Raw genomic sequence first — 72,089 nt, 5'->3', positions numbered from 1 at the left:
AAGCGGCTTGCATCCCTTGTGGTGGATCTAAAGGGCCCACACACATCGGTGTGTATGAGATCCAATAAACCCTCACCCCTTTCACAAGTACCAGTGAAGGGTGACTTGGTCATCTTTCCAAGTAAACAAGACTCGCACACGTCATCGTCCCTAAGGTCGAATGACTCCAACACTCCATCCTTTTGGAGTTGGGCTATGTGTTTCTTGTTGACATGTCCAAGACGACAATGCCACAAACATGCTTTATCCAAATCATTAGAAGAATCGATATACAACACATCATTTCCTAAGTTGTCTACAACAAACACAGTTTCATATATTCCATTACAAGGCAACGCTTTAAAATAGAAAACACCATTAAAGAAAGCATTAATAGACCCTTTTTCATTATCAAACGAAAATCTAAAACCTTGTTTATATAAACCATGAAAAGAAATGATGTTTCTTGCCATTTCAGGCGAATAGCAACAATTATTCAACTCTAGTCCTAACCCACTACTAAGCACTAAAGAGTAAACTCCAATCTTGGTGACAGGCGACGCTCTTCTGTTCCCCATGATCAAGTTTATCTTCCCATGCTCCACATACATATTTCTTCTTAGGCCCTGAAAATCAGAACAAATGTGAAAACCACATCCTGTATCAAGAACCCAAGAAATAGCATGCGATGAGTTATTAGATTGAATAGTAAAAATACCTGCGTAGGATGGTTTTATCTTTCCATCCTTGATGTCCTGCAGATACTTCGGGCAACTTCGTTTCCAATGCCCTTTGTCATGGCAGTAGTAGCACTCTGCATCCTTCGGGTTGGAGTAGGGTGTAGTGGAACAAGCCTTGGTTCCACTAGAAGAGGTGTCATCTTGGGACTTTCCCTTGTGGTGGCTCTTGGAAGGAGCCTTCCTCTTCTTACCCTTCCCCTTCCCAATAACCAAGACGAGGGCAGCGACAATAGGAGTTGATGCAACAGATTTGTCCTTGAGGTTGCTCTCAGCAGTCCTCAGCAGGCCTTGAAGCTTGCTCAAAGTGACATCCTCTTTGTTCATGTGGTAGGCCATGCGGAACTGGTTGTAACACGGAGGCAAGGAGTGAAGAATAATATCAATCGTCGGCTCCTCATCGAAGTTAACATTTAACTTTAGCAGGAGGTCGACATATCTCTGCATTTTCTGCAGGTGGGATGTGACAGACTATCCGTCCCTCATCTTGGTAGTGATCATCGAAGTGATGATCTCGTACCTCTCTTGCCTGGCACTTTGGTGGTACCTGTCCAGTAAATCCTGATGCATCTCATAGGGGTAGAAGTACTCGTAGGACTTTTGGAGTTCGGCAGTCATAGTCGCGAGCATGATGCAATGGACTTTAGTAGCATCGCGCTCATGAGCCTCAAAGGCAGCGATCTCCTCGGGAGTAGCAGTGTTGACATTCACTTCTTTCATCTCCTTGTTGAGGACATACTCCTTGTCCTCGTAGCGGTTAACCATTCGAATGTTGTGGATCCAATCATTGAAATTGGTCCCATCGAAAATCACCCTCCCACACAAATTCATGAGTGAGAATGAGCCTGAAGAGTTCGAGCTAGAAGCGTTGTTGTTGTTTGAGGTAGACATCTGAAAAAGAAGAGAGACAAAGTTTGATTAGATAAGAATCCCCAATTAAACACCCAAATGAGAAATTAGGGCTAGGACCCAACAACATTATTCATAATTTAGAAGAGGGATGCCGTAATCTAAATCGCAAATAATTTGAAGGTAAGTGAATGACGATTCACTAATTTCCACCATGAAAAACAAAAACAAAAATTAAGTTTTAAATGTATTGAAATTCCTAGATCTTTTGAGATTCATTGAACTTTTCAATGGCATGTTTAAATCTCGAAATTCACTTCAAGTTTGTGACTGGGATACCGAGGATCACAAACAAGGTGTGAATAACCATGCAAATATACTTGGTGCCCTCAATGTTACAATCACCTAATCAATGAGTCGGTTAGCCACACACACTCCATTGATCTATGACAAACATCGAGTTACCCTTTGCCACCTTTGCTAGACCCAAATTAGTGTGTCGGTTAACCACACACGCTCCACTAACGTCTTCGCAAGGATGCAAAGTGTAATTTCATTGAATAACATCATTTTCACATTTTTCCTAAAGTAACTAAGATTGGGAATTTTATAAAAAAAAACATTTAGTTACTTTATTAAACATTATACTTTTAATGAGGAATTAGTTGCCCTATCCTACCCGTTCGGCTAACAACCCTCCACCAATCAAGGAAGCGGTGGTGAGAGTGGACACCCATTAAACTGCCATTTTATAGGCAGCAACCTTATACCCCCTTATAGATCGGCTTCGTGAATGAGGTCTACTAACGGTAAGACTAGCTTAATCTGTAACGCCCGTGTTTCTAGGCTAGGCATTAATATTGATGTGATAGTCTAGGTTAACCTTTGTAACTCATTTTGAAGAAATGAAAAGGAATTAGATGAATATTATGTGAATTATGTGTTTTATGCTTAATTACTAGGATTTAATTAATTAAGAATAAAAAATAAGCGTCGAAAATAAATATTAGATAAAGCCGATATCTATTAAGAAAGTTGTAGTGGTCGTGACAAGGATTACGGATATATAAAGAATACCGAAATCCGAGTTATAACGAAAAAGTTATGACTTGTCGAAATTTCGCGACAAAACCGGCACGGTGCCGAATGTCGTAAAAAGTGAGTTTTTGATAAACTACTTTTTAGCCTTAGTGATCTAAACGAAAGTCGTAGTGTTCGTCAAACCGAGAGTATGTATAAAAAGAACGCCCAAATCTGACTTCGTATGAGGAAGTTATGATTTTTCTAAGTTTCAGCTTAGCAGTAGACAGCTAAAAACTCGAATTTTAGATCGAATGATTTTTAGCCAACACAACCTAAACAAGAATCGAAGGTCTCGTCAATAGTAGTACAACGGTAAAAAGACATACGAAAACGGACGTCGGATGAAGAAGTTATGAATTTTTAATGGATTTCCTCTCCCGGTCTGTTAAAAATTATAATATAAAAATTAAATTCAAAATTAGCCGACGAAGTGTAAACGAAAGTTTTAGAGCATAATTTTACCTACGCGTTCATATAAAGAACGTCAAAAACGGAACTCGTATGCGAAAGTTATGGATTTTAGAAGTTTTTGCAAAAAAATCGAGAAAAAAATATCAAATCCGAGAAATTTCGCATGGTGGACTTCGGCCACGTCACCTTCGCTGCATGAGTGCCACGTGCCCGAAATTTGCTGAGTCATCCGAAGCTGTGGCGCATCCGATGAGTGACGCGTGTGCAGCCTACTCCGAGCCTCGCACCACCTGCCGCGTGTCCGACCTTCGCACCAGCTGTCTCCCTTCCCTCTTGCTTCGGATCCGAACCTCGGACCTAGACTTCGGTCCAATCAGAAGTCATCAACTCACCCCTCGCACGTACGACCCATGTGACCTCTCTTCGCATCTGCTGCCACCTGGAAGCCTCTCAGCCGTTGGATCAGGAGCCTCGCCCCTATAAATAGAAGGGTGCGAGACCTCCCGGTGATACTTTGAAAAATTGTCATTTTTAACCCCTCTTTCAATATTTCTTTCATTCCAACTTCCCCCAAAGCCCCGGTATCATACCAAACACCCGAAACACGTCCCGAAGTGCCCGAGAAGCCCGAGAAATTTATCTTTTCGGTTTTGAAGCCCGACCCTCGCAGAGCCCGGTTTCTCAATAAAACTCTCGGTTTTATTAGAAACGATCGTTTTAGAAAACGAAGTGGTGCCCGATTATCATCAAATCATGTGAGTGTGTAGTCACTTTCATCTTACACCTAGATATGAAGTATTTTCTATAAAATACGTGCTATGTGTAATTATATTAATTGTTTAATTGAGGTGACTGTTGAATAGATGTTTTATACAAGTTTTAAACTGTATATGTATTTTATCTACAAATATGTTGGGTAGAACATGGGTAGACGAAATAGTCGATGTGTGTTAAAATGGTGAGAGGCCTCGATGTTGTTGTTGTTGTTGTAGTCGTCTAGCGGAGTATAGATGACGACCACGGACCTTTATAGACAGTCCAGTGGAACACTAGCAGGTTTGCAACTTGTAGGTGTTGGTGAACTAAATGTTCATTGGCGTAATCCATCCCCCTCATGGTTGCCTTTAGGACATGTATGGCTGAGGAGTCCCCTTAGCAGTAGTGTCCGTCCCGATGATATTCCTTAGGCTAGGTCCCTTGTGATAGGTGTTTAGGGACGTAAAGTGAGGACTTTATGACTTGCAAAGATAGAGTGAGAAATGGGTGCAAGTATAAGGACTTTATGACTTGCAAACCATCAACCTTCACTGGAAAAGAAGATCCTGTCGGAGTAATGGATTGGATCTCGGAAATGGAATTGGCTTTCATGACTTGTGGTTGCCAAGGCAAGTTACAAACCACATTTACAGTACGTCAGTTCAGGGGTAGTGCTGCTCGTTGGTGGAACACTCTGGGGAAAACCCTAAGCCCTAATGATCCACTGCAACTGACTTGGGCAGAGTTCTTCGTGCACTTCAAGCGCAAGTACTGCTCGGCCCAAAACGTGTTTGAGCTAGAAAACCAATTTCTAACGTTGAAGAAAGGAAGTATGACCGTTGATGAATACACGAATAACTTCACAGACAAAATGGAGTTTTCTTTGCGTATTGTCTCAGATGAGTTGGCAAAAATTGACAGGTACGCAAAGGGACGTCCATGGGAGTATGTGGTGCCAGTACGTCAGACACTTACATTGGAGGTAGCTATATGGGCTACCAAGTCTGTTGAAGATATGATTAAGGGGAGAGCCACCAGCAAGGTTGAAGTTGACGAAAAGAGAAAGTTTGAAGGAACTTCAGGTTCCAATAAAAAGAACAAGTTCTCGAAGACCGGTTCGAGAAAATTCGGAGGAGGAGCCGAAGCCAAGTGGTGTGACAGGTGTAAGAAGAAACATGCTGGGAAATGCAGCGTGGAACTCACTTGTTACAAATGTGGAAACCAGGGCATTATGCCAATGAATGCACCTTCAATAAGAACGTCTGTTTTGGGTGCCATGAAGAAGGGAATATTTTGAGGGATTGCCCGAAGAAGAAGGATACAGCAAAGCCCAATCTTCCACCAAAACCGAAGGCGAGAGCCTTTCAGGTGACACTTGAAGCTGCGAAAGAAGAAGTCGATGTCGCTTCAGGTACCTTTCTCGTAAACGAATTGCCTGCCCAAATTTTGTTTGATTCTGGAGCCAATTACTCCTTTATTTCGCATGAATTTGGTAGAAAACTAGCTTTGCCTGTAGATAGACTAGTTAATGCTATAATAGTCGAGATTGCTAGTGGCAAGTTTATACATGTTAGCCATCGTATGAAAAACATCTTCATTGACTTGAATGGGAATAAGTTCCACGAGGAATTATTGCCTATCGAGTTAAATGGATTCGATATAGTTTTAGGAATGGATTGGCTTAGCGCCAATGATGCCGAAATATTGTGTAGGAAGAAGATAGTAAAAGTAAACCCACCAGGGAAAGAGTCGTTTATGGTGTATGGAGACAAACGCAGAGTAAACTCTGGAATCATTTCCCTAATGAAAGCCAGAAAGTGTTTGGCCAAGGGATGTACATCATATCCAACGTTCGTGATCGATGCTAAGAAGGAAAAAAAGGAGGTGCAGAATATTCCGGTGGTGTGTGACTATCCGGAAGTCTTTCCCGAAGATCTTCCCGGATTGCCCTCTGATCGACAAGTAGAATTCTGTATCGACTTGTTACCAGGAACGACGCCGATAGCAAAAGCACTGTATCTATTAGCACCAACAGAGATGAAAGAACTTATGACACAACTTCAGGAGTTATTGGACAAAGGTTTTATTCGACCTAGTTCATCACCCTAGGGATCCCCGGTGTTATTTGTAAAGAAGAAAGACGGGAGCATGAGAATGTAAATCGATTACAGAGAGCTAAATAAAGCAATAATAAAGAACAAGTACTCGTTGCCGAGGATCGATGACCTGTTCGATCAGTTGCAAGGTTCGAGCTATTTTTCGAAGATCGATCTTAGGTCAGGATATCATCAACTAAAGGTGAGAGAGCAGTATATCGAAAAGACTGCGTTCAGAACAAGATATGGACACTATGAATTTTTGGTTATGTAGTTCGGACTAACCAATGCCCCAGCAGCTTTCATGGATTTGATGAACAGGGTTTGTAAACCATACCTTGATAAATCCGTGATAGTATTCATAGATGATATCTTGATATATTCAAAAAGCAAGCAGGAGCACGACAAGCATCTGCGTGAAGTGCTAGAAGTTCTGAAAAAAAGGAGAAGCTGTATGCAAAGTTCTCCAAATGTGAATTTTCGATTCAAGAAGTCCAATTTTTAGGTCATGTGGTTAACCAAGAAGGAATAATGGTTGACCCAGCAAAGATTGTAGCTGTGATGAAGCGGGAACAACCAAAAAGTCCTACGGAGATTCGAAGCTTTTTAGGATTAGCCGGATATTATCGCCGATTGATCCAAGGCTTTTCTTCGATTGCTACTCCATTAACAGCTTTGACCCACAAAGGAGCTACTTATACTTGGGATGAGAAGCATAAGGAAGCCTTTGAAAAGTTAAAGAAGAGATTGTGTGAAGCACCGATTCTTTCGTTACCTGAAGGATTTGATGACTTCGCAGTTTATAGTGATGCCTCTGGAGTTGGGTTAGGTTGTGTTCTGACCCAAAGAGATAAAGTGATAGCGTATGCATCGAGGCAATTGAAAGAGCATGAAAAGAACTACCACACTCATGATCTGGAGTTGGCAGTGGTAGTATTCGCCTTAAAGATATGGAGGCACTATCTTTATGGTACTAAATGCAAACTTTTCACTGATCATAAGAGTCTTCAATATCTCTTTAATCAAAAGGAATTGAACATGAGGCAACGACGCTGGCTAGAGTTACTCAAGGACTACGACTGTGAGATACTTTACCACCCTGGTAAAGCAAATGTTGTTGCTGATGCTCTCAGTCGGAAGGTAAATCTTGAAAAGAAAAGGCCAAGAGAGTTGAGAATTGAAGTTGTCTCGACAATTGTGGAAAGTATAAAGAAAGCTCAAGAGGAAGCTTTAGAGAAAAATGACCGAAAGGAGGAACGTTTGGGTAAAACGTTGGTGTTTGATACAAACGGTCAAGGACTGAAGGTATTCAAAGATAGGATTTGGGTACCTAAGATGGGAGGAGTAAGAGATCTTCTGATGGAAGAAGCTCACAATACCATGTACTCGATTCATCCCGGCAGTACAAAAATGTATAGGGATCTAAAACCCTATTACTGGTGGCCGACGATGAAGCTCGATGTTGCTAAGTATGTGGCCGAGTGTGTAACTTGTGCTAGGGTTAAGGCACAACATCAGAAACCATATGGGAGTTTAGAACCTTTACCTGTATCCATGGGTAAATGGGAAGACATCACCATGGATTTTGTGACTAAACTGCCCAGAACAAGGAATGGTCACGACATGATTTGGGTGGTCGTTGATCGCTTCACTAAGAGTGCGAATTTCATAGCAGCCAACGAGAAATGGTCTATGGATAAACTTGCGAATTCTTACGTGAAGGAAATTGTGAGGCTTCACGGTGTTCCGTTAATGATTGTATCCGATCGTGACAGCCGTTTTACCTCAAGGTTTTGGAGGAGTCTACAAAAGGAATTGGGAACCAAGTTGTGTTTGAGTACAGCTTACCATCCGCAAACCGATGGTCAGAGCGAACGAACAATTCAAACGTTGGAGGATATGCTGAGAGCATGTACCCTGGAATTCCAAGGTAACTGGGATGAACACTCACCTCTAGTAGAATTTTCCTATAATAATAGTTTTCACTCAAGCATCAAGATGGCACCTTATCACGCTTTGTATGGGGAAAAGTGTCGAACGCCGTCATGTTGGCTGGAAGCTGGGGAAAAGCAGTTTATGGGACCTTGAATAGTCCATCAGACTGCTGAAAAGTTGAAAGTGATTAGGGAAAGGATGTTAGCAGCTCAAGATCGACAAAAGAGTTATGCTGACAAGAAAAGACAACCGATATCCTTCGAAGTTGGAGATTCGGTTTTACTTAAATTCTCGTCGTGGAAGGGACTTATAAGATTTGGTAAAAGGGGAAAATTGAGTCCAAGGTTTATTGGACCATTTAAAGTTCTTCAGAGCATCGGGAATCAAGCTTACAAGCTAGAATTACCGGAAGAACTGGAGGGTATTCATAATACCTTTCATGTGTGTTATTTGAGAAAGTTCATGGCAGATGTGCCCGGCATAATTCCCATTTCTGAATTAAGGTTAGATGAAAACAAGAGGCTGATTGAAGAACCTGAAGCAATCGTTGACCGTAAGACTAAGAAGTTGCGACACAAGATGGTCGATTTAGTGCTTGTGCGTTGGAAACATACGAATGGGCCAAATCTCACCTGGGAAACGGAGAGTGACATGATGAGTCGCTGCCCGCAATTGTTTGTTGATGTGTGATTCCGGGGACGGAATCATCCTAAGGGGGAGAGAATTGTAACGCCCGTGTTTCTAGGCTAGGCATTAATATTGATGTGATAGTCTAGGTTAACCTTTGTAACTCATTTTGAAGAAATGAAAAGGAATTATGTGAATATTATGTGAATTATGTGTTTTATGCTTAATTACTAGGATTTAATTAATTAAGAATAAAAAATAAGCGTCGAAAATAAATATTAGATAAAGCTGATATCTATTAAGAAAGTTGTAGTGGTCGTGACAAGGATTACGGATATATAAAGAATACCGAAATCCGAGTTATAACGAAAAAGTTATGACCTGTCGAAGTTTCGCGACAAAACCGGCACGGTGCCGAATGTCGTAAAAAGTGAGTTTTTGATAAACTACTTTTTAGCCTTAGTGATCTAAACGAAAGTCGTAGTGTTCGTCAAACCGAGAGTATGTATAAAAAGAACGCCCAAATCTGACTTCGTATGAGGAAGTTATGATTTTTCTAAGTTTCAGCTTAGCAGTAGACAGCTAAAAACTCGAATTTTAGATCGAGTGATTTTTAGCCGACACAACCCAAACGAGAATCGAAGGTCTCATCAATAGTAGTACAACGGTAAAAAGACAGACGAAAACGGACGTCGGATGAAGAAGTTATGAATTTTTAACGGATTTCCTCTCCCGGTCTGTTAAAAATTATAATATAAAAATTAAATTGAAAATTAGCCGACGAAGTCTAAACGAAAGTTTTAGAGCATAATTTTACCTACGCGTGCATATAAAGAACGTCAAAAACGGAGCTTGTATGCGAAAGTTATGGATTTTAGAAGTTTTTGCACAAAAATCGAGAAAAAAATGTCAAATGCGAGAAATTTCGCATGGTGGACTTCGGCCACGTCACCTTCGCTGCATGCGTGCCACGTGTCCGAAATTTGCTGAGTCATCCGAAGCTGTGGCGCACCCGAGGAGTGACGCGTGTGCAGCCTAGTCCGAGCCTCGCACCACCTGCCGCGTGTCCGACCTTCGCACCAGCTGTCTCCCTTCCCTCTTGCTTCAGATCCGAACCTCGGGCCTAGACTTCGGTCCAATCAGAAGTCAGCAACTCACCCCTCGCACGTGCGACCCATGTGACCTCTCTTCGCATCTGCTGCCACCTGGAAGCCTCTCAGCCGTTGGATCAGGAGCCTCGCCCCTATAAATAGAAGGGTGCGAGACCTCCCGGTGATACTTTGAAAAATTGTCATTTTTAACCCCTCTTTCAATATTTCTTTCATTCCAACTTCCCCCAAAGCCCCGGTATCATACCAAACACCCGAAACACGTCCCGAAGTTCCCGAAAAGCCCGAGAAATTTATCTTTTCGGTTTTGAAGCCCGACCCTCGCAGAGCCCGGTTTCTCAATAAAACTCCCGGTTTTATTAGAAACGATCGTTTTAGAAAACGAAGTGGTGCCCGATTATCATCAAATCATGTGAGTGTGTAGTCACTTTCATCTTACACCTAGATATGAAGTATTTTCTATAAAATACGTTCTATGTGTAATTATATTAATTGTTTAATTGAGGTGACTGTTGAATAGATGTTTTATACAAGTTTTAAACTGTATATGTATTTTATCTACAAATATGTTGGGTAGAACATGGGTAGACGAAATAGTCGATGTGTGTTAAAATGGTGAGAGGCCTCGATGTTGTTGTTGTTGTTGTAGTCGTCTAGCGGAGTATAGATGACGACCACGGACCTTTATAGACAGTCCAGTGGAACACTAGCAGGTTCGCAACTTGTAGGTGTTGGTGAACTAAATGTTCATTGGCGTAATCCATCCCCCTCATGGTTGCCTTTAGGACATGTTGTTGGATTAATGTCTAAGTCCATAACTATATTTGGTATGTACTTGACCCGACCCGGCATGATCCATTTGGGTTGCACTTCACCAGCACAATTTATATGGATAGTCTTTTGAGAATAGTATATTTATGATTTATATTAATATATTATAAGTTATAATATATTAATATGGAATCATATTATTTAATTAGTATTGATCAAGAATTAATTTAGAATTAATTAAGTGATCAAAAAGAACTAATTAAATATGGACCCTTATATATATGGAATGGGTCAAGTTCATTTAGGTTGGGCTAAGCTTTCATGGATGGTCCATGGAGCTTTTAACCCATGAATCCTATGTAAATGAAAGGTCATGGGTATTAGGGTTTACATGGATGTAACCCTAATCCTCCATAATATATAAAGGGGTCCTTGGCTCACAAAATTGGCACAAGTGTGTGAAAATAAGAGTGGGCCGATTTTAGTGCGCATACATATTCTCTCAAGTTCTTCCAAGGTGTTTTGGTGATTTGTGATTCCATTTGAGGCTTCCACACTATTGGGGCTAAGCTCTTAAAGCTTGAAGACATCAAGCTACATCAAAAGGTATGTCATCTAACTAGAACTTTGTAGTATAGGTGCTTCATAATATGCTAGTTAGGATGAAACCTTGGAATAGTTAATATTTGCATGTATAATAGAGAAAACATAGATCCAAGGTTTATAGGGTTGCATGTACACCATAGGAGTGTTAGAATGCTCAAAACCCAACAGTGGTATCAGAGACAGGTGGGTTGTTTTCTGTTATATTGATGCAAATGTTTTATTTTCAAGTTGAAAAAAAAAGGAAAAAAAAACATGACGTTTGTCAAATTTTAAGATAATTACTTGTTTTGTGAAAAACGAATTATTTGTAAAATTTGAATCATTTGTTATGAGTTGAATTGGGTCAAATTTAGTAAAAGATAAAATGATATGATTATTTTATTAGTTTTAAAAGTTTGATCTAAATGTTTTAAGGAGGTACATATTTAGTCATAAAATTTTGGAGCTCAAAAGTTTTTTTAAAGTTGTGATCTTAAGGGTTTTTGAAACTTCCATAAGTTATGGATATGAAAGTTTTTTTTTTAAAAAAAAAATTTGATTCAAAGTTTTTATGGAGTTATAAAATTTGGTATTAATGTTTTAAAGAATTCCATAACTTGTTCTTAAGTTATGGAACATGGAAAGTTTCATCATAAAACACCATTAATTCCATAAGTTATGGAATCCAAAGGTTTTCAAGAATTACAAAACTTGCCCTCAAGTTTTGGAATTTGATAAAAGTTTTTTATGAAAAAAAAGAATTGAATTCTAAAACTCTTGGGTTCATAACTTAAACAATTAATTAAATGGTTTTAATTTTGAGTTTAATAATTGGAATTATGATGTTTTGTTGAATAGTTCAAATTAACTCTTGTGGACTTTATTAATAGTTAATTAAAGCGTTTAATTAAAAGAGTATTATTAATCCATAAATATATGGTTTGAGTTTAATTAAATTAAAAGTCTAGTTTAATTAATAGATTAAACCACCAAGTATTTTAAATGTCTAAAATACACCCTTATACTATTATAATATTAAAAGTTTAATATATTATATGTATAAGAGCAAGTCGTCTTACCATTAGTAGGCCTCATTCACGAAGCCGGTCTATAAGAGGGTATAAGGTTACTGTCTATAGAATGGCAGTTTAATGGGTGTCCACTCTCACTCACCGTTTCCTTGACCGGTGGAGGGTCGTTAGCCGAACAGGTAGGACAAGGACTATAATTCTCCCTTCATTATAAGTATAATGATAAATACTAAGTAACTAAACACTTATAAATTCCCAATCTTAGTTACTTAGGAAAATGTGAATAAGGTGCTAATCCATGAAATTACACTTTGCACTTTGTTTAAGTTGTTAGTGGAGCGTGTGTGGTTAACCGACACACTAACCTGGACTTAACAAGGTAGGCAAAGGGTAACTTAATGTTTATCATAGTATCGTTGGAGCGTGTGTGGTTAACCGGCACATCGATTAAGGGGTAAATATTAAGGGTACCAAGTATATTTGCATGGTTACTTCACACCTTGTTTTGTGATCCTCGGCATCCCAGTCACAAAACCTAAAGGGCACACTCGAGATTGAAACATGCCATTGAAAAGTTCAATGAATCTCAAATAAATCTAGGAGTTTCAAAACCAATTAAAACCTAATAATACATTTCGTTTATCTTGGTGGAAATTGGTGAATCGTTATTCACCTACCTTCAAATATTTTATAGCTTGGATTACAGCATCCCTCTTCCAAGTTATAAAATAGTTTGTTGGGTCCTAGCCTTAATATATCATATTGGGTGTTATATTAAGGACTTAAATCAACTTTACGTGAATTTCTCCCATTGTTGATGTCTCGTTTAGACAACAATGATCTTCCCAAACCAAGCTTTCCTAATGAATATGACTTCCCGAGTTTGGCTCATGGAAGTCATACTTCTCTTCCTCCACCTCCTCCAATTATTCTCCCTAACCCACAAGTTCAAGGTCACTCAAGCCCTAATGGCAAGCAAGGTCTATGTGTGATCACATCTTAGAGATGAAGTCACATATTGACAAGCCGGGAGAGTTGGGTGTCAAAGTCTTGAGAAAGTTGGATGTTCAATCACTTTCTAAGTCACATAGTGAGTTCCTTTGGGACTACTATGAAACAGACTATGACATGAACCTTAATGATTATATCTATTTGCTTGGTGCTGCTGAATCAGCAATGATTTGGAACGATAGTAAAGCAAATTTGATTAGAAGATCAACTTCCCAAAAACTTTATGGACAGTGACAATGGTGATACTGGAAATCCAGAAAAAGCATTCTCTTCCCAATGGAAAGGGATTGGCCATAGTCAACCCGGTTGACCAAATGGTAAAGAGAAAGGCTAAGTCTGAGATAGTCCCATTACCAAAGGGTCCATATGTTTATTTTGCCAAAGGAAGGGGCGTTGATTGCAAAGCTGCCAAATTTACCTAAGGATGTTAAAGTCAATAAGTTTGACTCTACATCAGGTAGAGCCCATTATCTAACTCTGTTAAGTTCTATTCTGAGATCCTCATTACATGATGTGACTGGGTCACATGTTGATGTTTTAAGAATCAAAGAACAGAGAGAAATCTTAAAGGAAGTATATGCTGATTCTGATCGCGAAGGTGGATTTCGATCGCATCTGAATTTTGAGCAGTTGCTTAAGAAGTTATGATATATTGCTAAGGAATAGATAACAACAATTTTCCATGTGGATTGTAAGGATAAGTTTTTCCGCAAAGTTTTAAAATAAAAGAAAAATTGTTTAATTTTATTTATTTGAAGTATCCTTACAATGGCATTTGTGGAAAATTGTCGCTTATATGATTCCACTGACAGCAATATTGGAAAATAGATTTGATTCTTTCATTTGTGGTAGTGTCTAAATTTACCAAATCAGGAAAGTTCCTCATCACCCAAGTTTCAATTGGACCGAAACTTGGAATCATGCAAGTTGAATAGTATAATGAATGAGAACTTTCAAGCATTGGAAAATCAAGACTAATTACTTGTTCACATGGATGTGTGAGTCAAGTGAAGGACTAAAGGGATCGAGTACACATTCTTGTGCACTGGTCATGTCCACCACAAAGCTCGTTAAGACTATTTGATTTACTAAAGTTTAGTAAATATGGTTATACTTACAAGTTTAAGTATAATTCTGAAACATTGGAAAAGTCTCAATGTATGGCAGAACGAATAGGAAGAATCAAATTAGGCAAAAAGATAAAAGTTTCTCAAATCTGAAAAGATGGGAGAGTACTTTAGTATCATGTTTGTGATCATCTTAATGATTTAGAAATCATATCACAATTAGTCCTCTAAAGGTCATCTTAGTGCATTCTTATGACTAAGAAGAGGAGTCATGAATTGTTGAAATGGTTAGATTAGGAAGATGAGCCATACTTCGTTCCAAAACAATTCTTAGAGTCATACTCCAAGATTGTAACTTGAGTGACATATCTTAAAGAAAGGTTTAAAACACTTGTCAAATGTAAGAGTAAAAGTGTCCTACTCTTGTACATTTGAAATTGGTAAGTTGTGATGTTTTGGATAAAACAAAGACCAACTAAGGCCAATTGTGTGAAGTGTTTGTCTTGATAAAGAATCCGCACTATCTCTTGAATATTTGGCAGGATAGTCTTATATGTCAAGAGGATAGTGGGAGTCTTAAAGATCCTAAAAAGAATTTCAAGAACTAATCAAGAATAAAACCTGAGGTTCTTCACTAGCACACGACTTGAGGTTTATAACCTATCGTGTTGACATATTCTGTGCCCATTCCAGTTAAAGTTGGCTTTGCATAGGAGTTCTGAAAGTTCTCAATTGGTTGCATAACAACTTGGAAGCAATGGCAGGGCATGTACTGCCAGGTAGCAAGAAGTTAAGATTGCATAAGTTCAGTCCATATGAGTTTGGATTTGTCATTATCCTTGTCTTGTGACTATGGTTTTGACGATTCACATGGATAAGAACACATACACCATAAAATCTAAGGGTCATAAGGTTTCTCTCCGATTCATGAAAATGATGGTGAGGAAACACTTCCACCAAGTAGATTTGAAGCAGATGGCAAAAGGTCTAAACAATTGAGACTATGATTACGGCATCCCTTTTCATAGTTCTGAAATTGTTTAGACACACATGCATGCTATCTAAGGAAAGGTGTATGATTTTGATAAAGTTTTATCAAAGCATCTCGTATCAGAAATCTGAACTTTGGTAAGAAAGTCAATAAAGTATTGATTTCTAGAAGTCCAGCTGATTTCTGAGTACATGTCAAAGCTAGTGGGAGCATAAGTGTTATGCTAATAATCATCATGTTAGTGGGAGCATGATAATTATTGTTAGTGTTGCAAGTTAGCAATGTTAATTATAGAAAACAAAAGTTTCAATTCGTGAGGCTGCAGGGATTGAAAAAGTTGTTTTGCTATAATTAAGGGAGAGGATATACTTCATTTCAGTTCTAAAGGCTTAGATTGAGACCTTAATCATCTTTAGTCAAGAATATATATATGAATTTCATGTTGGATTGGTTCAACTTAAGGAAATTCTATATATTGCGTTCTCAAAATTCGATTATGATTACGGCATCCCTCTTCATAGTCAAATTTTCAAAACATGGCAAATAAAAATATTGTAGCAAAAGACTGGTCTAGAATCATGTCTTTATGTGAGACATCATGAATCGTGTACCATTTGCTTTGGGTACAGGATCGATTGCATGTGCTATAATATTTGTCATTTCTAAATTTTTCCAAATGCCCAGAGGCATTAAGAAGGGAAAAGGTCTAGAATTGGATATGACTAAAATGATTAAGCAATTGTCGAGGACAATCTGAGGTTTACCAAAGATTGGTTGCTCAGGGACAGTTGGAAGTATAATGCTAATTTTGGAAGGACCATATTGACATATTCTGAAAAGAGGCATCTCTTATTCAGAAGTGATAGTCAAAATGAGAATATGGAGTTGTCTCCATAGGTGGAAGTTATCTGTGTAAGATTAGAAAACTTAATGCAAGAAGCATGTCCAAAGCAATGTACTTTGAATATGAGACTTAGTTTCCATGGAGTTGATCTCCATTGGAATACCTTATAATGACTGTTGACAAGTCTTTGTGACTTTGTACATATTCATTACAGGAGGGTCAGTGCATATAAGTTTAAAATCTAAACAGATTTCGATAAATGATAGGAATTTGAAATTCTCACATTTTTCGATAAGGATTTGGGAGTGTGAAATTAGAATCATTGAAATTATGTTCAATTGGTTTATTTCACAAAGTAAGGATCATAGACAAACATATAGTGCATACTTGGTGTATGGCAAAGCTATTGTTTAAGAAAAACATAGTGTACATGCTTGGAGCATGGGACAACTAGTGTTTTTAATTCAAGTATAAAGTTGATAAAACCGAAACAATGAATAATGAGTAATCAGTATGGTGATAAATAAAAGTGTTTATTTATATTCATAGGGTTTGATACCATATTTGATTCATTTATTCTTGTGTTTCACTTTGCATGTTTTGACTTCCAGAATAACTAAGTCGCTCTTCCTGAATGATTAAGTTATTCAAACCATCCACAGTCGGTCATATGTTGGAAGTAGATATGAATCAAGACTGTCATGGGTTGGTTTGTAGAGGTCCAAGTTGGTGGACAAAGTGGTGCTACAACACTCATGAGTGCTCATAAGTTCTGAGTATTGGATTCAACCCGCGCTCATTTGAATCACTTCATGGATTTTATCACGAGTGATCATGAGACGATAATATCTTATATTCTTCAAACCTAGAGATATGAGTTGTTACTATGAGTTGGTTATACATTGATTGCACGAAAACGCATTTGGTAACTCGATGTTATAAAACGTGCCTTTGTGTATGATACAACAAGTAGTAGAACAAGCCATATGAGTCGAAGTTTATCCATTCCTTTTACCTTCGGGATAAAAGCGATATCTGTGGGCCCCTCGATGATTTAGCGATGACACATGTGAGTGCTTGGCCAAACCAGGACTGATTTGATTTGTTCAATCAGTCAATCATCATAAATCGAAAATCGGGAAACAACAAATGGACAGAGAGAATGATCATAATCCATGTCTCAGTCCATATGATATCTAGAATGGAGGAATATATGATCCCTTATCTAATGGACAAGTCATTGACAAGGTCAGAGTTCGACAGCGGCTTTAAGAGCTACGATTGCCAGTTAGGTTTTAAAGTCATACTCAATAATAGTTTTAGACTTATCCAAGTAGGACACTGTTGGATTAATGTCTAAGTCCATAACTATATTTGATATGTACTTGACCCGACCCGGCATGGTCCATTTGGGTTGCACTTCACCGGCACAATTTATATGGATAGTCTTTTGAGAATAGTATATTTATGATTTATATTAATATATTATAAGTTCTAATATATTAATATGGAATCATATTATTTAATTAGTATTGATCAAGAATTAATTTAGAATTAATTAAGTGATAAAAAAGAACTAATTAAATATGGACTCTTATATATATATGGAATGGGCCAAGTTCATTTAGGTTGGGCTAAGCTTTCATGGATGGTCCATGGAGCTTTTAACCCATGGATCCTATGTAAATGAAAGTTCATGGGTATTAGGGTTTACATGGATGTAACCCTAATCCTCCATAATATATAAAGGGGTCCTTGGCTCACAAAATTGGCACAAGTGTGTGAAAATAAGAGTGGGCCGATTTTAGTGTGCATACATATTCTCTCAAGTTCTTCCAAGGTGTTTTGGTGATTTGTGATTCCATTTGAGGCTTCCATACTATTGGGGCTAAGCTCTTAAAGCTTGAAGACATCAAGCTACATCAAAAGGTATGTCATCTAACTAGAACTTTGTAGTATAGGTGCTTCATAATATGCTAGTTAGGATGAAACCTTGGAATAGTTAATATTTGCATGTATAATAGAGAAAACATAGATCCAAGGTTTATAGGGTTGCATGTACACCATAGGAGTGTTAGAATGCTCAAAACCCAACACATGTATGGCTGAGGAGTCCCCTTAGCAGTAGTGTCCGTCCCGATGATATTCCTTAGGCTAGGTCCCTTGTGATAGGTGTTTAGGGACGTAAAGTGAGGATAACGGGAATGGGTAATCAGGGTTATTGTTGATTGGTGAACTTAATAAGTTTATTATTATTGTGGGTTGAAAACCCTATATGCTCACCAAGCTCCCAAGCCTGACCCACTCAGCTTTTTATTATTACAGGTAGTGGACCCCGAGCATAGTCGGAGGATGATGAGAGATTTTTGGATTATAGGCCAGTAGTTGTAAATAACTGTTGTAAGGCTTATAATGTCTTGTTTACGCTTTTGATCTGTATCGGAACATGACATCCCGAGGTTTTGATATGAAATGAAATTGTATATTTCTTAAAGAAAGGTTTTGATAAACTTTTATCATGTTTTGTTTTGGGGACCAATTCTGCAACATCTTTTAAAATGATTTCTCTGGTTTTATTTTAAAAAGCATAAATTAAATCGGTCTTTTCTGGCCGAGAAATTAGGGGATGTCACATAATCTTATACATATATATTATTAATCTTGTAATACTATAATAGTATAATTGTTGAATTTTAAACTTGTCAAATTCTAGGGTTTAGTATTTAAATATTTTAAAATTAAACTTTTAATCAAAAATTTAAATTACAAAACTTGAGGGCAAGTTTTGAAACTTTTCAAAACTTTCTAGATCAAATTACAAATAATTTAATTAAACAATTAATTAGTGATTATCTAAATTTGACCTAATCCAATTACATGGCAAGATAATTCAAAATCAAATAATTCAAATAAATCAAGTTTATCATATAAGGCAATGATTATCTAATTAATTGACAATTATCTTTTATTTTGGTAAGGATAATCACCATATATCATAAAAATCAGATTTTTATTAGTCAAAAACAATTTTGGTAATTATCCAAACATAAAATAAGTCAAAATCCTGAAATTCCCTCTGTCTGACCCTCTGACTCGCCTAGTCATCATCTGGACTCGTTGAGTTCATCAAGTGACTCGACGAGTTGGTCAGGCAGAAGGCATAATTTTTTCAATTTCAAGCAATGAATAATTAAGAAGCACCAAATACAACAGAAACCAATCAAGTCTCTGATGCCACTGATGGGTTTTATACAAAAGAACAATCGTATGTGCTCATGCAAGAACCCTAAAGCTTTGGATCTAGGTTTCTCTATTGTACATGTAAATCATCCAAAGCCTATAAACCTAGATCTAGCATATGGAACTCGAAATTAACAACTAAAACAAGTTTAGATGATTACCTTTCTTAAGTAGCAAGAATCTTCAACTTTAAGAGCTTAGTATCACAATTGTAATACCTCTATAGGCTTACAAACACCAAGGCAAGAAGATGATCTTGAAGAGAGGGAATGGAGGCTCCAAATTCGGCTCTAGAACTCTTAGGAAATGGTGGTAGCCGATTTTGGGTGCCCTAGGGTCCTTTATATATGTGTGTTGCTAAGGTTTCAGTTAAAACCCTAATTGGATAGCTTAGGCCTTAAGCAGTCCAAAGAACCTTATGGAATAAGGCCATGGACGAAATCATAGTGGGCTTCCACTCTAATTTTCATCCCCTGTATATCCATAAGGATCTACAGCTCAAAATCCAATTATCTTATAATTGCAATACCAATCCCCTTATTTAATTAATCTCTTTTAGTCACAGAATTAATTCTTAATTAATTCTTGACCAATATTAATTAAACAATATGATTTCTCTTTTAATATATTATTCTTATAATATATTAATAAACCATAATATCCTCTCTCTCCATTAATCATCCATTCAAGTTGCTTTGGTGAAGGCAACCCAAAAGGATCATTCTACTATCAGGTCAAGTACATACCAAATATAGTTATGGGCTTAGACACCTAATCCAGCAAATAATGCTAGGTTTCGTCGAAGGAAAAGACGATTGTTAGAAGCGAAGTGTTGCCCGAATTTCGAGTCATCACTTGAACAAGTAAGTGCATAGTCCCTTTCATGAACATGATTTTAATACAAGTATTAATTAAAGTATTAAATATATGTTTATCTGTGAAATATTTGATATTTCCAGAAAAATGTGTTAAAAGCATATCTGATAATATATGATGACTTAGGATACAGAATAAACCTAAATTAATTAAGAATCATATCGGGTGGTATATACTTATGAGTACGAGTGAGAGATACACGGAGGGAAAAACTTTAAAATTTGTCATTAATCCGAGAGTATGGATTAGACATAGTCATCTGTCCATAGTCCGAGAGTATGGAGTGGACATAGTCATTTGTCATTGATCCGAGAGCATGGATTAGACATACCTAATCCGGGAGTATGGATTAGGTAAAGCTATAAATTTTAGATCCGAGAGTATGGATCGTGTCGTTGCGAGGTTCGACGAGGTGGGGTAAAAAATTGTTTATATGACGCGTGTGAGTTCTAATATATATATATATATATATATATATATATATATATATATATATATATATATATATAACATTGTGGGGTTGAAATCTTTATGTACTCGCCATGTTTCCCAACTTGACCCACTCAGTTTATTTGAATCACAGGTATCAATGCGAAGATACATTACACTGAGAGATTAAAGGAGATGTAAATCATTAGTGTAAATGAATGTAAGGTATGTTTATGCTTATGTTTATGTATTGACGATGACATCCCAATGTTTTGATATAAATAAAATACATTTCTTTGGAAATGCTTTGATAATATATTTATCATGTTTTTCTGCCGACTCCGAGCAGTCTGGAGCCTGATGGATCCTCTCAGTAGTCTTGAGTGCTACCTCAATACTCCCCATGACTCTCTGACCGACCTCGCCCCAACATATTGGGGTCCTACACTTCCTCCCGTAGAGCATCTCGAAGGGAGGTCGATCTATGCTAGTGTGGTAGCTGTTGTTATACGAAAACTCCGCTAACGGAAGATACGTATCCCAACTGCCTCCAAAATCCAATACGCACACACACAGCATGTTCTCGAGATTTTGAATCGTCCTCTCACTCTGCCCATCAATCTGAGGGTGGAAAGCGGTGCTGAAGTGAAGTCGAGTACCCATCTCGTCGTGAAACGGCTTCCAAAATCTGGAAGTGAAACGAATATCCCAGTCTGACACAACCGAAACAGGCACTCCATGACGTGCCACCACCTCGCGAACGTAGATCTCGGCTAGCTTCTCAGCCGATATACTCTCCTGGATCGGGATGAAATGAGCACTCTTGGTCAATCGATCCACGATGACCCATATCGAATCTACTCCACGTGCAGTCCTGGGAAGCTTCGTGATGAAATCCATAGTGATATCTTCTCATTTCCACACGGGAATGTCTAACGGCTGCATCTTGCTGTGAGGTCTCTGGTGTTTGGCCTTGACCTTCCTACAGGTCAAGCACCTCTCAACGTACCAGACTACATCCCGCTTCATTCAGGGCCACCAGTAATCAGGACGAAGATCTTTATACATCTTCGTCACCTCGGATGGATCGAAAACCTGGATTTGTTCGCCTCCTCCATCAAACTCGGCGCACATCTCCATGATATGGAACCCACACTCTACGATGGAGTGTCAATAGCCTGCGACTATCATAGTCGAAAGAGGAAATCTGACCCACGATACGTTCACTTTTCAGGTGTTCCTCCTTCATAGCCTCCTCCTGGGCCTCCCGGATCTACTCCAAAAGCAGAGTCACTACTGTCATCCTCAGGCAGATGTTTCTGATCGGGGCTGTGAATGCCTTGTGGCTAAGTGCATCGGCCACAACATTGGCCTTCCCCGAGTGGTAGATGATCTCACAGTCGTAATCCTTCAAGACGTCTAACCATTGCCGTTGTCTCATGTTTAGATTTGGCTGATCCATCAGATACCTCAGGCTCTTGTGATCCGTGTAAATGGTACAATGGACCCCATAGAGGTAGTGTCGCCAAATTTTGAGGGAAAAAACAACTGCCCCCAACTCCAGGTCATGCATCGGGTAATTCGCCTCGTGAGGCTTCAGCTGCCTCGAAGCGTAGGCGATGACGTGCCCCCTCTGCATCAATATTGCGCTCAATCCCGAGATGGACGCATCGCAGTATACTACAAAATCGTCAATGCCCTCTGGCAGGGCTAAGATCGACGCCTCGCACAACCTCTGCCTCAACATCTCGAACGCTGCCTGCTGCTCAGGCCCCCAGCAAAAAACAACAGCCTTCTTCGTCTGCTTGGTCAGGGGTAGTGCTATCTTGGAGAAATCCTAAATTAATCTCCGATAATAGCCTGCTAATCCGAGGAAACTCCGAATCTCAGATGGAGACTTCAAAACCTCCCATCTCATCACGTCCTCCACCATGGCCGGGTCGACCAGAATACCGTTCTGGTTGACAAGGTGCCCCAGAAACTGCACCTCGCGCAACCAGAAATCGCACTTAGAGAACTTGGTGTACAAGCTCTCCCTCCTCAAGGTATCCAACACCTCTCGCAAGTGCTCCTCATGTTGCTCCTGCGTCTTGGAGTAAACCAATATGTCATCAATAAAGACTATCACAGACCGATCCATCATCGGTCTGCATACGCGGTTCATGAGGTCCATGAACGCGGCAGGAGCATTGGTGAGCCCAAAGGGCATCACCACGAACTCGTAATGACCATAGCGAGTCCGAAAAGCAGTCTTCTATACATCCTCATCTCTGACTCTCATCTGGTGATATCCTGAATGCAAATCGATCTTGGAAAACCATGATGACCCCTGAAGCTGATCGAAGAGGTCGTCAATCCTCGGGAGTGGGTAACGGTTCTTTACCGTTACCTTGTTCAGCTCCCGGTAGTCTATACACATCCGGTAGGACCCGTCCTTCTTCTTCACAAACAGAATCAGGTCTCCCCAAGGCGAACTACTCGGTCTGATAAATCCCTTGTCTAACTGCTCCTGCAGCTGTGTAGACTACTCCTGCATCTCGGGAGGATCCAACGGATATGATGCTTTGGCTATTGGTGTCGTACCAGGAACGAGGTCAATCCGGAACTCCACCTGTTTCTCCGAAGGTATCCCAGGCAACTCCTCTGGAAACACATCCGGGTACTCCTGCACAACTGGCACATCTCTCACGATCGCCTTACCCTTCTCTCGGGTATCCATGACATAGGCGACATATCCTGCGCAACCCCGCTGAAGGTAGCGCCTCGCCCTCGCTGCTGAACACAAAGTTGGCCTACGATGCGACCTCTCGCCCTGAATCACTAGCTCTCCCCCACTTGGAGTCCTAACACGAACCAACTGCTGCTCACAATCGATCACCTCTCCATTAGGGCTCAGCCAATCCATGCCTATGATAACCTTGTTCCCCTCAAAGGAATGGGAACCAAATCCACGAGATACCGCTCATCATACATTCTCAGGACACAATCTCTGTAAACCTCTGATGCCCGAACAGATCGGTCGTCTGCAATCTCGACCTCTAAAGGACAATCCAACTTGCTCGTAGACTCGGCGAACCTCTTGCTGAGTGAAAGAAATACGAATGATCGGGTAGCCCCCGAGTCAAATAACACCAATACTGGAATACCGTGCACATGGAACGATCCTAACAGAATACATGAAACATGAAACATAAATATCAAAACTGACATATAAATAAAGATAGGGAGAAGAAACATACCCGTCACCACATCCGGTGCGGCACGCGCCTCCTCGGCGGTCAACTACAAGGCTCGGCTCCTCACCACTGGAGCATCTGTCTTGCCCTGTCGGCCATCCATGATCCGCAGAGTCACTGGAGCTGGCACCGCCACTGGCGCTCCTGATGTGAACCTCGGGCAGTTGGCCTTTTTATGGCCCTTCTGATTATAATGAAAGCAAATCAGGTCTGATGTCGGAATGGTGGGGGTAGGGGCAGTATAATCCCTTCCAAAGTGCCCAAGCTTGCCGTACTAATAGCAGCCCGATGCCCCCAATCTGCAAACTCCCTCATGCGTCTTGCCGCATTTCCCACAGCGGCTCCGGCCCTGTTGGCCCTTCGACCTCGAGTCGAATCCCTTGGGTTTCTTCCAAGAAACCCCAGTCATCTGCGCAATCTTCGCCTTCCTCTTCCTAATGTGCTCTATATCAATCTCCCTCTCCTGTGCTCTGGCTATCATGTCCTCCAAGGTCGGGCATGCCGAGTTGCTGACATGTTTCCGAATGTCAGCTCTCAACATGTCGTGGTATCGGGTTTTCTTCATCTCCTCATCACCCGCATACTGAGGCACTAGTAAGGCCCTCTCCCCGAACTTGGCGGTAATCTCCACCACTGACTCAATAGTCTATCTCATATCCTGAAACTCCCTGGCTAGCTGCTAGATCTCCAGAGCTTGCGCAAACTCAGCCCTAAATCTGGTCACAAAATCCGACCAGGTCATAGCCTCAATGGTTGGGGCTCCCAAAGTGTCATTGACTGCCTCCCACCAGTCTCTAGCTCTGTATCTCAAACATCCCTCAGCATACCTGACCTTTGACCCCTAAGGGCAGAAGCTCATTAACTGTGCAGACTTGATATCTGCAATCCATCTTCTGGCCACAATGGGGTCCTTCACCCCATGAAAGTGTGGCGCACCACATCCCTTGAAATCCTTGAAGGAGAGCGTGCGAGTCCCTGACTGGCCCAGTGTCATGTCGCTCCTAAATGCCCTGAGGCGGTCCTCCATCAGCTCAATGACACCTTCCTTGATCAACCGGAAAATCATCGGGGTCGCCTCAAGGATGCCTCTCGTAATCTCGGATGCAATGAACGATCGCAATCCATCATCGACTGGCTCGGAACCCGAACCTGAACCTGAACCTGTCCAAGACCCTGAACCTCCTGCTCCGTGACGTGTCACCACCATTCTGAAACAAAACACATAATCTTCAGGTTCATACATAACCTCGAGAGGTCTCACACACACTACAAGTTCCCTGGTTCTATCTCAGCCCACCTTGACTCGACTACGGATCCACAGCTTTCAGTAGTGCGGGCCCAAACTACCTTCCACATCTATCCGTACTTTCCTCAAGGATTTCCTTGACTTCACCAAGTCCCTTCTACTACTATTACTCTCCATGCTAATCTCATCCTAGGCTTACCATAGGGTAATCTCCGACCCACTCTCCGCCATCAGCTGCATAAGAAGTCCCTGCTATCCCTCCTTAACTAGCTCGCGAATACCATTACATATCACTAAGACCAGATAATTATTCGAATGAGAGGTCCTACCCTACAACGGTTGTGTTGGATTAGGTGTCTAAGCCCATAACTATAATTGGTATGTACTTGACCCGATAGTAGCATGGTCCTTTTGGGTTTCCTTCACCATAGCAATTTGATAGGATGGATTTTGAGAAAGAGGTTATTTATAATTTATTAATATATTATATAAATAATATATTAATTGAGAAATCATATTATTTAATTTGTATTGATCAATAATTAATTTGGAATTAATTTAGTGATCAAAAGAGGCTGATTAAATTAACGAGGACTGATTAGGTAAATCAGTAATACTTATAGTTTGGGCTAATGATCTATGTTGATTAGGGATGGACTAAGTCTATGTGAGAGTCCATGAAGATTTAGTCCAAAGGGCCTATCATATGGGTTATTGGATTGATTAAAGCCTAATCATATGAATTAGGGTTTCCAAGATGAAACCCTAGGGATTCCACACTATAAATACTAACCCTTGCACTCCCAAAATCGGCACTTGTGTTCCAAGATGAAACCCTAGCCGTTTGGTGGCTCCTAACCTCTATCTCATATTCTTACATTTGCTTTTGGTGTTTGTGACTTATTAGAGGTATCACATTTGAGGTACTAAGCTCTTGACATGCCAAGAACTACAAGCTACAACTAAGAGGTATTAATCAAACTAGATTTTATGTTGTAAATCTCCAATTGTATGCTAGTTAGGTTTTATGCTTTGGATGAAATGAAATTGCATGTGTAACTTGAGAAAACTTAGATCCAAAGCATTAGGGTTGTATGTGCACCATAGGATTGTCATAGTGCTTAAAACCCATCAGTGGTATCAGAGCCTAGGGTGTTTTCTGTTATATTGATGCAATTGTATTGTTTTCAAAGCTGAAAAAGTTTCATTTTATTTTTGCCTCTGACTACTGGACTCGACGAGTCCCATGAGGGAAATCGACGAGTTGGATCATCTGGTGATGAACTTGACGAGTCCATGCCCTGACTCGACGAGTTGGATCATCTGTTGGCAGATTTTTCGAGTTTTTGGCCAGGTTTGGATTAGGATCATTACCACAAACTGTATTGACTGATAAAATTCGTTTTTCTAGATAAGGTAATGATTATCCTCATCCAATTTATTGATGATTGTCAAATTTTAAGATAATTACTTGATTTTGTGAAAAACTAATTATTTGTAGAATTTGATTTGAATCATCTTGCTATATGAAATTAAATTAGGTCAATTTTGTGATATAGATAAATCATATGATTAATTTAATTGTTTTCAAATTGATCTAACAAGTTTTGAAAAGTTTCAAAACTTGCCCTCAAGTTTTGGAATTTAAAATTTGATTAAAAGTTTTAGTTGTGAAATATTAAATTCTAAAAGCCTAGTATTTTAGATGTTTAAAATACATCCTTTTGGTTTCATAATTTAAATTTAGAATTAAAGGTTTTAATTTAGGAAATTTAAATGGACACAACTTGAAGGAATTATTATGGCTTTGTTGATAATTAATTAAAAGAGTATTAATAAACCCATAATAGAATGATTTAAAGTTTTAATTGAATTAAAAGTCTAATTTATTTAAAAGATTAAACCTCCTAGTAGTTTAAAGGTTTAAGATACACCCTTATACTATATAAAATTAAAAGTCTAATATATTATATATGTATAAGTTAAAAGTCAGTCTTACCGTTAGTAGGCCTCATTCACGAAGCTGGTCTATAAGGGGTGTTTAAGGAAGCGGCCTGTAAAATGACCGCCATTTGGTATACACTCTTACCCACCGCACTATTGACTAATGGAGGGTCGTTAGCCGAACGTGTAGGATAGGACATTCTCATTAATAAGTATAATGAAAATACAAGTAGCTAAACATTTTATAAATTCTCAATCTTAGTTACTTAAGAAAAAATGTGAATTTGATGCTAACCCATGAAATTGCACATTGCACCTTATTGGTCATTAGTAGAGCGTGTGTGGTTAACCGGCACACTAATATGGGACTAATGAAGGATGACAATGGGTAGCTCGTAGGTTATCATAGATCAATAGAGCGTGTGTGGCAAACTGATACATTGACTAGGTGATAAATGACTTCGAGAGTACCAAGCTAATTTGCATGGTTATTCACACGTTGTTTGTGATCCTCGGTATCCCAATCACAAACTTGAAGGGCATAATCGAGATTAAACATGCCATTGAAAAGTTCAATGAATCTCAAAAGATCTAGGAGTTTCATTTAAAAACCAATTCGTTTTCATGGTGGAATTGGTAAATCGTCATTTACCTACCGACAAATAATTTACAACTGGATTACGGCATCCCTCTTCCGAATTGTGAATTATTGTGTTGGGTCCTAGCCTTAATATTTCATTTGGGTGTCATATTAAGGATTGAATCAACTAACTTGAATTTCTCCCTATTAGATGTCTAGTTCTGACAACTATGGTCTTCCTGAATCTTTTGGAAAAAGCTTTCTTCATGAAGATGATATTCCACGTGACGATCAAGGTGAAAGATCAATTCCTTCCTCATGCATTGGTGGAATTTCTCTTCCTCCACCTCCTCCAATAATTCTCCCTGACCCACATGTTTGTCGACTTGAAAAGTTCAAGATCACTCAAGCCCTATTGGCAAGTAAACACGAAGATGGAAAGTTTGTATGTGCTCACGTCTTGGAGATGAAGTTACATATTGATAGACTGGGAATGTTGGGTGTCGTTTTCCCAAGGAAGCTAGTTGTTGACTTGGTTCTTCATTCACTTCCAGAGTCGTATGGTCAGTTTGTTAAAGACTACTATATGACAGATCACGACGTGACCCTTATTGATCTTACTTATTAGCTAATTGCTACTGAATCAGCAATGATTTGGCGCACTGGTAAAGAAAATTTGAATAGAAGATCTACCTCCCAAACTTCCATGGACATTGACAATGACGACATTGGAAGTCCATAAAAGTTTTCTCTTCCCAATGGAAAGGGATCGGCCAAGGTCAAACCGTTTGAACGAATGGTAAAGAGAAAGGCTGAGTCTGAGATAGTCTCATGTACCATTCCGAAAGAGTCTGTTTGTTTCTATTGCCAAGAGAATGGGCATTGGATGTGAAGCTGTCGTATCTACCTGAAAGATCGCATGGATGGTAAAGTCAAAATGTATGACTCTGCTTCAGGTAAGTCCACTATCTAACTCTATTAAGTTCCTATTTATAGATTCTTAATACATGATGTGATAATATTGCATTTTTATGTTTTCTAGGATCGAAGAAAAGGAATGAAGCTTAAAGAAGAAGCGAGCTGAATTTGATCGTGAAGAAATGGATTTCGATCGCATGGTTCGATGATCAGATTTTTATAAATAAAGAAAAAAAATTGATTTTATCTTATTTTATATTTCCTTGCAATGGCATTTGTGAAAAATGATGTTTATATATTATTAGCAATATTGTAAATGGATTTGATTATTTCATTTGTGGTATTATCAGAAATTTACCAAATAAAGAAAGATTCTCATCACCCAAGGTTCAATTGGACAGAAACTTGGAATCATGCAAATAAAGAAATATCCTAATAAAATTCATAACTTTCGCATACGAGCTCTGTTTTTGACATTCTTTATATGCACGCGTAGGTAACATTACGCTCTACAACTTTCGTTTAGATCTCGTTGGCTAATTTTGAATTTAATTTTTATATTATTATTTTTAACAGACCGGGACACGAAATCCGTTAAAAATTCATAACTTCTTCATCCGACGTCCGTTTTCGTCTGTCTTTTTACCGTTGTACTACTATTTACGAGACCTTTGATTCTCGTTTAGGTTGTGTCGGCGAAAAGTCACTCGATCTAAAATTCGAGTTTTTAGCTGTCTACTGCTAAGCTGAAACTTAGAAAAATCATAACTTCCTCATACGAAGTCAGATTTGGACGTTCTTTTTATACATACTCTCGGTTAACGAACACTACGACTTTCGTTTAGATCGCTAAGGCTAAAAAGTAGTTTATCAAAAAGTCACTTTTTACGTCATTCGGCACCGTGCCGGTTTTGTCGCGAAACTTTGACAGGTCATAACTTCTTCGTTATAACTCGGATTTCGGCATTCTTTATATATCCGTAATCCTTGTCACGACCACTACAACTTTCTTAATAAATATCGGCTTTATCTAATATTTATTTTCGACGCTCATTTTTATTCTTAATTAATTAAATCCTAGTAAATAAGCATAAAACACATAATTTTCACATAATTCCTTTTCATTTCTTCAAAATGAGTTACAAAGGTTAACCTAGACTATAACGTCAATACTAATGCCTAGCCTAGAAACACGGGCGTTACAATTCTCTCCCCTTTAGGATGATTCCGTCCCCGGAATCACACATCAGCAAATAAATGCGGGTAGCGACTCATCATGTCACTCTCCGTTTCCCAGGTGAGATTTGGCACATTCGTATGTTTCCAACGCACAAGCACTAAATCGACCATCTTGCGTCGCAACTTCTTAGTCTTACGGTCAACGATTGCCTCAGGTTCCTCAATCAACCTCTTGTTTTCATCCAACCTTAATTCAGAAATGGGAATTATGTCGGGCACATCTCCCGTGAACTTTCTCAAATAACACACATGAAAGGTATTATGAATACCCTTTAGTTCTTCTGGTAATTCTAGCTTGTAAGCTTGATTCCCAATCCTCTAAAGAACTTTAAACGGTCCAATAAACCTTGGACTCAATTTTCCCCTCTTACCAAATCTTATAAGTCCCTTCCACGGCGAGACTTTAAGTAAAACTGAATCTCCAACTTCGAATGATATCGGTTGTCTTTTCTTGTCAGCATAGCTCTTTTGACGATCTTGAGCTGCTAACATCCTTTCTCTAATCACTTTCAACTTTTCAGCAATATGATGGACTATTTCAGGTCCCATAACTGCTTTTCCCCAGCTTCCAGCCAACATGACGGCGTTCGACACTTTTCTCCATACAAAGCGTGATAAGGTGTCATCTTGATGTTCGAGTGGAAACTATCATTATAGGAAAATTCTACTAGAGGTAAGTGTTCATCCCAGTTACCTTGGAATTCTAGGGTACATGCTCTCAACATATCCTCCAATGTTTGAATTGTTCGTTCGCTTTGACCATCAGTTTGCGAATGGTAAGCTGTACTCAAACACAACTTGGTACCCAATTCCTCTTGTAAACTCCTCCAAAACCTTGAGGTAAAACGGTTGTCACGATCGGATACAATCGTTAACGAAACACCGTGAAGCCTCACAATTTCCTTCACGTAAGAATTCGCAAGTTTATCCATAGACCATTACTCGTTGGCTGCTATGAAATGCGCACTCTTAGTGAAGCGATCAACGACCACCCAAATCATGTCGTGACCGTTCCTTGTTCTGGGCAGTTTAGTCACAAAATCCATGGTAATACCTTCCTATTTACCCATGGGTACAGGTAAAGGTTCTAAACTCCCATACGGTTTCTGATGTTGTGCCTTAACCCTAGCACATGTTACACACTCGGCCACATACTTAGCAACATCGAGCTTCATCGTCGGCCACCAGTAATAGGGTTTTAGATCCCTATACATTTTTGTACTGCCGGGATGAATCGAGTACATGGTCTTGTGAGCTTCTTCCATCAGAAGATCTCTTACTCCTCCCTTCTTAGGTACCCAAATCCTATCTTGGAATACCTTCAATCCTTGACCGTTTGTATCAAATACCAACGTTTTGCCCAAACGTTCTTCCTTTCGGTCATTTTTCCCTAAAGCTTCCTCTTGAGCTTTCTTTATACTTTCCACAACTGTCGAGAAAACTTCAATCCTCAACGCTCTTGGCCTTTTATTTTCAAGATTTATCTTCCGAATGAGAGCATTAGCAACAACATTTGCTTTACCAGGGTGGTAAAGTATCTCACAGTCGTAGTCCTTGAGTAACTCTAGCCAGCGCCGTTGCCTCATGTTCAATTCCTTCTGATTAAAGAGATATTGAAGACTCTTATGATCAGTGAAAGTTTGCATTTAGTACCATAAAGATAGTGCCTCCATATCTTTAAGGCGAATACTACCGCTGCCAACTCCAAATCATGAGTGGGGTAGTTCTTTTCATTCTCTTTCAATTGCCTCGATGCATACGCTATCACTTTATCCCTTTGGGTCAGAACATAACCTAACCCAACTCCAGAGGCATCACTATAAACTGTGAAGTCATCAACTCCTTCAGGTAACGAAAGAATCGGTGCTTCACACAACTTCTTCTTTAACTTCTCAAAAGCTTCCTTATGCTTCTCATTCCAAGTATAAACAGCTCCTTTGTGGGTCAAAGCTGTCAATGGAGTCGCGATCGAAGAAAAGCCTTGGATAAACCTTCGGTAATATCCAACTAATCCTAAAAAGCTTCAGATCTTCGTAGGACTGTCAATCGTAACCTTCAAGTTACAAAATAAATCCTTATTGAGGACTCCTTCTTCTTCTTAGAATAAGTACTTTCCTTCATTCATTGTAACAGACCGATGGGTCATGTTCTAATGATCTTTCATCGTATAATGCACTGCTTAGACTCAGGTCTCTTAGAGACAAATTTCGGAACAAACTATACCTTCCTTCATGTTCTAATGTGATACAATCACAGTTCAACATGTATCATTTCTAACTACCAACTTCTTTAACAATGAGTGTGATACTTTTACTGATCGCTTTGATCATCCTTTACTTCAATTTGGCTCAAGTCAAATGCTACATCGAAATTGGTTATCTAAATCACGTAATAAACTCATCGTAGTCGGACTCGATTCGATATGACCTCTAGGGTCGGAATAACAATCATCTTCTTAGTCATTACCGAAACGATGGTAACGACAGACTAGAATAAGACGGAATCAATTACTAGTTCCTTGGTAACCTTGTGACTTTCCCTGATCCAAGTGTGAGTCCTGTGCTTCCAGTAGTATAGATCTCTACTACTATTCACACCTACTCATACTCGTCCCAAGTACTGGCTCGCAGTCCCCAAGTCCTAAAATCACAAAACAATTTAACACATACGAATGTGTCCAATTAAACATAAAATTTTCCTAGACTCTACTAGGACTTCTTCCATGCGTATCTTCAATCATCAATTCTACTTCAACTTGGTTGGTGATGGAAATTCTAGACGATGGGACAACTTCAAGAATTACACCAATCATTCCATCATCCTGCCAATCGAAGGTGTACTTCAGACGTACCGTACCCCTCTAAACGTTCCGTTATTTTATCAAACATATTCTAAAGGCAAGATACCACTCTTACGATATCTTCTGATAGGTATCATTCACTATCATAAGCTTTTCATTTCCTCCATCTACTCAATTCTTTACGAATCTTCACCATAATGTTTTGTACACCCAAGCAGACGTTCGGTGTACTGGGCGAGAATTTAAGATAAGAAAGCTTTATTTACGATAGACGTATAAATCTCCTTGTCACTCCGAAACGTTTACATGCTAGTTCTAATATCGTAGTCATACGCTTAGAATCCTAAACACATAAAGTTTCCAGATCCGGTCGGCAACAGACCATAAATCCGAACAAATAATAGCATATAAGGCATCTTTATAGCTATAACCTAAAACATTTAACACATAAAACATTTTAGACATCTTTCCTAAAATAAACTTGTGCTCGTGTCTAAAATATGGTAGACACTCATCTCACAATCATCACTTAGCATTCTAAGTTTAAGTCTAGAAATCCTACAAATTCCTAGTTCGCTTAAACTAATGCTCTGATACCAACTGTGACATCCCCAAATCCACGGCCATAAAATACCGATTTAATTTATGCTTTTTTAAATAAAATCAGAGTAATCCTTTTTAAAGTTGTTGCGTAATTTGTTCCCAAAACAAAACATGATAAAAATTTATTAAAACCTTTCTTTAAGAAATATATATTTTCATTTTATATCAAAACCTCGGGATGTCATGTTCCGATACAGATCAAAAGCATAAACAAGACATTATAATCCTTACAACAGTTATTTACGACTACTGACCTATAATCCAAAAATCTCTCATCATCATCTGACTATGCTCAGGGTCTACTACCTGTAACATAAAAAGCTGAGTGGGTCAGGCTTGGGAGCCTGGTGAGCATATAGGGTTTTCAACCCACAATAAATAATAAACTTATTAAGTTCATCAATCAACAATAATTTTATTAATTTCATCAACCAAAAATAACCCTAATTACCCATTCCCATTATCCTCACTTTACGTCCCTAAAACAACTATCACAAGGGACCTAGCCTAAGGATTTTCATTAGGGGTGACAACATTGCTTTCCTCAGCAATTTATGTCAAACAAGATAACCTAACATAAAACAACCAATAAGGTGACAACATTGCTTTCCTCAACAATTTATGTCAAACAAGACAACCAATAGGGTGACAACATTGCTTTCCTCTGCAATTTATGTCAAATAAGGCAAACATCGGGGTGACAACATTGCTTTCCCTCAGCAATTTATGTCAAATAGGCACGAAGTCACATCGTCGCCAGGGTTTATACAACAAGTGCTAAGTCCATAGCTCTTATTTATCGACAGTATTATTCACGGGAATCCCCCCCTGCAATACATGTCAATGGGTTTTTAGAGTACAGCCGATGAACATATAGTTCACACACTTACAGGTTGCGAGCCTTGTAGTGTTCCACAGATCATCTAGAATAGTCCATGGTTGTCATCCATACTTTGCTGAATGACGGGGGCCACGTTTGGGTAATTGATTCTCTCATATTTCACCACTCACCCTCAACTCATGATCTATATCACCGATCATCTCATTTATCCAACTCACCTTTCATCACACACCCACTATTTCATCTACCCATTTTTACCCAACATTTTTGTAGATAAAAATACATATACAGTTTAAATTATTTAAAAACCTGTATAAATCATTCCTTCAACATTAATCTCAAATAAACAAACAATATATATTCACACAGCACGTATTTTATATAAAATACTTCATATCTATGTGTAAGGTGAAAATAACTACACACTCACCTGATTTAACGATAATCGGGCAGCACTTCGTTTCCTAAAACGATCATTTCTAATAAAACCGGGAGTTTTATAGAGAAACCGGGCTCTGCGAGGGTCGGGCTTCAAAACCGAAAAGATAAAATTTTCCGGGTCTTCGGGCACTTCGGGGCGTGTTCCGGGCGTTGGAATTAATCTCGGGGCCTCGGGGGAAGTTAAAATAATAAAAATATTGAAAAAGGGGTGAAAAATGGCAATTTCCTAAAATTATCCGAGAAGGCTCGCAGTCTTCTATTTATAGGACCGAGGTTCGGACCCGAAGCAATGAGAAGAAGACACGCGTCGCAGCTGCGAGGTTCGGAGGCTGATGGCGGTGCGAGGCTCGGACACGTGTGGTCTTCGGATTGGTCCAGCTTCGGATGACTCACCGAGATCGGACACGGAGAAGGCACGGGGCAGCTTCTGATTGGCCGAGCCTTCGGTGCGAGGAGGATGCGACACGCCTCGCCAGCTGGCCTCCGGTGACTCAGCAGTTCGGAAACGTGGCGCGTTTTGAGCGAGGGTGACGTGGCTTTTCCGGGTGAAGCTTATCTATGCGAAATTTCTCGAATTTTGTGCCAAAATCTTCTAAAATTCATAACTTTCGCATATGAGCTCCGTTTTTTACGCTCTTTATATGAAAGCGTAGGTAAAATTACGCTCTACAACTTCCGTTTAGACTTCGTCGGCTAATTTTGAATTTAATTTTTATATTATTATTTTTAACAGACCGGGACAGGAAATCCGTTAAAAATTCATAACTTCTTCATCCGACGTCCGTTTTCGTCTGTCTTTGTACCGTTGTACTACTATTTACAAGACCTTCGGTTCTCCTTTAGGTTGTGTCGGCTAAAAATCACTCGATCTAAAATTCGAGTTTTTAGCTGTCTACTGCTAAGCTGAAACTTAGAAAAATCATAACTTGCTCATACGAAGTCAGATTTGGACGTTCTTTTTATACATACTCTCGGTTTAACGAACATTACGACTTTCGTATAGATCGCTAAGGCGAAAAAGTAGTTTATCAAAAACTCACTTTTTACGTCATTCGGCACCGTGCTGGTTTTGTCGCAAAACTTCGACAGGTCATAACTTCTTCGTTATAACTCGGATTTCGGCATTCTTTATATATCTGTAATCCTTGTCACGACCACTACAACTTTCTTAATAAATATCGACTTTATCTAATATTTATTTTTGACGCTCATTTTTATTCTTAATTAATTAAATCCTAGTAAATAAGCATAAAACACATAATTTTCACATAATATTCACATAATTCCTTTTCATTTCTTCAAAATGAGTTACAAAGGTTAACCTAGACTATAACGTCAATATTAATGCCTAGCCTAGAAACACGGGCGTTACAGATTATATGATGTCTGATAGCCTAGGGGTCTTATTTTATGGAATTGACATCAATACTGTAGTTACTTAGTGTATGCATTATAGTTGTACATAACTAAGATTCTATAGCATGAGAATGTTTGGTTTTGCCTTATTTACTGTTCTTGTTTAATGAAGGCCTTAGGGTAGAATCATGTATTCGCTGTCTATAGGATCCAGTGTTATGTATGATTAGCATACACGAGTGCTGCAAGGTTGGTGGAAGTTTCATGGATGAGTTGTGTGGGGTTAGTCGGCCAGTTTCATAATGTTTAGCCTTCCTCTAGGATGTGAGGATTGATTTGAATGTGCATGCTAGTGTGTATTGTTAGGGTTGTTGTGATGATCCTCTAAGACAAATACGGGTAGGTGTGGAAGGTAGTATGGGCCCGTACTACTGGAAGCACATGACCCGTACGCGTAGCAGGGAAGTCACAACCCCTAGGGCTTTATTGGGAGTTGTTTCCCCTGGTATGATATGCGTCTTATATGATATCTCCCAGGTTTATTTTTAGTATGGTTGTTACGAGACGATTTGAGACGAGATCCGGATCAGGAGCCGGGACAGGTGGCCAGGATGGGCCGAGATTAACTGAGGATCGGATTAGGGAGATTATTCGAAAGGAAGTTGTTTCCATTGTCCGGGATCAGATACAGGAGCTATTTGGGTCTATCAAGACCGATATGATGGAGTTATTTGATGACCGATATGCTGCACTTTCGGAGGTTGTTGCTGTTGCAGCCACCACAGTCGTTGCGACTACAAGGATTGGTATTGGGAGAGCCTTTCAGTATCGGGACTTCGACAATACGAAGCCCCCAACATTTGATGGATTTCAGGATCCAATCATAGCCATGAGGTGGCTGTATGACATCGAGGGATGTTTCTTCACTTGCTCTTTCCCAGCTGACCAGAAGGTCAGGTGCGCTCTGAACCTTCTGGGGGTCAGAGGGGCCGCACTTATGGGAAGTGTGGAAAGGTTCATGATGGAGCTTGTCGATCTTCTTCGGGATGCCACAGATGTAGAAAGAACGGCCACATTGCGAGGGACTGTCGGTAGCAGGATCCAGTATCCAGCAGTAGGATTTGTTATAATTGTGATCAGGTGGGCCATATGAAGGCCCAGTGCCCCTTGCTTGCTGCTAGGCTGGCACAGGCTCCAGCGCCGGCAACTTTGAGGATCACGGATGGGAGTCAGGGCAGGGCAGAGCCCCCGAGGGTTCAGGGTTGCGCTTTCCAACTCACAGTAGAGGAGGCCAAGTCGGCACCAAACTTCGTGACCGGTATGTTTCTATTTATTATTCTTTTGACTATGTTTTATGTTATGCTCATGTTTATGCTCCTAATAGGTACGTTCTAAGCGAACTCTTTGTCTGCCCTTGTATTATTTGACTCGGGAGCGAGTTGGTCCTTTGTATCTCTATCATTCAGTAGGGAGTTTGATATGCCTATTGAGGACTTAGAGTGTCCGTTTCGGGTTTTTATCGCCAATGAACACGGGGTTTCTACATCTACAGTGTATTAGGGCTGTATATTGGAGATCTTCGAAGTGCCTTATCCGATTGATCTGATCCCTATCCCCATGGGGATGAATGCTTGATAGTGGGTATGGATTGGCTGAGCAGGTTTGGTGCCATGATTGACTGTGAGGGCCAGCGAGTGGGGGGAGAATTGGTTATCTATGGAGAGGGCACCAGGGTTAGTTCATGGTTTTCTTCGGCAGCCAGGGCTCGACAGTATATTCAGCACAGGTGTGCATGTTATTGGCTTATGTGGTTAATACTCAGGTTGGGGAGCAGACTTCATTTTCTAAGGTTCCAGTTGTCAGGGAGTTTGCTGATGTTTCCCCTGAGGAGTTATCCGGTATGCCTCCTGAGAGGCAGGTTGAGTTCAGGATTGATCTTGTGTTAGGTGCGGCCCCGATTGCCAAGACGACGTACCGCTTAGCACAGCCTGAGATGCAGGAGTTGTCATCTCAACTTCAGGAGCTGCTAGGCAAGCAGCTCATCAGACCTATCAGTTCTCCGTGGGGAGCGCCGATACTGTTCGTCAAGAAGAAGGATGGTTCGTACCGGATGTGCATTGATTACCGGAAGTTGAACAAGTTAACAGTGAAGAACCGTTATCCCATTCCGCGGATTGATGACCTCTTTGATCAGTTGCAAGGTGCATCTTGGTTCTCCAAGACAGATATGATGTATGGGTATCATCAGGTGAGAGTGAGAGAGGAGGACGTGGAGAAGACCGCGTTCCGGACTCATTATGGGCATTACGAGTTTGTGGTGATGCCATTTGGGCTCACCAATGCACCTGCTGTGTTTATGGATTTGATGAATCGGGTATGCATGTCGATGCTCGACCGATCTGTCATTGTGTTTATTGATGATATATTGGTGTATTCCAAGACCAGAGACAGCATAAGGAGCACCTTCAAGATCTTCTAGGGGTTTTGAAGCGAGAACGGCTTTATGCCAAGGTCTCGAAGTGCGAATTTTGGTTACAAGAGGTCCAGTTCCTGGGGCACCTCATTAACCAGATGGGATATTAGTCGATCTGGCCAAGATCGAGGCTGTGATGCAGTAGGAGGTTCTGAAATCTCCCTCAGAGATCAGGAGTTTCTTGGGTTTTGCAGGGTACTATCAGAGGTTTATTCAGGTCCTCTCCAAGATTGTGGTACCCCTCACTCGTCTGATGGGGAAGGGGGTGGATTTTCGATGGGACCCTGAGCAGCAGTCGACGTTTAATACTCTTCGGTAGGTTATGTGAGGCCGCAGTATTGACCCTCCCAAAGGGGGTCTAGGATTTTCTGGTATTTTGTGATGTATCCATCACCGACTTGGGGGTGGTCCTCATGCAGAGAGGACGAGTGATTGCTTATGCTTCGCGCCCGCTGAAGCCGCATGAGACATAATATCTCACGCATTACCTGGAGTTGGGGCAGTGGTGTTTGCCCTTAAGATTTGGAGAGATTATCTATATGGGGTCTGTTGTACCGTCTACACGGATCACAAGAGTTTGAGATATCTGATGGATCAGCCGAACCTGAACATGAGGCAGTGCAGGTGGCTGGAATTGGTCAAGGATTATGACTGTGAGATCCTTTACCATCCGAGTAAAGGAAATGTGGTAATGGATGCTTTGAACCGTAAGTCGGCTGGGCCTTCAGTTGGGGAGATGTGTATGAGGATATCCGTTGATTATCCACTTTTGAGATTGATCTTAGAGGCTCAGGCAGAGGGAGTTCGGAAAGAGAACTGGAAACAGGTTAGGATCAGGGGTGAGATCGACAGGTTTGCCACAGATAGTCGAGGGTTATTGACCTGGTGTGGTCGGGTTTGGGTTCCAGTTTCTAGTGGGGTCAGGCAGATTGTGCTTGAGGATGCTCATAAGTCTCGATTTTCTATACACACGGGAGCCACCAAGATGTATCGGGATTAAAGATTGAGTTACTGGTGGCCATGTATGAAGAGGGAGATAGCCTGGTATGTCGAGAGGTGCTTGACCTGCAGGATGGTCAAGGTCGAGCATCAGAGGCCGCATGGCAAGCTGCAACCTCTGGAGGTTCCCATGTGGAAATGGGAGCATATCACCATGGATTTTATCACAAAGTTTTCGAAGACGACAAAGGATTTTGATGCTATATGGATCACTGTGGATCAATTGACCAAAAGTGCCCACTTTTTGGCTATTCGGGAGAGTTCTTCGGCCGAAAAGTTGGCCGGTGCTTATGTCCGGGAGATCGTTGCCCGCCATGGGGTTCTAGTTTCCATTGTTTCTAACCGAGATGTTTGGTTCACTTCCCAATTCTGGCAGAAGTTCCACGAGGAACTGAGCACGAGGTTACATTTCAGCACTGCATATCATCCTTAGACCGACGGCTAGAGTGAGCGGATTATACAGACCCTGGAGGATATGTTGCGGGCCTGTGTTATTGATTTTGGTGGGAGTTAGGATTGCTACCTACCTCTTGCGGAGTTCTCCTACAACAATAGTTATCACTCCAGCATTGGTGCTCCGCCTTTTGAGCTCTTGTATGGTCGGAGATGTCGTACCTAGGTTTGTTGGGGAGAGGCTGGTCACAGGGTTATGGGAAAGACCGAAGTAGTCCTTCATACCACGGAGCTTATCCAACAGATCAGGCAGAGATTACAGACCGCTCAAAGTTGGCAGAAGAGCTCTGTCAACCGAAGTCGATCAGAGTTGGAGTTTCAGGTCGGCGATATGGTTCTCCTGAAGGTCTCACCCTGGAAGGGTGTGATACGCTTCAGGAAGAGAGGAAATTGGGTCCCCCGTTCATTGGACCTTTTCGGGTGATTTCCAGGGTTGGCAAGGTAGCTTACAGGTTGGATTTGCCGAACAAGCTCAGTCAGATCCACAACACTTTCCATGTCTCTCAGTTGCGGAAGTGTGTGTTGGATAACGAGATAGCGGTTGTGCTGGATGATTTTCAGGTCGATGAGCGTCTGAACTATGTTGAGAGGCCCATAGCTATTCTGGAAAGGAAGATGAAGGTCCTGCACAACAAGGATATACATTTGGTTAAGGTACAATGGCAGCATCGAAGAGGCTCCGAGTGGACCTAGGAGCCGGAGGCTGAGATGCGGGAGCATTATCCTGAGTTATTCGCCGCAGCCGACTTCGAGGATGAAGTCTAGTTCAAGTGGGGGAGAATTGTAACATCCCGATTATGGGGTACTTCTAAATTTGGTCATATGAATGAATTATATTGCATTTTTGGCCCCTAAGTGTAAGAAAGTGTGAAAAAGGGCACATAGTGGCAATTTGGTAAAATTAGGAGTTTTGAGTACGCCATGCGTACGTGTGTGTACGCTAAGCGTACTAAGGCGCGCCTTAGTACACTGGGCGTACACTTTGTATGTGGGTCGTACGTGGATGGCATGCAAACTCTAATTTTAGGGCTTTGGCTCATATTTATGCAACTTTATGGACACAAACCCTCTTCTTACCCAGCCTCCTACGTTTTCAACCTTCAAGCAAACCTAGAGCAAGTGAGAGCAATTTTGAGCCTTAAAGTAAGCTTTGGAGTGGTTTTGAAGAAAGAAGAAGGTGGTGAGAAGATCTTGGAGTTGAAGGCTCTATGGATCTGGGATTTCTACTTGGTTTGCATCATATTGAAGGTATAAAGCTTGCATCTTTCCCACTCCATCTTGTAGATCTAGGTTTTTGGCTCTCTTAAGTCACTTTTTGGTCCCAAAATGATGATTCATGAACATAGCAAATTCTTGACCCATTGAGTTGTCCTTTCAGACCCTTGGGAGGGTCTTAAGTCATAAAAAATGGATTCCAAGTGGTTGAGTTTGCTCCATGCATCATTTAGAAGGTCTTAATGGATTAAGAAGTGGAGTTAAGCTCTTAATGGACATGGAAAGTCATAAAGCTGGAGACTTTATGACTCTTGAGAGTATTTTAGCCATGGATATGAAAAATAGGCGTGAGTGCTTAAGCCATTAAGCACTTATTGAGTTTTAAGGCTTCTGAAGTACGCCCCGCGTACTCGGAGTACGCCCTGCGTACGAGGTCAACCACCCCGATGGTGGTCAACATGCAAGTACGCGAGTACGCCCAACATACCTTCGGAGTACGCCCCGCATACTCATTTTGAGTCGATTTGGCTGAGTTGACTCGGTTGCTTTGACTCAGTTGACTGAGTTGGTTTAACCAGTTTGACTTTGACTTTGACCAAGTTTGACCTTAATGGTATTTTGGGATTTTGTTTGAGATTTTTCATTTAGTTGGAATAGGAGACGGTTAGAGCTGAGATTCGGAGTTGAGACCTCATCAGCTTTTTGTCGAGTTTGCGATGTGAGTTTTCCTAACTGTACTTGCGGGTCGAAGGCACCAAGGTCGACCCTTTGGATTTGATATCCTGTTATGTGATAATATGTTATCGTGCTATAGTGATCTGTTAGATCGGTATCCTGGTATATAGGATGATGTTATGCTTAGTGATCTGTAGATCTGCCTGACTGTCTATATACTGTTTATATGATTATCTGTTATATGTGCACATATTTGGTTGGTGGTTGAGGCTTTACTGCTTTGTGCGTAAGACAACAGGTCGGGGGCGTACCAACCTGATGGTTGATTGGGCCCAAGGGTATTTCATCCCGAGGATAACAAGGCCCGTTGTAGATTGGATTCCAACCCGATGGTTGATTGGGCCTGGGGTATTCCAACCCGATGGTGGACTGGACCCATAGTATATTGACATTCCCACTCGATGGTTGATTGAGCCTGGGGTATTCCAACCCGATGGTTGACTGGACCCATAGTATATTGATATTCTCACCCGATGGTTGATTGGGCCTGGGGGTATTCCAACCCAATGGTTGATTGTACCCGACATGTTGTTATTGTATGTGTTATCTGTTTATGTGTTGGTACTTTGGGGGATCTCACTAAGCGTTGACTTACAGTTTTGGGTTATGTTTCAGGTACTTCAGATGACTGCGGGAAGGAAAAGGCGTGACCGTACACATCCTCTTGTTTATGACTTATGATTTCGTGAGACTCTGATGTTCGAAAATGTTTTGAAAACTATGTTTGTAAACAATTTTTGAATTTGGGTTTTTTTTTTAAAAGTTAAAATTATTGTGATTTTTATGGGTGTTACAGAAAACAAAATGAAATAGAAAATATTCATCCAATTCAAAATCTGAATTAAAAGATGAAATTGAAGGTTTTTGGATGTTCTTCAAAAATTAAAACAAATTAGTGGACAATTGGACAACTGGAACAAAAATAATGGAATGGCGGCAATTTTTTTTCCAATCGTCCACTAAATTGGGCGTTATTATTGTGTATAAAATTTTTGGCCGCTAAATATGTAGGCTCTTTTCATCCTGTACCAAATTGCTTTTTGATTATATGTTAATTTTATATTCAATAAATTGAATTATATAATAATAATGAAATTGTTTTTTAATATAATATTATTAAAATAAGTTTTTAGTGTAAAATTTTAGTGTGTGGTTGGAATGAAACTTTTATTTTTGTGTTAAAAAGTCACCCATTTAGTGTTTTTTAATATTTCATGGTGTGGGTTGGCCTAATACATAAGCATCAATGTTGGAAAACCCTAACACGGGGATATTTCATCGAGATATCACATAGGAATAAATAATTCAACATAAATGAAATTCTCTTTAAGAGCTCGTAAATTTTCTCATCGTCTTTGTGCATTTTGACGTGCTTAGCAAATCCACCTGGAAGTACAACCGATTCAAAGCCAACCGATGTAACTTTCTTCTGGTCAAGGTTTACCTATGGTTGAGTTGTAGACGTGATTCTATCACAAATCTGAAATCTACAATGGATTGTTTGATGGTGTCTTCAGGTGAATATGAGAGACGGATTAGAGAGGTGATGGATGAGTATGTTTTATGATGTTTTTTCATAGGGGAGAGAGCTAGGCGGAGAAGATCAGTAATGGTGATGATGTTTTTCGCTGAGAGGGAGAGGGGACGAAAGGTGTGAGATATGGGGTTGTTGAGACCAGGAAATCAAAAATTAAGGAGAAAATCAATCAACTTTCTTCTCCGCCACGACACCACCAGAAGGAATATGAAAATGGATTTCTGAAAGAATCATGGAATATTATGGGGAGGGTCGTCGGGGTTTGGTAGATTACAGGGCTTCAGATCGCCAATGAGATAGTTAGACATGTTCTCACTCTTCATTACCTTCGTGTAGTATCTACGTCGCCGAAGATTGTGGGGTCAATTGTCTTTTCCGGTGGCGGCGAAGTCTAAGTTATGAACCAAGAGATAAAGGGGCAAGTGTTGATTGTTGAGTCCTGGAAGGGAAAGAGACATATCACGTTTTAGTATTGGGTATGACTACGGAGTGGGCTCTTCAAAATTAATATTTCTTTAAAATTAAAACTAATAATAAAACATCTAAAATAAAATAAAAAAGGTTCTAAAGGTTATAATAGTCATTTCAAGTTCGACAGTGACCAAAATCGTAATAAAACAAACTATAAGGATGGTTTGAGTTAAAAAAAAATTAGATACCAAACACAAAAACTACCCTAAACGACACGGACTATTCATGTAATTTACCAATTTTTTTCATTATTCCATTCGTCGTTGTTGGTTGTTCACCGTCTGAGATATGAACGGTCTGTCACAGTAAATTCCAACAACGTACACTTGACCGGACATGGCTCTATTTACTATTTAGATCTTGGTACCTGAATTAAAAAATTGAACCAATATATTTGATATAATAAATCACCAAAAAGAATATAAAAATAAAATAAAAAATATACACCTTATCATCTTGGTTCTACTTGAGAGCTACATACTGACATTCAGATCAACTCATCCCCAAAAGACTGTCATCATTTTCATGAATAAATTACCTCAAAATTCGCATAACCGCCATCGCTCAAGGTTGTTGCTCATGCTGATCGATTCGGTTTCTACTCTCTCTGCTTACTTTATTTGAGTTCTATACACAATCAAGGAAGAGACTTCACAGATTCGTTTTTTCAATCGAGGAAAAGACTTTAACAGTTAACAGGTTGTTGCATCGTCTGTCTTATGTGATTCTTTTTGTTAAGGCTTATTATACGAGACTCTGTGAATGACGATCGAGCTGATCACTATTAGCAGGAGGTCGATTAAATTTTTGAATTTTAATTGGTGTGAGAAGAATTTAGATGATGAATATTACTGTTCCTGAATTCGAAGCGGACGAGGATTACTTAATTCAGGAGTCGCCCAAGAAATCGATAATGTATCACTTCCTATTAGTAATTTGAATTTGTTGATCACGTTGTTCTAGTTATCAAGAAAACAGTGATTCTATGTTTAATTTCGATTATACGTATCTGTAGGGGTGGAGATGAAGATGTCATGGAGTTGCTATGGCAAAATGGTCAAGTGGTGATGCAGAGCCGAAATCAGAGATCAGTCGGGAATAAGAAGCCAGAAACGAGGCTGCCGGTGGGCAGTAGAGACATCCGATCCTCCGTCGTTGAAGAAGAGACGGGGCCTTCTGACTTGTTCATGCAAGAAGACGAGATGGCCTCTTGGCTTCATTACCCCGTCGACGACAATACGTTAGAAGGCTATCTATACAGTAACGATCTCCTCTATCCTACCCCGCCATCCTCTACTCCCGTGACCACCCCTTGCTCCCTCCCACCGCCTCCACCTCCGTCCATAATGATTCCTTCTCCTCGCCCACCGGTCGCCCCAATCAGGCGCGTGGAATTGGAATCAGGACAACCCAAGTATCCAAATTTCTTGCATTTCTCGAGGCATAATAAACTCAGAACTCCAGAATCAGGCAATTCTAGTTCGAACGAGACCCCGGCGGTAGCAGCACCGGAATCAAGGGCTTCGCGTGTGTCGGATAAACCGACGCCGGTTTCTGCAGCGAACATAGGACGTAGCGCAGCAGGTACATCATCGGCGGGGAGGGAAATAGAGACATGTGAACGAAGCGTGTCTCCGGGTTCGGGTGGCTCAGGAGCAAGCGGCAGTGTAGAGCCATCTTCTCAAAAGCCACCGCCACCAACAACCGATGATCATCGGAAGCGCAAGGGCAGAGATACGTACGAAACCGAATGTCACAGTGAGGTACGTAACTACTCGACTTTTACAATAATTTAAAAAATAAATAAATAAATAAACTTGACGGAAAATGTGTCTACACTCTACATGATGTCTGATGACGCATTTGTGTGCAATTAGATACTTGTACACTCGGATGTCTTTTACCTCTTCTAGCATTGCATGGAGGGTTGTACCCTCGATTCTCGTAAAAGGGGCGTCGTGTTCTGAAATTCTTTAAATGAACAGTGAATTTTTGTTGGGAATTAAAGAAGAAAATCGGGGGATAGATAAAGAAGATTATTCAAGAATTAGATTTTGTTTGTCCACAGATTTGGGGGTTTTCTGTTTCTAGCTTCTTCTCTCTCTCTCTCTCTCTGTTGTGTGCGTGTGTCGTTTAGCAGCATCACTGCAATGAGCCTATACACTACTTCCTAGACAAAATCATGATTTCAGAAACAAATCTTCGTGAAGACTATATATTATATTATTTTATCGACATTCTACATATGATATCATATACCAAACACTATACGTCTATAGCTATGAATTCAAGCTGTATATAAGGAATTTGATAGGTTTTTATTAAAGTTTATGAGGCAATTGAAATGTTGAAGCTCTAAAGCATTAAGATAAAATTAATAAATTGTATCACCATGACAGTTTTGATAGATATTTACCAGATATCATATATGTAATATGTTGTTAATCCTTTCGGGGTATGGACTATGGTAGTGGTATATATCCTCAAGTTCCAATGTATTCTTGGTTTCGGGGTTATAATATTTTTGTGGGGACTCAGTGCCACGTCACACTATGGATGTCAAGGTGGCAGACAAGATTGTCACGTGTATTACGTATGTAGGGATACACAAGTTCCCGCAACATGTTTATGTACAGAGAGTATGAGCAGACTGAAACAAAAATCTGGTTATTTATATGAGTGTGAATACGTCAAATTTGAGAGCATAAAAATCCAAAGTGATAAAAATAAAACTAGTGGTCAGGGACTCATTGGAGATTGAGCTGCTCATGATATCAGCAAATATGTAGCCCTAGTGGCACTGTGGCAGTGGTGTGGGATATTTATGTCTTTATGCAACGTACTCTTTATTATAAACAATATACAGTATGGGGCCAATCTCTTAGAGCCATATAAGTTGCAGACTGTTTACGTCATCACACACTTATTAGCCCTGCTAGGTGCAACTATGTAGCCATGTTTGTTAAGGTACACGGTACTCAACTTGATAGAACTAATTGAACCGAACAAAACTAGGAGTCCCTTCTTATAAAAAAAAAATGACTTTGAAATGATTGTCTTGTCAACTTGTCAAGTCCATTTCCATCTAGCTAGTCAATCCACTCTAGTTCCATTTAGTAAAGTTCTATATGCATACAAAATTTGATGAGAAATGTCAAGTGGGACCATGCTTCTAATTTATCCCTTGTATTTTTATCATGTTTAAGTAGGTGTTCTCCTATTTGGGGTTACAAATCATTTGATTTACAATGTGAACTTGATGTATGTGACCTCTCATGGGACACACTTTTACTTGTCACCAAAGGGATCATCATTACATAATGCCCAACATATTTTTACTATTAGTATTTGAATTTGACCAATTTAGTGTTGAAAACAAAGGCTTAGATTTCATTTTCTTTTTGTGGATGAATTGTCCGTTGCTTGAGGGTAAATTGACAATGGGTAAATTCAATTAGCAAAATATGGATGGAGCTTTTAGCGGCAAAAGGGACATATAGTGGGTTCATGATCATTTTGTAACTTTTGTACGTTGTTATGGAATCATACTAATTAACTTGAATAAAGTCAGTAAAGATCTACTTTAGATATAATAATTAGTTGATAAAGTGTCCGTTAAACATAATTAACCAACAAATACGATTTAGCTTTAGTTTCTAGTTTAAATAACTCCACAGTAACAAGTCATTTTTGTTGTTCTTGGTGTATATTTGAGATTTTGATCTTTTGGGTTATTTTTCACATGAAGGACGTTGAGTTCGGGTGTCTAGATGCAAAGAAGCAATCACAAGGATCGACCTCCACGAAAAGGTCCCGTGCTGCAGAGGTCCACAATCTCTCAGAGAGAGTTAGTACTTCACTCCTCTCGGTCAAAATATGAAAGTTGATCATGTGTTAATATTCGTTTTTTTTTTTTAATAATTATATGTGTAGAGACGTCGAGATAGGATTAATGAAAAAATGAAGGCCTTGCAAGAACTAATACCTCGTTCCAATAAGGTATGCGGTACATTCATATATTCATTCTTTTTATTTTCAATATAAAACGTTTGCTTTTACTCTAAACATCTTCTAAATCAAAATTTAATGATTTTAGTCCGACAAAGCTTCGATGCTAGACGAAGCAATTGAATACTTGAAGTCTCTTCAAATGCAAGTTCAGGTATATTTTCTGCAAAAATGTTATTTTTCCAGTAACCCCGCTTAATCGACGCACACCACATAGGAGCATAAGAAAGTGCACAACAGCCTGCTAGGTGTTAGGTGGCTGAGGTAAAAACTCAGTGTCCACATGGATCCTAAGAAACCATGACACCTGCTTGACTTTTTTTTTTTATGCAGATGATGTCGATGGGATGCAACATGGTTCCTATGATGTTCCCAGGTGTCCAACAATACATGCCACCCATGGCAATGGGGATGGGGATGGGGATGAGCATGAGCATGGACATGGGGATGAACCATGTCATGGTTCCATATCCCGCCATTCTTCCAGGTTCATCGGTAGTCCCCAGCCCGGGTACTCATATGGGCCCACGTTTCCCAGTTTCCGGATTTAACATCCATCCCGTTAATGCCACATGTCCTGCAACGAGTCAAGCCACTAACCTCTCAGCTCCAATTATGAGTTCATTTCCTCTACATAATCAAAACCAACCACAAGTTCCAAATTTCGCCGATCCATTTCAACAGTACATTGGTCTACGACATCAAACACCATCACCTCTTCCTCAGGCATTTTTCACCTTTTTATTCAACAATGTTTAACTTAATTTTTTAACAATTTATACAACTGACACAAATTGTCATCGTCTATAATAGCAGAATCATGAAGGGATGGCCTCCACTGCAACGAAGCCAAGCAGCAGCAAAGATCCTATCGACCCAGATCATCACCAAAACGGTACATATATAGCTAGCTTATGTGAATTTACAAATTTACAGGAAAAAGGGCAAGTAGTTTATTTATTAGCTAATATTCATTGATTTTCAGGTTGATTATGGAGCGGTTATTCGCGAAACAGGCTTCTTAGCCAACTAAATTTTGTAGCGTAAGAGCTAGGATCCGTGTAACCTGTAATTATACAAGATGCTAAAAAAAATAAAAATAAAAAAAGCTTTCTTCTTATTTAATTTTCTTTACCATTACCAACATATATGTACCACTGATTCCCCCACGTCTCGAGTAGATTCTTGACTTCAATCATTGTATACAACAATAGAAAATGTGATGGAATGAAACGTTTTTACTTTTTACTGCATTAATATTGTTCTTTGTCGTGATTTTTGACGAGTTTGGTACCCAAAACTCGATTCTTGATGTGCTGGAATTAATGTTTGTGAACCCAGCTAAACATGTGTGGTCGATATGGGTGTTGCAATCATTGTCGATGTTTTGTTGGTTTCGGAATCTTTTGGATGTTAAGTTTGTGGCCAATTGCCCAATAATGCCTTGTGGTATGATGCTTTTTTGGGAATTGTTTTTGGGCAGTCAATTTATCAGGCCCCATACAGGGAATTCAGTAGCTGAACCTTATGTGTTTAATTACATTTTTTCTTCTATAAAATATATTAAATAACAAACTAACTTGTTATTTTATTATAATTTTGTTATTCAATTATTTTACATTTTTACTTGACGTTAGGCATTGTGGTGTTTGATTTTTTATTTTAAGTGGATTTGGATAAAGATATTTTGGTCAATTAGTGTTTGTCAACCTAAATGGATAAGAGACACATCATAAAGACAACGGATAAGTCCACCATCCAGCCATCTACTTCCAACTATACCATTGTATTCTTTCTCAACTTGAAATGAATTCAATGGAACTCACATTAAATCCAAATCACTTGGAACTTATTCGAATTAAGTTTAACATACATGCATTTTTTAGGGTTAATGTAGAGGTTTTGAGAATTTTGGGAGTTTTTAGTTTTTTAAGTAAAAATCTGGAAATAAACAAAATTCGTTTGACAGTTTGGCAGTAGGAGCTTTTAGCTTTCATTTTAAACAAAAATCTAGCTACTTAAGTAGTTTTTGGTAGCTTTTAGTTTTTAGTTTTTAGTTTTATCTGATTTTAAACATTTAAAAGCTAACAGGTTTTTGTCAAGCATATCTGCATAAATAAAAGTTATAGCTACAACTACCAACTAGTTTTGCCAAACACACTCATTATATTTTCGAATGATACACCTTTTATCCCTTTGGCTCTTCTTACACCAAGAAACACAAACTTGTGGCTTTTGTAGTCTAAATTCACCATTTTATGGATTGGAATATGATTGTGAACTATACATCGAAAATCTTTGGAATGTTGAACATCATGCTTACCTACACTCTAACATCCATATAATATCATGTTTTTGAAGGCTGAAGCCGGACTTATATGTTTGTCTACCGCATTATGCTGGGTATTAGACAAATAATAATATTAGATAGTAATAGTTAATACTATAGAGGTTAGTATGTAAATGTGTAAATGTCTTAGAATATAAATAGTCATTCCCTGTACACTTTTACATTGATAAGAATACAAATCTATTACCAAGTTTGATTGATAGTCATTCCCTGTATGCTTTTACATTGATAAGCGTACGGATCCTCTGCTTTCAGTAGTACGGGCACATACTACCTTCCACATCTATCTGTACTTTCCTCAAGGATTGCCTTGATTCCACCAAGTCCCTTTCACTACCACTGCTCTCCGTCCCACTCTCCGCCATCAGCTGCATAAGAAGTCCCTGCTACCTCTCCCTAACTAGCTCGCGAATACCATTACATATTACTAAGACCAGATAATTCTTCGAATGAGAGGTCTCGCACTACAACGGTTAGGACTCAAACAAGAGCTGCGCAATAGCGTTAAAACCTAACCTTCCAAAATTATTCAGTCCTCATAATATGTAACTTAGCGTATTCGTTTACTAGTTAGTTAAAGATAACTAGAACTCCTAAAAGCACAAAGCAAGCAGCATTCGTGCATTGAGTAACCAGAACCAAACATATCCTAATCAGGCCATCATATTACTAACTAATCAGTACTAGCATACAACTCAATAAGCTCATACAGTAGGAATACAAGGCATCCTTCCCAGATCCTTATCCCTAATTTAGCATGTAGTTCACATATTAACAGTTCATATCATAATATAAACATGTATGGTAATTTGGGAGAACTTACTTGAGCTCAGCTGATTGCATGCACCACACCATTTTCCTCTTTTAAAATCCTTTTTATAAAAATGATTTTCTTTTGAAAATTTTCGTACCAAGTCCTCAGTTTGAGTTCAGACACACCCGAGAGTGTACCCGAATCCCTCAAACCAAGGCTCTGATACCAACTTGTAACATACATAAAATATGGTCTCAAAAATTTCACTTTTGAATTATAAAATAAACAACATATGTCAAAACATCCAATCATGATTATAAATCAAAGTATCCATAACAATAAAAATCAGAGTAACATCCTAGGCAAAATCATCATGGTGTGTGCGATGCAGTCATCCCGAGCTCTTCCCTTTGCTACCGGAAGTACCTGAAACCAAAACTGGAAACCGAAAGCACGAAGCTTAGTGAATTTCCCCCAAACTACCATATACCATACATACTATAACATATATCGGGCCCCGCCCGGTCATCGGGATGATTTAAAAAGAATTTTGAAAAGAGAAAAGAACTTTGAAAAGAAAAAAGGGTGTGGTGCATGCAATATGTCGAGCTCAAGTAATTACTCCCAAATTACCTATACAAGTTTATGTTATGATATGAGTATGAGAACAGCATGCTAGTTTAAAGCTAAGGATCTAGGAAGGATGCCTTATGTGCCTACTGTATGAGCTTATTGAACTGTATGATAGTACTGATTAGTCAGTAATATGATAGCCTGAGAAGAACATGCTTGATTATGTTACTCAATGCTCGAATGTTGCTTGCTTTGTGCTTTTAGGAGTTCTAGTTATCTTTAACTAACTAGTAAACGGATATGTTAAGTTACATATTACAAGGACTAAATAATTTCACAAGGTTAGGTTTAGCTCTATTTCACAGCTCTTGTTTGAGTCCAACCGTTGTAGGGTAGGACCTTTCATTCGAAGAATTATCTAGTTTTAGTGATATGTAATGGTATTCGCGAGCTAGTTAGGGGGAGATAGCAGGGACTTCTTATGCAGCTGATGGAGGAGAGTGGATCGTAGGTTACCCTAGGTCAAGCCTAGGATGAGATTAGCAGATAGCAGTAGTAGTAAAAGGGACTTGGGGGAGTCAAGGCAGTTCTTGAGGAAAGTACGGATAGATATGGAAGGTAGTATGGGCCCGTACTACTGAAAGCAGAGGATCCGTACTCGAATCAAGGAAGGTTGAGATGAACCCAAGAAACTTTTGTTGGATTAATGTCTAAGTCCATAACTATAATTGGTAAGACTTGACCCGACCTGGCATGGTCCATTTGGGTTGCATGGCATCATGCATTTGGATAGACTATAATGAGAGAAATAACACTTAAGGTTGGTTAATATATTATAAGTTCTAATATATTAATAAGGTTATTTAATTAGTATTGATCAAGAATTAATTTATTAATTAAGTGATCAAAAGGAGACTAATTAAATATATGGATTGATTGTGTAAATCATTCATTCTTATATATGTGGGCTTGTGATCCAAGATTCCTTATGTTGGACTAAGTCCATGGGGTGACCCATGGATACTCCATGGAGGTTAAAATCCATGGAGCATAAGGAATGGGTAAAGTTATGAGTTACATGGTGTAACCCTAATAGCCACCATATAAAAGAATCCCATGGCTCAAGAAATCGTGCACTAATGTGTGAGTGTGAGGGCTAGACGATTTCAAGGAGTGTTCAAGTTTCTCTCAAGTTATTCCAAGTGTATTTGGTGTTGTGTGAACCATTTGAGGTGTCACACTTGGGGCACTAGGCACTCAAGCTTCATGAAGACATTCTACATCAAAGAGGTATGTATTCTATCTTGTTATATTTATTATTTTGTATGCTAGATTAGGATAATACCTTGGATGTTCATAATTGTATGTATAATAGAGAAAACATAGATCCAAGGTATTTAGGGTTGCATGTACACTTAGGAGTGTTAGAATGCTCATAACCCAACAGTGGTATCAGAGCCTAGGCTTGTTTTCTTGTTATACTTGCAAAAGTAGCTGAAAAATCGAGTTGGATGCATATATTCGATTGTTTTGGCTGGAATTGGACTAGGAACATTACCCTAAGATGTTTTTGGACATATAAACTTGTTTTTGCTGTGGTAATGTTCATGCTAATCCAATTTCTAAGATAATTGTCATAATTTCAAGATTTGTATTAGTTTGTATGTTCATGCTAATTTCTTGAAGATTGATTATTTGAATTATCTTGTTCTTATGAGGTTCTTAGATTAATAGAAAAGTTGTGTGAAATAGTTGTTTTCAATCCATTTTAATCTAAGAGTTGATTCCAAAGTGTGTTTTTGTAACTTGTCCTCAAGTTATATGAAAAGTCACATTTAAGAATCATAAAACTCATAAAAGCTGGCAAAGGTTACAAAATGAAGAGTCTAGTTCTAATTAAATGGTTTTATGACTCCATAACTTGTCCTCAAGTTATGGAGGTTCAAGAGTCTCTTCATTAAATTATAAAAAAAAGTGTAACCTTAATTAGTTCCGTAAGTTACAATAAAAGAAAGTTATTTTTTTTTATTAATTAGTTTAAAGTCTTCCATAACTTGTCCTCAAGTTATGGAACTTGAAGAGTTTTTTTTTAATTAAAACTACTTTAAACTCATAAGTTATGGAATTAATTAGTTTTGAATAGTTTCAAAACTTGCCCTCAAGTTTTGGAATTTGAAAAGTTTTCACTTATGAATACTTTAATTCCAAGTTAGCCCTTAGAATTTTAAAAGTTAAAATTCAACCCTTATACTTTATAATATTATAAGTTAATAATATTTATATATATGTATAAGAGTAAAGTCAGTCTTACCGTTAGTAGGCCTCATTCACGAAGCCGGTCTATAAGGGGGGTATAAGGTTACTGCCTATAAAATGGCAGTTTAATGGGTGTCCACTCTCACCCACCGCTTCCTTGACTGGTGGAGGGTCGTTAGCCGAACGGGTAGGACAAGGACTATAATTCTCCTTTCATTAAAAGTATTAATGATAAATACTAAGTAACTAAACTCTTATTAATACCCAATCTTAGTTACTTAGGAAAATGTGAATTTGGTGCTAACCCATGAAATTACACTTTGCACTTTGCTTAAGTCGTTAGTGGAGCGTGTGTGGTTAACCGGCACACTAACCTGGACTTAACAAGGTAGGCAAAGGGTAACTTAATATTTATCATAGTATCGGTGGAGCGTGTCTGGTTAACCGGCACACTGATTAAGGGGTAAATATTAAGGGTACCAAGTATATTTGCATGGTTATTCACACCTTGTTTTGTGATCATCGGCATCCCAGTCACAAAACCTGAAGGGCACACTCGAGATTGAAACATGCCTTTGAACAGTTCAATGAATCTCAAAGATCTAGGACTTTCAAATCCAATTAAAACCTAATAAATTATTTCATTTTTCATGGTGGAAATTGGTGAATCGTCATTCACCTACCTTCAAATATTTTATAGCTTGGATTACGGCATCCCTCTTCTAAGTTATAAAATAGTTTGTTGGGTCCTAGCCTTAATATTTCATATTGGGTGTCATATTAAGGACTTTAAATCAACTATCTTGAATATCTCCCAAAAAGATGTCTGGTCTAGACATTTATGATCTTCCCAAATCTCTTGAAACAAGCTTTCCTAAATGAAGATGATGTCCCATGGATATCATACTTCTTTCACCTCCTCCAATTATTCTCCCTAACCCACAAGTTCCTAAAAAGTTTAAGGTCACTCAAGCCCTATTGGCAAGGCAAGGTCTAGGTGTGATCACATCTTGGAGATGTAGTCACATATTGACAAGCCGGGAGAGTTGGGTGTCAAAGTCTTGAGAAAGTTGGTGGCTCAACTACTTTCTAAGTCACATAGTGAGTTCTTTTGGGAATCCTATGAAACAGACTAAGACAAGACCCTTAATGATCTTATCTATTTTCTAAGATCAACTTCCTAAAACGCTATGGACATTGACAATGATGACATTGGATATCCAGTAAAGCTCTCTCTTCCCAATGGAAAGGGATCGGCCATAGTCAACTCGGTTGACCCAATGGTAAAGAGAGAGGCGAAGTCTGAGATAGTCCCATTATCAAGGGTCCATAGGTAACTATTGCCAAAGGAAGGGGCATTGGTTACGAAGCTGCCAAATTTACCTAAGGATGTTAAAGTCAATAAGTTTGGCTCTACTTCAGGTAAAGTCCATTGTCTAACTCTATTAAGTACATGCTGATTCTGATCGCGAAGATGGATTTCAATCGCATGGTTCGGTGATCAGAATTTTGGGCTATTACTTAAGAGTTATGATATTTATATTGCTTAGGAATAAATAACAACAAGGTTTTCATATGGATTGTAAGGATAAGTTTTTCCGCAAAGTTTTAAAATAAAAGAAAAAGGTTTTGATTTTATTTATTTTAAGTATCCTTACAATGGCATTTGTGAAAAGTTGTTGCTTATAAGATTCCATTGATAGCAATATTGGAAAAATGGATTTGATTCTTTCGGTTGTGGTAGTGTCTAATATTACCAAATAAGGAAAGATTCTCATCACCCAAGGTTCAATTGGACCGAAACTTGGAATCATGCAAGTTGTATAGTATGATGAATGAGAACTTTCATCTTGGAAAATTTAGACTAATTCCTTATGTGAATAAGGAAAGGACTAAGGGATCGAGTACACATTCTTGTGCACTGGTCAAGTCCACCACAAAAGATCAAGAAGACTATTCGTCATGATTTACTTAAGTTCAGTAAATATGGTTATACTTATAAGTTTAAGTATAAGTCTGTAGCATTGGAGAAGTTTCAATGTGAGACAGAACGAATAAGAAGAATCAAAGTATGGCAGAAAGATAAAAGTTTCTCAAATCTGAAAAGATGGGAGAGTACTTTAGTATCATGTTTATGATCATCTTAATGATTAAGATACCATATCACAATTGGTCCTCTAAAGTCATCTTAGTGCATTCTTATGACTAAGAAGAGGAGTCATGAATTGTTGAAATGGTTAAATCAAAAAGATGAGTCATACTTCGTTCCAAAACAATTCTTAGATTCATACTCCAAGATTGTAACTTGAGTGACATATCTTAAAGAGGGTTTGTTAACACTAGTCAAATGTAAGAGTAAAAGGTTATCTACTCTTGTACATTTGAAATTGGTAAGTTGTGATGTTTTGGATAAAACAGAGACCAACTTAGGCCAATTGTGTAAAGTGTTAGTCTTGATAAAGAATCCACACTATCTCTTGAATATTTGACAAGGGAGTCTTATATGTCAAGAGGACAGTGGGAGTCTTAAAGCTCTTGAAAGTTTCAAGACTTAATCAAGAATAAAACCTAAAGTCCTTCACTAGCACACGACTTGAGGTTTATAACCTATCGTGTTGAAATTTTTGTGCCTATTCAAGTTGGCTTTGCATAGGAGTTCTGAGAGTTCTCAATTGGTTGCACAACTACTTGGAAGCAATGGCAGGCACCTGAGCTGCCAAATGGCAAGAATTTAAGATTGCACAAGTTTAATCAATATGAGTTTGGATTTGTCACTAACCTTGTCTTGTGATTATGGTTTTGACAAAATCACATGGATAAGAACACATACACTATTAAATCTAAGTGTCATAAGGTTTCTCTCCGATTCATGAAAATGATGGTGAGGAAACACTTTCACTAAGTAGATTTTAGCTAGATAGCAATTGTGATATTTGCATTCTCAAAGTCGTTAGTGGAGCGTGTGTGGTTTACCGGCACACTAACATGGACTTGTGAGAAGTGGCAAAGGTCTAAACAATTGAGACTATGATTACGGCATCCCTTTTCATAGTTCTAAAATTGTTTAGACACACATGTGAGCTATCTAAGAGAGGTGTATGATTTTGATAAAGTTTTATCAAAACAATCTAGTATCAGAAATCTGAACTTTGGTAAGAAAGTCAGCTGATTTCTGAGTATATGTCAAAGCTAGTGGGAGCATAAGTGTTATGCTAATAATCATCATGTTAGTGAGAGCATGATAATTATGACAAAGGTTGCAAGTTAGCAATGTTAATTATAGAAAACAAAAGTTTCAATTCGTGAGGTTGCAGGGGTTGAAAAAGTTGTTTTGCTATAACTAAGGGAGAGGAAATTATACTTCATTTCAATTCTAAAAGCTTAGATTGAGATTTTAATCGTATTTAATCAAGGATATATATATGAATTTCATGTTGGAATGGCTTAACATAAGGAAATTCTATATATGGGTCCATTATTTGCGTTCTAAAATTCGATTATGATTACGGCATCCCTTTTCATAATCTGAATTTTGAGAACTTGGCAAATTGAAAGGGAAATATTATAGCAAAAGACTGGTTTAGTCTTTATGTGAGACATCATGAATCGTGTCCCATATGCTTCGGATATAGGATCAATTACATGTGCTATATTCATCCTTTCTAAAATTTTCCAAATGCCTGGGGCATTATGAAGGGAAAAGGTCTAGAATTGGATATGACTAAAATGATTAAGCAATTGTCGAGGACAATCTAAGGTTTACCAAAGATTGGTTGCTCAAGGACAGTTGGAAGTATAATGTTAATTCTGGAAGGACCATATTGACATAATCTGTAAGGAGGCAACTCTTGTTCAGAAGTGATAGTCAAAATGGAATATGGAAATGTTTCAAAGTTAGAAATTATTCAATCTGTGTAAGATTAGGAAACTTAATGAAAGAAGGATGTTTCCAAGGAGCTGATCTCCTTTGGAATGCTCTGTAATGATTGTTGTCAAGTCTTTCTGACTTCATGCATAATCATTAAGAGGATCAATGCATATAAGTTTAGAATCTAACAGATTTCAGTAAATGGCATGAATTTGGAATTCTTGCATTTGCAGTAAGGATTTGGGACTGTGAAAAGAGGATCATTGGAGTGATGTTCAATTGATCTATTTTACAAAGTAAAGATCATAGACAAACATAGTATGCATACTTGGTGTATGGCATGACTAGTGTTTAGAAAATATAGTGTACATGCTTGGAGCATGGGACAACGATTGTTTTAAATTCAAGTATAAAGTTGATAAAACCGAAACAATGAATAATCAGTAATCAGTATGGTGATAAATAAAAGTGTTTATTTATATTCATAGGGTTTGATACCATATTTGATTCATTTATTCTTGTGTTTCACTTTGCATGTTTTGACTTCCAGAATAACTAAGTCGCTCTTCCTGAATGATTAAGTTATTCAAACCATCCACAGTCGGTCATATGTTGGAAGTAGATATGAATCAAGACTGTCATGGGTTGGTTTGTAGAGGTCCAAGTTGGTGGACAAAGTGGTGCTACAACACTCATGAGTGCTCATAAGTTCTGAGTATTGGATTCAACTCGCGCTCATTTGAATCACTTCATGGATTTTATCACGAGTGATCATGAGACGATAATATCTTATATTCTTCAAACCTAGAGATATGAGTTGTTACTATGAGTTGGTTATACATTGATTGCACGAAAACGCATTGGTAACTCGATGTTATAAAGCGTGCCTTTGTGTATGATTCAACAAGTAGTAGAACAAGCCATATGAGTCGAAGTTTATCCATTCCTTTTACTTTCGGGATAAAAGCGATATCTGTGGGCCCCTCGATGATTTAAAGATGATACATGTGAGTGCTTGGCCAAGCCAGGACTGATTTGATTTGTTCAATCAGTCAGTCATCATGAATCGGAAATCGGGAAACAACAAATGGACAGAGAGAATGATTGATAATCCATGTCTCAGTCCATATGATATCTAGAATGGAGGAATATATGATCCCTTATCTAATGGACAAGTCATTGATAAAGGTCAGAGTTCATCGACAAGGTCAGAGTTCGACAGAAGCTTTTGAGAGCTACGATTGCTGATCGGTTCCTGAAGTCATACGCAATAATAGTTTTAGACTTATCCAAGTGGGAGACTATTGGATTAATGTCTAAGTCCATAACTATAATTGGTAAGACTTGACCCGACCTGGCATGGTCCATTTGGGTTGCATGGCATCATGCATTTGGATAGACTATAATGAGAGAAATAACACTTAAGGTTGGTTAATATATTATAAGTTCTAATATATTAATAAGGTTATTTAATTAGTATTGATCAAGAATTAATTTGGAATTAATTAAGTGATCAAAAGGAGACTAATTAAATATATGGGTTGATTGTGTAAATCATTCATTCTTATATATGTGGGCTTGTGATCCAAGATTCCTTATGTTGGACTAAGTCCATGGGGTGACCCATGGATACTCCATGGAGGTTAAAATCCATGGAGCATAAGGAATGGGTAAAGTTATGAGTTACATGGTGTAACCCTAATAGCCACCATATAAAAGAATCACATGGCTCAAGAAATCGTGCACTAATATGTGAGTGTGAGGGCTAGACGATTTCAAGGAGTGTTCAAGTTTCTCTCAAGTTATTCCAAGTGTATTTGGTGTTGTGTGAACCATTTGAGGTGTCACACTTGGGGCACTAGGCACTCAAGCTTCATGAAGACATTCTACATCAAAGAGGTATGTATTCTATCTTGTTATATTTATTATTTTGTATGCTAGATTAGGATAATACCTTGGATGTTCATAATTGTATGTATAATAGAGAAAACATAGATCCAAGGTATTTAGGGTTGCATGTACACTTAGGAGTGTTAGAATGCTCATAACCCAACAACTTTTAGTATGTGAGATCCCTCGAGTTATGATGAAGTATACTGATGTTTGTTATGGTGTATTTTCAGTATGGTAACGCTACGCACTAGGCCAGACGGCACTTCAGGCACTGGTGAGTGATCAGGCCCGGGCTCTGGAGCCGGGCAGCTTGATGAGCAGACGAGAGAGTTAATCTTGTCTGAGATCACACACAGCATTCTAGACTAGACTCCTGTGATTTTTGGTTCGGTCAAGGAGGGCATCTTGGAGATACTTGATGAGAGGTTGGGTGCATTCTGCACCGAGATGGCGGCCATGATAGGGGCGCGCACACTGACTTTCAGGGAGTTCAGAGCTTTTGGAGCTCCCGATTACCATGGGGCTCGGGACTCCATTACGAGTACCAGATAGTTGGCGGATGTCACCAACGCACTCCGCACCAGCAGATGCCCCGAGGGGGACAAGGTTCAACTTGCATCCTGTCTTCTGAAGGACAGGGCACGTGACTGGTGGGAGGAGGTCGGACGAGCCATTAGGGATGATGCGGTTTTAGATGCGATGACCTGGAGTGATTTTTCGGCCAGGTTCAGGGTCGAGTTCGCACCTGTGATTTAGGTGCAACAGCTAGCTAGGGAATTCCAGGATCTCGAGCAGACGACTGAGACAGTGGTGGAGATCACCGCCAAGTTTTGGGAGAGGGCCCTTCTCGTTCCGCAGTACGTGGCGGACGATGAGATGAAGAAGGACCGATATCATGAGATGTTGCGGAGTGATATCCGCCAGTTTGTGAACTGCTCCAGCTGCAAGACGCTGGAGGATATGATTGCTAGGGCTCGTGAGAGAGAGATCGATTTATAGATGGAGAAGAAGAGGAAGCTAGAGGCGATGTCTGGTGTGGAGGGCTCGGGCAAAAAGCCCAAGGTAGATTCCCGAGGGAAGGGCCAGCAGGGCCGAGGCCGTTGCGGCAAGTATGGTAGGATGCACGAGGGCATGTGCAGGGCGGGTAGTTCAGGTTGTTTCAAGTGCGACCGAACTCGACATGTCAGCAGGGATTGTACTACTACCATCACCACCACAGTATCTGATCTGATTTTCTTTCAGTGTAATTATAGAGGCCACAAGAGGTCCCAGTGTCCGAGTTTAGCAGCAACAGGGAAGGTGGCGGCACCCGCCCTTGCCACATTGAGGATTACAGACGGCCGACAGGGCCGGACAGAGGCGCCAGTGGCGAAGAGCAGAGCCTTCCAGTTGACAGCAGAGGAGGCACGTGCAGCTCCTGATATCGTTACGGGTATGTATTTTCTCCTTATCCCTTTATGTATATTGATTATTGCTTATGTTTATGTGTTTCATTATAGGATCGTTCCTTGTGAACGGTATATTTGCTCTATTATTGTTTGATTTGGGGGCTACCCGATCTTTTGTATCGTTCGCGCTGAGCAAGCGATTTGTTGGAGCTCCGGGGGAGTTAGACTTTCCACTGGATGTGGAGATAGCAGACGATAGGACCGTTCGGGTTGCCAGAGTTCATCGAGAGTGTACACTGCAGTTGTTCGACGAGCAGTTTTCAGTAGATTTGGTCCCCATTCCCCTGCGAGGGAACAAGGTTATAGTAGGTATGGATTGGTTGAGCCCCAGCTATGGATACTCGGGATAGTGATTTGGGGCAGTGGTCGACTGCGAGCAGCAGCTAGTGAGAGTTCAGACTCCTAGTGGGGGAGGGTTAGTGATTCAGGGCGAGAGGTCGCAGCATGGACCGACTTTATGTTCGGCAGCGAGGGCGAGGCGCTAACTTCAGCAGGGTTGAGCAGGGTATGTCACCTTTGTTATGGATACTCGGGATAAGGGTAAGGCGGCAGTCGATGATGTATCGGTAGTGCGAGAGTACCCAGACGTATTCCTAGAGGATTTACCTGGGATACCTCCGAAGAGACAGGTTGAGTTTAGGATTGACCTAGTCCCTGGTGCAGCTCCAATAGCCAAGGTACCATATCGGTTGGCTCCTCCCGAGATGCAGGAGTTGTCTACGCAGCTGCAGGAGCTGCTATACAAGGGATTTATTAGGACGAGCAGTTCGCCATGGCGAGCCCCGATCCTGTTTGTGAAGAAAAAGGACGGTTCACATCGCATGTGTATAGACTACCGGGAGCTGAATAAGGTAACGGTGAAGAACCGTTATCCCCTCCCGAGGATCGATGATTTGTCTGACCAGCTACAGGGTGCATCTTGGTTCTCCAATATTGATCTACGATCGGGTTATCACCAGATGCGAATCAGGGAGGCGGATGTGCAGAAGACAGCTTTTAGGACTCGCTATGGTCACTATGAGTTTGTGGTGATGCCGTTTGGGCTCACCAATGCTCCAGCCGCGTTCATGGACCTTATGAACCGCGTGTGTAGGCCGATAATGGATCGGTATGTGATAGTCTTCATTGATGATATCTTGGTCTATTCCAAGACCCAGGAGTAGCATGAGGAACACCTAAGGGAGGTGCTGGAGACACTGAGGAGGGAGAGACTTTTTACAATGTTCTCCAAGTGTGAGTTCTGGTTGCACGAGGTGCGGTTTCTTGGGTACCTTGTCAACCCGAAGGGTATTCTGGTCGACCCGGCCAAGATAGAGGCCGCGATGCAATGGGAGATTCTGAGATCTCCAACTGAGATTCGGAGTTTCCTTGGTCTAGCGGGTTATTATCAATGATTTATTCAAGACTTCTCCAAGATCTCTATTCATTTGACCCGACTGACCAAGAATTCGGTGACCTTCCAATGGGGGCCTGAGCAGCAGGCAGCCTTCAAGACTCTCAGACAGCGGTTGTGTGAGGCACCGATCCTGACTTTGCCGGAGGGAGTCGATGACTTCGTGGTTTACTGTGACATTTCGATTACGGGCATGGGTATGGTATTGATGCAGCGGGGTCACGTGATAGCTTACACTTCGAGGCAGTTGAAGCCTCACGAGGCTAACTACCCGACGCATGACTTAGAATTGGGGGCTGTGGTTTTCGCCCTCAAGATTTGGCGGCATTACCTCTATGGGGTATGTTGTACCATTTACAGGGAGCACAAGAGTTTGAGGTACCTCATGGATCAGCCGAATCTGAACATGAGACAACGTCGGTGGTTAGATGTGGTGAAGGATTACGACTGTGAGATCCTTTACCACCCGGGCAAGGCCAACGCGGTGGTCAATTCTCTGAGCCGCAAGGCAGCGGCGGCTACGATTCGAGATATGTTTGAGGATGACAGTCATTACTCCATTGTTGGAGTAGATTAGAGAGGCGTAGGTTGAGGGCCTGAAGGAAGAGTGCCAGAAGTGTGAGAGGATTGTAGGTCGAGTGGTCTCATTTGATTATGACAGTCGGGGGTTGTTGACCCTGCATGGGAGGGTCTGGGTCCCGTACTGGAGTGGAGTACGACAGGTTCTGATGGATGAGGCCCACAAGTCGAGATTCTCCATTCATCCCGGGGCGATGAAGATGTATCAGGATCTTCGCCCTAATTACTGGTGGCCCTGCATGAAGCGGGACGTAGCGTGGTATGTGGATAGGTGCTTGACCTGCAGGAAGGTCAAGGCCGAGCATCAGCGACCCCACGGCAAGATGCAGCCGTTGGATAGTCCCATGTGGAAATGGGAGGATATAACCATGGATTTCATCACCAACCTTCCCAGGACCGCACGTGGATTGGATTCGATATGGGTTATCGTGGATCGGTTGACCAAGAGTGCTCATTTTATCCCGATCCAGGAGGGCATATCGACCGAGAAGCTGGCCGAGATATACGTGTGTGAGATAGTGGCACGACATGGAGTGCGTGTCTCGGTGGTGTCAGACCGAGATGTCCGTTTCACTTCCAGATTTTGGAAGCGGTTCCACGATGAGATGGGTACTCGTCTCCACTTCAGCACCACTTTCCACCCTCATACGGACCGGCAGAGCGAGAGGACGATACACACTCTCGAGGACATGCTACGCGTATGTGTTTTGGATTTTGGTGGCAGTTGGGATACGTATCTTCTGTTAGCGGAATTTTCGTATAACAATAGTTACCATGCCAGCATAGACCGGCCTCCCTTCGAGATGCTGTACGGGAGGAAGTGTAGGACCCCAATCTGTTGGGGCGAGGTCGGTCAGAGAGTCATGGGGAGTACTGAGGTAGTACTCATGACTATAGAGCGGATCCAACAGGTCAAGAGCAGGCTCCAGACTGCTCAGAGTCGGCAGAAGAGCTATGCCGACAAGCGGCGTTCAGACTTGGAGTTTCAGGTGGGCGACATGGTCCTCCTGAAGGTGTCACCTTGGAAAGGTGTCATCCGGTTTCGGAAGCGGGGCAAGCTTGGCCCAAGGTATATCGTCCCTTTCAAGGTTATAGCCCGGGTGGGCAAGGTGGTGTACCGATTGGATCTTCTAGCAGAGCTCAGCCAGATCCATAGCACTTTCCACCTTCTCAGTTGCGAAAGTGTTTAGTGGATGACTCAGTGGTTGTGCCTCTAGAGGAAATTCAGGTTGATGCCAGCCTGAATTACATCGAGAGACCAATAGCTATTCTCGATAAGAAGACGAAGGAGCAGAGGAACAAGAGGGTTGAGCTAGTGAAGGTGCAGTGGCAGCACCGCAGGGGTTTAGAGTGGACTTGGGAGCCCGATGAGGAGATGAGGGAGCACTACCCGGAGTTGTTTTCCGATGCAGCAGACTTCGAGGACGAAGTCTAAGACAAGTGGGTGAGTAGTGTAACGCCTGGTTCCTGGTACGCATTTATTCATAATTTATTCATTTTAGTAGAGCTACTCGACGAGTTGGGAGCCCCAGACTCGTCGAGTAGAAACGAGTTTTGGACGCGGGTTTTAAGCCATCTACTCGACGAGTTGACACCTTCAACTCGGCGAGTAGGTCTGCCAGTATGAAACTCTAATTTCGGGGTTTTGCACCCTATTTAAGCAACTTAATCCCCACCTTTTGGCCTCATTTCCAGCCTCCAAGTCCTAAGCCCTAATCCACGAAACCCTAGAGCATTGTGTGAGTGTGTGAGCCATTTTTGAGTTTTCTTGTGTGATTTGAAGCTTGTAGAATAAGAAAAAGAAGCTTGAGGACTCCAAGAGAAGATTGTAGATCCAGAAGCAAGATCTCATCCCCTTCACTTTCTGGTAATCAAGTCTCTAACTTGTCTATTAGTTCATTAGATCTCCTTATTTTCACTTTTTGAGGGTTTTGGTTCAAAAAGCTTGACCCTTGGGATTTGGAAGTCCCAAGAAAGGATCCTTTCAGATCTAGGATCATTAAGGGTTGTTAAGGTATAAAGGTGCAAATGTAGCATCCATAAAAATCATGCCAAATTTAAACTTTTTAAAAACATTCCAAAACCATTGATTATTACAAACTTGTTTCCAAAATAGTTCAGTGTCAAAATATCCCAGAATCAAATCATAAACAATAGGAGGTGTACGATCACACCTTCGCATTCTCGCGATCATCAGAAGTACCTAAAACAAAATCAACAACTGTAAGCCCGAAGCTTAGTGAGTTCCCCCAAAATACCCATACACACATCAACATATACATAAACACAAACAGCATACTATGGGTCCAATCAACCATCAAGTTGGAATACCCCAGGCCCTCAACCATCGGGTTGAAATGCCAACATACTATAGGTCCAGTCATCCTCGAGATGGAATACCCCAGGCCCACAACCATCGGGTTGGAATGCCCTCATACTACGAGTCCAATCATCCTCGGGATGGAATACTCATGGCCCACAACCATCGGGTTGGAATGCCCATGTCTGTTGGCTCTCGCACAAAACAGGTGAGCCTCAACCACCAATCAAACATGTGCACATATATCAGATAATCACATAACAATCTATAGACAAACAAACTGATCTAACCGATCATACTAGCATAACATCATCCTATCTATCAAGATACTGATCTAACATATCATAGCAACATAATACCATCCGATCTACCAGGATACTAATCTAACAGCTCATACTAGCATAACATATCAGGATAACAATCCAAAAGGGTCGGCCTTGGTGCCTTAGACCCTTGAGTATAGTGAGGAAACTCACCTCACAGATGTCGAACTGTAGTGATAATGCAAGACCCTCGAATCGCAGCCACGAACTCAACCACCTATCACCACCATAGGACCAAGTCCATCAGAATCCCAATTACCAAAATACCCTCAAAGTCCAACTGGTCAACCCTTGGTCAAGGTCAACGGTCAAAGTCAATAGTCCATGTTGACCCAACTCGTCGAGTGCAGCTAGCAACTCGTCGAGTTCCTTAAGAACTCAGAAAGTCATGAAACCCTAACTGACTCGCCGAGTTTCCAACCAACTCGTCGAGTCCATGCATGTCCAGAAGTCAGGGAAAACCACTACTGACTCGTCGAGTCCTCTTACTGACTCGCCGAGTCCATTTACAAACCAAACAACGGGAAAACCCTTCCCAACTCGTCGAGTCGGCTTATCCGACTCGTCGAGTTCATACGGTCCATTTATTGCCCAGATGATTTTGAGCTACTCCAACGCTCCAATTGGTAGATCTAGCCCCCTAGGGCCTAGTTATCACGTAAACTTGCAAACTTTACATGCATGCAAGGTCTTAAGAGCCAAAACTAAGCTAAAGAAGAAGCTTAAGGCAAGGAGAAGGCCATGGATTGACAAAGACTTGAACTTTGTGACAATAAGGGGCTAAAGGAGTCCAGATCTGAAATTACAACCTCATATCTTGCCCCAAAATCGGAAATACCACAACAATACCACAACAATACACCAAAAAGGGTTCTAAACCCATGAATGAAGAGATCTAGCTAAAGGAGAGTCAAGGTAACGACTTGTTACCTTCAAAGTGATGCTAAGATGGAGTAGAATTCGGATCTACAACTTCTCCTTGATCCAAGCTTCTTGAACTTCAAGCTCCTCTCACCAAGATCCACCTTCCAAGCTTAAAAACACACAAATATGGAGAGTAAACACGATTTAGGGTTTCTGAGCTCAAGGGGGTCTGTAAGGGAGGCTAAGGGAGGCTAATGACCCTTTAAATAGGGTGCAAAACCCTGGAAATTAGGGTTTCATCCTCCAGCTCCAACTCGTCGAGTTGGTCACTTAAAACACACGGCCAAATTCGTTCCTACTCGACGAGTCAGGGCATCCAACTCGTCGAGTAGACCTTTCAAAATGGAAATAAATCTGTAAATTTTATACCTGAGAGTCGGGGTTTTACATCAAACTTTATGCCATTGAAGCCTCCATGCAAGCTCTAAGGTGTTATTATGGCCTTTTGAGTCCCAAAAGGCCATACATGGGAGGAAAGTCTGAGGCTTTACATGTTCTTTTTGTGTCTAAGACCTAGATCTGGGTTTTCATGTTTTGGTTTGGAGTGATAAGGCTTTTGGACAAAGATATATGTCCTAAAGAACTAGGGTTTTTAGATTAACCCATTTAGAAGGATTAATAACGGGTAAAGTTGGAAACTTTACCCTTAAAAAGGCATTTCCAGTATGTAGATAGAGTATGGATTTTGGATCTGAAGAGTAGGGGATTAATCCTTTAAGATGACCCAAATGGACTAAGGAACTCGGCGAGTCCAGAGAGGGACTTGACGAGTTGATGACGTTCTGTCCTGATTTTGTACAAGGTAGAACTCGACGAGTCTGTTAAGGGACTCAACGAGTTGGAGCGCGATTTTAGGATTTCTGGATTTATAGAACTCGGCGAGTCAAAGGGGTGACTCGACGAGTTGAGTCAACTCGGATGGTTGACTTTGACTTTGAGCAAACATTGACTTTGACCAGGGGTAAAATGGTCATTTTACCCTAAGGAGGATTACTAGGTTTTGACTAAGTGTTATTGTGATATTAATAGTCTGGGAGTTACTGGAGAATCCGTCAGAGATTCCTCACTCGATATTTCAGCAGTCAGCTTTGCGAGGTGAGTTTCCTTTAGTAGGAACGGGTCTACGGCACCAAGGCCGGCCCGTATATGTTCAGTAGCTGAGTATGGGCGGGGCCCGTATCTCATAGATAGCTCGATATAGTACAGATTTATATGCTTAGATATACTTGTTGTCTGTGTGATACTTGTATGTTATTTGCATGACTAGCCGAGTGTGGGCGGGGCTCGTATCTCATCCTAGCTGAGTGTGGGTGTCACACCCCGATCCTTGTCGGAATCGATCAAGGCGTGATATATTGTTCAAAGTCTCATGACAACTATGTTATAATATGATTAGATTCAATTAAGTACTAAGTATGCAAACAAGATCCACAACATACAAATACAAATCCAAATACGAACAACATTTATTACATCAAATTTAAATAGTCTTGTGGATTTCTAAGGCACAACCTATTTTTCATCAACTTCATTCCTCAAATCTGCATCATGGGTATAAACAGGTCAACTACGAGAGTTGGTGAGTAATCTAATTTTAATAGAGAAAATTGTGAAGTTGAAACATTTATAATTTGAAATTTGTTTTCTTTTGAAGTCGGCAAATAATTGTATTTGAGATAACGGTTTATAAATCAAAAATTGATTAACAAATGATAACAACAACAATAAGTCCTCACCCTATATATATACATATGTGTATATATATATATATATATATATATATATATATATATATATATATATAGGATGGAGCATCTAATCATCAAACACACTCAACCACGTGCGATCAATCACCTTAGCGTCCCAAGGCGGGGTGGTCAACCCAATAGCGCTATTATTGTCCATAACGTACCTCAAGAATACGGGCATAGTCATGGAGATTAGACTAAAAATGGTAATGCACTACAAGTACATGTAGCGTAAACAAACAATAGTTATACAATTAATGACTCACGTATAAATGTCCCAACAATGTCTCAATTGTGATAAAACAATAAAATGAAGTTGGAACATATTAGAACCACATGATACACCCCAAAAGTATTGAAAATTATAAAATATGGGGTAGATTACTCACATTAGTCCCAAAACGACATGTGTGTGTCGTACGATAGACGGTTCGGGTCAAAATGGCGTAGAACGTAATATAATTAATAGTTTTGGTTTAGGAACTGTTAAACGAGAATAGAGTACTAATACAATATAATTAGACACATATTCTTATATTAGATGAATTAACAATAATTCATTTTGATTAGAATATTAAGGTATTCATTTGTTAAATGAATTTTAAATTGAATTAATTACTTTGCATAATTAATTTATATTTTCAGTTTATGCCAGCTTTTAATAATTTCTTATTAAAATAATAACTTGCCCAATTATAATTATTTACAGATTTTAACAATTATTTATATGAAATAATCATTCAAATGCATTTTTACATGCTTAAATACTTAGGAAAATAGTTTTAAATAGTAAACAGTATTGAAAAATTATAAAATTAGTAGGAAATCATTATTTCATACAATATTAATTACTGTAAAATTTTTATATTTTTCTGAACTGTTTTAGTATTTATTTAATACTTTAATGATTAAACAACAACAAAATTCGGGAAAAATAATAAATGATTCGCAAAAATTCTGTAAAATTAACCATAGTTTTATAACATGATATAGAGCCCAGTGTATAAGTTTCGGATATTTGTGACTATGGGAAGTATTTTTTATATATTTCATTATTAATTAATCAATAAAACCATAAATAATAGTAAACAGTAATATAAATGCATGAAACTTCATAAATTATGTTTAATCAATATATGGGTCATCCCAGAATTTTCTCAGAATTTATTGAATGAAAAAAGTATTTTATGTGAATTATTGCCCTACTTTATTGCAATAATTATAGTAATTCAATAAAAATAAGTTATTTTCTGAAAATTTCCAGAACTTCTTATTTTATTGATGGGATTCTGAGAAAAATCAGGTTTATGCATAAAATGAGTTTTAGATAGTTTGGTGGATTTAATTTGTTTCTTGTATGAATTTGAAACTTTTAACAACATACCTTGTTGAATGCTTCAAGAGGGATGAAGATTGGAGTATAATAGATTGTTCTTGGCTGGAATATGAGTATTTCTTGGATGAATTTTGAGATTGAGAGTGAGAGAAATAATAGAGAAGGTTTAAGTGGTGAAGAGAATAATGTGTTGGGAGAAAAAGGAAAGGAAAACGGATGGGAGGTGTGAGTGGGAGACCATGGGAATAATCTTTTTGCTTTTGGTGGTCTTCATAATTTCCCACTAACACAAGCATCTTTTACATAATTAATATAAGAGTTTTATAAAATTTAATGTAAAGTTTATAAAAATAGAGTTTTATAAAAGATAGGTTATTATTTGATTATAACAATCTACTTTGATTTGAAGTTTAATTATAGCATTCAAGTTTGATTCTTTTAATTTAATTAGAGCATTATACTTTGATTTGATTTTAATATGGTATCATAATTTAATTGAATTATAGTTATAACGTTGTACTATACTATGTTGCTATTAACGTCAATTTATATCGTAGTGTATGGGTTTTGATCCTATTAGCGTCAAGTAATCTTGAGTAGGGTTTATTAAATTTCCAATGTTGTTTAGCACTGTAAAGGCTAAGGAAAATCAAACACACGAATTTTCCAAATGATGTTTTCTCATTAAAGTAGCGAATTGTACAGTTATTACATAACGTAAACCCTAACATACAAGGGTTAAGGGAGTTGACCGGTTTGACTTGTTGACTTAGTTTGACTTTGCCTTGACCGAAATTTGACGGTTGTCACATCATCCCCCCGTTAGAAGGAATTTCGTCCCGAAATTTTCATTTTGACTGGGATTTCGAGAGTTTGGGAAGAGATGTGGATACTTTTGTTTCATCTGATCCTCGCGTTCCCAGGTGAATTCGGGTCCTCGTTTAGCGTTCCAGCGGACCTTCACAATGGGAATACGACTTTGCTTTGTTCTTTTGATCTCTCGATCCATGATTTCTACCGGTTCTTCCACGAAGTGGAGACTCTCGTTGATTTCAATTTCGTCACGAGGTATCACGAGGGTCTCGTCGGATAGATTTTGTCAATCATATCTTCGGGGTTAAAATATAGTTTTATTAGTTACCTATAGCGACGACTCGTTGTCACCACAGGTTTAATCTATTACGATGACTTGTTGTCGCTATTGGTTTTTAACAAGGGCCAACGACATACCTATAGCGACACACAAGTCATAATTTGCATGTGTGAAGACTTGGAGTACTTTCTAATGAAAAGTGTGCTACTAGGGAAATTGGAAACTGGTACGTAGCTTCAAAGTCAAGAATATGCAGTAGGCATGTGATGCATTAAATGCATGAGGCACACAAGTCATAATTTTCAGCAACATATATGTATATGTGTGTGAATTGAAGAAGAAGGTTACGGCTCAAAGAATATATATATATATATTCATTTTCTTCTTCATTTGTTAGATACACAATAACCATAACATCATAGACTATATATATTCAATTTCGTTTGTAATTTTCACTAGTTTATATTCCGCGAGTGTTACCGAAATCATTTATCAATTTTTCAGAAGTGCTTAACTTGTTTTGTTGCATTCCCACAACTTGCTATTAATTACTTCTCCCACTTCACTTATATAAATCATCACATTCTTATCGCGACTTTTAACTTCTCCCTCACAAATGGATCCACCTGCAGATCACCAAAACCCCATAGATGACCTCGATTGGTTTCAATACTTTGATCATCAAGATCTTTTCAGGTATATATAAACGTCACTCATTACACCATCTTTCGCACAGAAAAGTGATTTTGTCGACATTGATCAAAACATGGTTTGGATTTGTAGTGATCAAAAAGAGTCTTTCATCGTGTTGGATTTGATTATCTTGAGTTTTTTTTTTTGGATTTTTGCAGTGGTGACATGCTCGACCATCGTGATTACGAGTTGTCGGAAAAATTGCATGAAGTGCTCGATCAGAACGTTTCCACAGTACTTAACAAAGATCAAAACATCATTTCTAGAAATGAGTTTCACGATTTTGATCCCCTTAAAGACATAAGCTTATGGGATTGTTGGGAGGATGGTAATTTACCATTGGTTAGTTTCAGTGAAGACTGTAAATCCGGTGGTGAGGCTACATGTAGTTCTAGTGCTGCCACCACTGATCACGGTGGCCGGAAGGTGGCAAAGAGATTGAGACCATTGGAGTTTGAAGAGATAGAGAAGTACTTTGAGATGCCGATAATCATGGCAGCAAAGGAACTAGGGATAGGGTTAACATTGTTGAAGAAAAGATGCAGAGAGCTAAACATAAACAGATGGCCTCCTAGAAAACTTACGAGCCTACAATCCCTCATTCAAAATGCCAAGGTAAATTACGATAATAACCTTCTATACATTACTCATGCATGCATGCCTGCACTTGGTAACCAAAGTAGTTTTGGTATTTTCTAAAATTTTAATTATTAGTTTCTTTATAACATAAACAATGGCCCTAGGCATATTCCACATCAAATCAATTGATTTACTATGATTTCCTGATTTATATTTATATAAACTTAACTCATTGTAAATTTTGTGAACTCACACGAAAAATATATTGCCTCTACCTTTTTTAAAAAAACTAGGAGTTGGGATTAAAGGAGGAGATAGAGACGTTAGAAGGGCACAAGAAGATCATGGAGAAATTGTCAGGTATGGAGTTGACAGAAAGAACAAAGAAGCTTAGGCAAGCTTGCTTCAAAGCTATTTATAAGAAGAGAGGACTTAAC

At 39.6% G+C, this 72,089-nt stretch overlaps 1 protein-coding gene and 1 long non-coding RNA gene across 4 annotated transcripts; one reads left to right on the top strand and one right to left on the bottom strand.

Moving 5' to 3' along the window:
• Positions 1 to 42,755: 42,755 nt before the first annotated feature.
• LOC145114309 (uncharacterized) lies at positions 42,756 to 44,030 on the bottom strand. Of its 2 annotated transcripts, XR_013710968.1 has the most exons (3): positions 43,962 to 44,030; positions 43,751 to 43,881; positions 42,756 to 43,482 (listed from the first exon to the last, which is right to left on the bottom strand). It is a non-coding gene; the product is annotated as an uncharacterized LOC145114309 (long non-coding RNA). The 2 variants fall into 2 exon arrangements; XR_013710967.1 differs by lacking the exon at positions 43,962 to 44,030 and having other exon boundaries at positions 43,751 to 43,955.
• A 55-nt stretch (positions 44,031 to 44,085) lies between these two features.
• Positions 44,086 to 48,775, top strand: PIL5 (phytochrome interacting factor 3-like 5). 2 transcript variants are annotated; one of them, XM_079050309.1, is made up of 8 exons: positions 44,086 to 44,213; positions 44,530 to 45,277; positions 47,263 to 47,361; positions 47,448 to 47,513; positions 47,611 to 47,676; positions 47,856 to 48,248; positions 48,339 to 48,417; positions 48,508 to 48,775. In XM_079050309.1, the coding sequence occupies exons 2-8, from the start codon at positions 44,549 to 44,551 to the stop codon at positions 48,510 to 48,512; spliced, it is 1,437 nt and encodes a 478-aa protein (XP_078906435.1). In that variant the 5' UTR covers positions 44,086 to 44,213; positions 44,530 to 44,548; the 3' UTR covers positions 48,513 to 48,775. The 2 variants fall into 2 exon arrangements, with proteins under 2 accessions (XP_078906435.1, XP_078906434.1); XM_079050308.1 differs by lacking the exon at positions 44,086 to 44,213 and adding an exon at positions 44,312 to 44,429.
• The last annotated feature ends 23,314 nt before the right edge of the window (positions 48,776 to 72,089 follow it).

Source organism: Lactuca virosa, chromosome 5 (genome assembly GCF_052849685.1).
Source record: "Lactuca virosa cultivar CGN04683 chromosome 5, Lactuca_virosa_CGN04683_v6, whole genome shotgun sequence".
Taxonomy (NCBI): Eukaryota; Viridiplantae; Streptophyta; class Magnoliopsida; order Asterales; family Asteraceae; genus Lactuca; species Lactuca virosa.
The sequence above is the reverse complement of the archived record's forward strand: the minus strand, read 5'-3'. Positions and strand labels throughout refer to the sequence as shown.

Bases quoted from the DNA above. Each gene is read 5' to 3' on its own strand.
- PIL5 (XM_079050308.1), top strand. From the start codon at position 44,353: ATGATGAATATTACTGTTCCTGAATTCGAAGCGGACGAGGATTACTTA. The intron at 47,677-47,855 runs GTATATTTTCTG...TTTTTTATGCAG, and splicing joins CTCTTCAAATGCAAGTTCAG to ATGATGTCGATGGGATGCAA. The intron at 48,249-48,338 runs GCATTTTTCACC...CTATAATAGCAG, and splicing joins CACCATCACCTCTTCCTCAG to AATCATGAAGGGATGGCCTC.